General features: G+C 37.7%; 4 protein-coding genes and 1 long non-coding RNA gene across 5 annotated transcripts; 2 read left to right on the forward strand and 3 right to left on the reverse strand.

Moving 5' to 3' along the window:
* Positions 1-4,478: 4,478 nt before the first annotated feature.
* LOC128126773 (splicing factor U2af large subunit B-like) lies at positions 4,479-14,897 on the reverse strand. Its single transcript, XM_052764883.1, has 3 exons — positions 14,628-14,897; positions 5,954-5,964; positions 4,479-4,629 (listed from the first exon to the last, which is right to left on the reverse strand). Exons 1-3 carry the CDS (start codon positions 14,895-14,897, stop codon positions 4,479-4,481), a joined length of 432 nt encoding a protein of 143 aa, XP_052620843.1.
* Positions 14,898-23,379: 8,482 nt separating this feature from the next.
* Positions 23,380-25,127, forward strand: LOC111894085 (UDP-glycosyltransferase 73E1). The gene has a single exon (XM_023890158.3). It carries the CDS (start codon positions 23,498-23,500, stop codon positions 24,974-24,976), a length of 1,479 nt encoding a protein of 492 aa, XP_023745926.1. The 5' UTR covers positions 23,380-23,497; the 3' UTR covers positions 24,977-25,127.
* A 323-nt stretch (positions 25,128-25,450) lies between these two features.
* LOC111894110 (UDP-glycosyltransferase 73C11) lies at positions 25,451-27,254 on the reverse strand. The gene has a single exon (XM_023890186.2). It carries the CDS (start codon positions 27,105-27,107, stop codon positions 25,617-25,619), a length of 1,491 nt encoding a protein of 496 aa, XP_023745954.1. The 5' UTR covers positions 27,108-27,254; the 3' UTR covers positions 25,451-25,616.
* Positions 27,255-39,118: 11,864 nt separating this feature from the next.
* On the reverse strand, positions 39,119-40,909 carry LOC111894077 (UDP-glycosyltransferase 73C11). The gene has a single exon (XM_023890151.3). The coding sequence runs from the start codon at positions 40,778-40,780 to the stop codon at positions 39,311-39,313; it is 1,470 nt and encodes a 489-aa protein (XP_023745919.1). The 5' UTR covers positions 40,781-40,909; the 3' UTR covers positions 39,119-39,310.
* Positions 40,910-44,542: 3,633 nt separating this feature from the next.
* On the forward strand, positions 44,543-47,387 carry LOC111894132 (uncharacterized). The gene is made up of 3 exons (XR_002851096.3): positions 44,543-44,701; positions 46,542-46,601; positions 47,189-47,387. It is a non-coding gene; the product is annotated as an uncharacterized LOC111894132 (long non-coding RNA).
* The last annotated feature ends 13,961 nt before the right edge of the window (positions 47,388-61,348 follow it).

Genomic DNA, 61,348 nt, shown 5'->3' on the forward strand with positions numbered 1-61,348 from the left:
CACCAAATTTTTTTGTTAGGGATTTGTAGGTGAGGCTTGTGGTAGCCCAATTGTTTCTAAATAAAGAATCAGAGCTATGAATCGATAGTTAGAATTATCACTTGTACATATGCATGGTATTCTTGGTGTTAGGGCGGTTATGCTTGGGAAAATTTTGGGGTCTCCATGTAAGATTCTAAATCACTTTGAATTTGTTTTGTCCTTATCTAGAAGATCATCTTGCATTGTTTTATATATCCCAAGGGTGAGGGATGTTATGCATCTGGGTGATTCGGTTTGAGTTTTAGCTTATTTGCAACATTAGTTGGTGGTGCAAACCCTAAGTGGGGGAGAGCTGGATATGTTTCTTAGAGGATCAACGATCTGTTCAAGTTATGGTTTCAGAAGAATGGTTCATAGGTATTTGCGGTTCGGGTATGCGAAACTTTGGTTCAGGTTTTGGTCAAGACGAGGATGCAGAGAAAGTTGTCATCAGATGTATGTGCTCAAGAATGCAAGATTCGTCTTTGCGGCAAGAAGATGTTGGAAAAAGAGCTCCATGTAGCCAGGGGTTCCTTTTCGGAAACATCGAGCAATTGGTCAAGAGGTGTTTGGGTTGCTCAGATTTAGTATCGATTGTTGAGGGATTTGTCAACTTGTTGTATTGATTGATATTTATAATCTAGGTTGGGCGGTTGTTGTTCACTCAATCAGTTTTAAGGGTATGTTTAGTCCCTCACGAGCTTTGTCCAGTAGTGTATTGGATCAATGGATTAGTTATCAATGCACTCTCGATCGTTGGACTTTCGTTCTTCATCAATATCAGAGGTTCTTCGAAAGTTTAGAGATGTATTAGTTGGATTTCAATGGATGCGTCAACCTATTTTCTGGATCTGTACATGGTACATTTTGGTTTCTCGGTATGGGTACCCTCAATGGTTGGTTGTGAAATTATTATTCATAGTAGGCTCGATTTTGACAATATTTCTGGTGGATTTGGAAATTTTATCGAGCTATGGTGTATTGTTGGGATCTGTTCCATTTCAATCAAGGCGTGGGATCTTAGTCTTCAACAATTCATGAGGATGTTTCTGTTAGCGATTCAGATTCTTCATTTCGGTTAGATCTATTAGTACCACACCCGATGGGTAAAGGTTGTGAGGAAGAAGGAGTTCTGTAGATCTAGGGTTTGTTATGTGTTTTACCTTAGATATTTATGTAGGTTAAATAAGATTCCATGAGAACAATTGGCTCTAGTTATTAGCATGGTTCTTAATTGGTTTGTAGCCCTTAAATTGGAACAAGAGTGTAACTACCTATCTAATTATCTGTTTGTGTGCGACCATGTTTTCGCATAAATTTTGCATTAGTAGCCACCTGTATAGAAAATAATTGTGCGTGATAGAAGGGTATAACCTATATTTGTGTTCGGTTAACACTGAGAGGGATGTTGATTGGGTTCCTACAAGTCGGTGTACTGATGGTTGTGTTTCTTTAGTCCCTTGTGGTGCTGGTTGTGAATCTTCAGGCCATAGATGGGATGACGACATGATCGACATAGTACCGTGAGCTTAATGTTTAGTGGTTTGTAGGTTTCACAATGTATCGCGAACTATTGGTTGTATAATTCATATGGATGAGACCTGATAGTCTTTTGATTGAGAATCTTAGGTCTCAAACCATTATGTTTCTTGGCATATTTGGGTGTTATTGCATTGTGGGAGTCGGGAGACTTAGTGACCGAATGGTTTGGATCATGTGGGCTGTTAAAGGTTGTCCGGAGTAATAGTTGTGCATCAGAAGTCTCTTGCAGTGTGTTTGCATTATGAATCCTATTTTCTTGTGGGCTGTTTATCAAGAGCTTGGTTACTAATGTTAAGTATCGGTTATGGAATCTCGAGTCATAAAGTTCATTGTGAATGTCTTGAGTGATTTTTTAGGTGGAGGTACACCCGAGTTGATAAGGGATTTGGATGCAACGTGAGAATTCTTGGAATGACCAACCTTATGCTCGTGTGGTCAGCGGGGTGGTGATGACTTGTCAGGAAGTCAAGTGCGTATTTAAGGTTTTTGGGTATAATCTCCGGATTAGGATTGGGTGAAATTCATGATCTGTATATTTTGAGTATTCCTTCTGCATGGTTGAGTGGTGTTCCTGGTCAGGGACTAAGGGATGGTACGTCGAATGAATGATCAACAGTCGTAGGGAATAATTTTTGGGGTTTAAATTGATGGGTTTTAGTTTTTGAGAAGTTTCCTGTTTTGAGTGGTTGTCGCTGTGATTTGAAGTCTTCCAGTTAGGAAGAGTAAGGTAGTTGTTTTAGTTCTCAGGAAGAGCAATTAGGTATCTGTCATTGGCTGAAGGCAGAGTGTAAAGGTTCATTCTTTTGGAGGGATAAGTGACTTATGCGAGGATGGGGTTTGGATGGCAAGGTTGGGAGGAGGTCGCCGGTATGAGATGATTCTTTAGTCTTAAACGGAATTCAGAATGTTTAGCCAGGATTGTCTAGCATGGCAGAGGAAGTAGTAATGAATGATTTTGAGGACGAAATCTAATTTAAGTGGGGAAGAGTTGTAACATCATGTTTCGAGAAGTTTATTATTTTGGTATTGTGGGCAATAAATGGTTCAAGTAAATGCCTTGGGCTTCTAGGGAATAAGGTTTAGACCCTATTGGATTGCGATAATATGGGTTATCTGATCTGAGCCCTTCGTTTGTGTATTGGAGTCATAAGGTAAACCGGGAGAAGTGATGTTTTCGACTTATTTTTTGGAATAAGGATTTTATTTCGATATTTTAAGTTAAAAGTAATTATATATAATTGTGGGGCTTTTCAATACCTTTTTGTGCATATAAAGAACGCCAAAAACGGAGTTGTAACGAAGAATTTACGGTTGTTTGAATTTAAGTTGGAAAAAGAGGAGGGGGGGAGTCTGGCAGTACGTTGGGCGTACACAGGGTAGTACGCTGGCATACTAGGCTGAAGGGGACACATTTGTATGGTGTTACGTTGTGCGTAACTTGAGGTATGTTGGACGTATCTCTGCAGTGTTAAAACCCTAATTTCATAGTTTTGAGCCTTATTTTGCGTCTCTAACCCATTGGGGGTCCTTCCTATCATGAGCCTCTAACACGAATCCCTAGCCTCCTCTCCTTTTTTTGATACTTGGCATAATTTATGAGCTTATTTCTCCATTAGAATGTGGGATCTTGAAGAACAAGGTGGTGGCAAAGTGTATGGAAGAAGGATTCAAGCATAAATCTAGCAATATTACATCATTTCTGGACCTTCTTGAGTAAAAAGCTTCAAACTTGCTCACTAGTTTCATAGATCTTGCTAATTTTCATATTTTTCATTTTTTGGTCACTTTAGTGCATTAATTTTAGATCTTGAAAGTTTGTGACCATGTTATGGATAAAGTTGGAAACTTTATCCATCTAAACATCATATTGATTCAAATCTGAAAGTTAGAGATGTGGACTTAATGGATTAAGTTGAGAAATAGGCATTTTTGTCCCTTTGAGACAAAAACACTAGATATTGGTTGTTTAGACCATCCTAATGGATAAAGTTGGAAACTTTATCCATTATGTAGCTATTATTAACCATAAAAATGTGACTTGGTCCTTCTATCCCCTCCATGCAAGAGTTATGATGTTTTAATGGATTATTAAGTTAGGGTTTTAGCCGCTGCACCTTTTCTAACAATGGAAAGAAATAAAGGTGGAATTTTCAATCGGTCAAACCCTAAAAGTCAATCACTTCATATGATAAGTCAAGCTCACTTTTATTGGTTTTTAGAAAATTTAAAGTTCGTTTGATTATTTTATCAATTAATCTTTAAATGAACGGGTGAACGGATGGGCCGTCTCGGGTCTTGAAATTTCTAAACCGCGAATACCACGTAGCTTAGAAGTTCACGGCCAAACTTTTATGTTTGGGCTGTAAACACCCTCAAAAACCGTAAACTCGTGCCTTAAGCATGAGTTTACTCCCCAAAGTAGATCACTTTTCATTTTACCCAAAAGAGTAAACTCCAAAAACTCTCTCAAGTATCACCCAAGTTTTTGCTCAATATCTTCAATCTAGTAAGTGTTTCTAGCACTTTCAAGTTAGTATCACCCAAGTTTTTGCTCAATATCTTCAATCTAGTAAGTGTTTTCATCCATCCATGTATGTGTTTTGACTAGATTTCCAAAACACCAGGAACACCAAGAACACACACTAGTGTTCATGGACTTTAAGTTCATTTCAAGCTTCCACAAAGTAAGTACTTCTATCCTAGAGTCATTTAAAGTTTGAACTTCGGAGATATAAGGTTTGAACTTCCACTTATGGTAATCGAACTTGGTAATCAAACTCTTTCCCGGCAAGAAGATAAAAGATTTCCTTCGGGCAATTTCCACTATAGTTGGGAAAGGAACGGACCACAAGCTTCGCGCTCTGCCTTTCTTGTATTTGGACTCTTTCGCGCTATATGCTGCTCTCTCTGCGTGCTTAGCTTTCTTTGCTCTTTGCTATCGTGTTATTGCCGGCTTCCTTCTCTTTAAGACTAAGACCAAGGGCTCTTACAGAGTGAACACGTCTTATTTCATTTTTAGAAAGATGATCTTTTTCATTCCCCAAGGGGAAAAGGTCTCTTCTTCTGCTGTAAAAAAAAAAAAAAAGAACAACAGGATATACCTAAATGAATAGAAATAAGAAGAGCCAATTATATAGAAATATTGAATTGTAAATAGAGTTCAGGTTTGAATTCCATAGATAATATAGATGGGATTGTCTATAATGATAGACAAATGAAAGATTTTCTCAAGATTCTTATTCATCTACTTTTTATTTTGAAAATGGGTTAGTTGAACTTGAAAATTAACTCATTGAAATTGAATAAGTAAAAAATTAAATTGGATTCGGTTGGATGGTACTAAAAAAATCGTGTGCTAACTCTCCTTTCTTTTGAATTAACCGATCAACTTGACATCGAAGATTTATTTTGAATACGATCCTGTTCGCAAAAAAATTCAAGATTTTTTACTTTATTGTTATATTATCAATATGAGAATGAATCCTACTACTTCTGGTTCTGGGGTTACCACGCTTGACAAAAAGACACCGGGGCGTATTGCCCAAATCATTGGTCCGGTACTAGATGTAGCCTTTCCGCCAGGCAAAATGCCTAATATTTATAACGCTCGGTGTCTAGATGCTTCACAATGCCTTAGGGACTTGTCTAGATCCATCCTTAATGTGTATATCACATAAAAGAACAAGAAAAAAAATCATTTTTATGTGTTTACGGTTTGGGGATCTCCCAAAACCGTAAACACCCCAAAAGATGTTTAAATGTCCCATATTTACTCCTAATGCCTAGAATCTAACCTAGGCTTTTACCTTGAAGTGTTTAGGACTTGAAAACACCAAAATACATAAGTCCATGAGAGTTTACGGTAGTAAACACATGGAGAAATGGTCCTTAGACCGTAAACTCCATTTAGGAGTGTTTTGATGCCACACAACACTTCCTAAGGCTAAAATCATGAAGTAGGAATGCTTGGAATAGCTTAGAAGACATCAAAACATCAAATGGTCACAAGGTTAGGAGCTTACGGTCATAAACTCAAGAGTTTACGACCTTAAACTCAAGGGGTGTTGGTCTTTAGGGAGTAAACTCATTTTAGAAGTGTTCCTTGAATCCTAAACACACTAGCCTTTCCCTACAACACTTAGATGCAATCCTTGAGACTTATAACACTTATATAATGTGTTTAGCATGTCCTAGGGTGTCTTGACTTTCTTTATTAGTTGTTTAAAGACTAATTGGATACATATATGTGATATTATATGTTAACTAGGATCATAGAGTGTGTTCAAGACTTCACTTGACACCTAGCATCCTGTTTCAGTCCGTTCATCCCAACCACTTACTACAAGTGACTTCATACCCCTTAAGATTTGCTACTCATTAGTCGTTTTACCAAACAGTTTCCTTCAAATGATTTTCATAAACATTTTATATGTTTAAAAATCCTTATTAAACTGTTCATTTTACACTGTATGTTTCATATCAAACTCATTTACAATTGTGTTTCAAACAAATGTTTCTTTATACTTAAACTGTTTTATCAAACGCATGCTTTCAAACCGTTTTATAGGCTGACATCATGTCGACCTTTTCTTAGATAGTAATCATGTTTAAAAGGCTGTACAAAACTTATTCTATGCTTTTATATTGTCAATTGCATGCCTATATATGTATAGTTATATAAGAAATGTTTAAAGGACTTAGGAAGGCTATCCGCCCTATTTCCTTTTCGCGCTTAAGATGTGGTCTGGTGGGGTATCGGGTACCCGTCTGAAGGTCGTTTCACTATTCGTTATATATCATGTGTACATATATAGTCATAAAGGTTCTTCCATTCAGTTCAATACCCTTGGGTAGCAAGGGTATACTTCCATGTTCATACGTACCAGTTATATTACTTGTAAGCTACCATATGTGTAGTTTAGGAATATACTAATACTAATACTAGACAGGTACTGATGCAAGGTTTAGAGAAGATGGTGCTCGTTCAAGACTCATCTTTCATTTTGATTTATACTTTAGTTTTTATCATAATTTGACAGAACACACTTGTATTAAAATTATATTATTAATGCAATGGATGTTGTTGTTTCTTGTTTACTACTATTCATTGTTGTGATACTGTACATGACGTCCTCCTCCCCAGAACGTTTCCGCCGTTCATGGTTTTGGGGTGTGACAGATTGGTATCAGAGCATTGTTTATAGTGAATTAAGTATATCAACCCATAAAAGATATATAGACTATAAATACAATGGGATTAAAAATACTCTGACCAAGAGTTTATACTTTAAATGATAAAATATTTAATTAAGTATATGTGCATGCATTCATACTAAAATCAGTGTCACTAGGACAGTACAAAAGAATTACGATTGTTGGGCAACATAGGTGGACTTAGAGACATATAGTCAAAACTGGGAAGATATAGCCTGATCAACTATATTATCCGAGGGTTGACTAGCATGTGCCTAAGTATAGTTGTGTGATTGCAACAAGTCAAAAATCTTACCAACAATACCACAATGAGAACAGTAGAACATAACATTAAACTTAAAACACTATAGGAGTATTTGGTGTTACTATAGGTACTTTATACTTGAGAACTAAAACGGGATCTTCATTACTAAGTTGATAGTTGCTAAGTGAATACACTAAGGCTATATGTAATTAGGATGTTATAGACTTAAAATCTGTGAAAATTTTACTTTACCCCTATTCTGTGTGAATTTGGAGTTAAGGTCACTTATTCGAAGGCCTATCCTGTTTCGACTACATATAACTGGTATGCACTTCACAAATAGAGATGTAACTAATGAAGATTTTCTAAATAATTATCTAGATAGTTCGTCTAATAATTATTTTCTTACCCCAATTCTTGCGTAGATAACATGGTTGGACTCCATCCCCACGGCAACCAATATCTTCCGAACAAAGTCATTGTTGGTTGGTTTGGAGAAGAATTAGAGAATGATCATCCTATCCCTTTGAATGATCACCATGATGAAGACCTTTCGAATGGTGCTAACTCCGAACCCGAGGTTGAGAACCTACCCCAGGCAGCTCCTGTTCCAATTCTTAACCCTCGTCCGGCTTTTCATGGCCCGACGCCTGAGTGGGTAGAATGCTTGGAAACACGGAGCCAAGGACAAGATCAGCCCATGCCATTTAATGGTGACCAAAGCTTTTATGACCTGAGCAATGGGGGCTCAGCAGACAGAATCTCGCCAATCTTGGTCCGCAGAGTGGCCCGAAATGAGATTCAAGGCAGGACAACCCTACATCAGATCACAGAAGTTGTCGCCGATGCGAGAATGCATACCCTCCGCACCATTCATCTAGAAGATGCTCGTGAGAGATCTGAGAGAGACCATGAAGCCCTGCTTCAAGCATTGGCTGAATCAAGAGCCAAAGTCATAGAACTCTGAGTACACCAGAGGGTGTACGAAAGACACCTACTTGATGTGGAATGCCAATTGGCTAAACTGAGAGTTCACCAGAGGGATGACCGTCGCCAGTAGTAGATGCTTTACTTTATTTTTCCTTGTTAAAAAGGAATTATTTTCTGTTTATGCCCGATGTGGCATTTTCTATGAAACTATCTTGTACTGTAAGTACTTTAGTTAGGTCTTTATGCTGTCAAGGACTATCTACTCTAGATATGATGTGAGACCTGTTACAACGTCATTTTCCCGAACTTTTACGTCATGAATATCAAAGATATTGACAATCGGCTAACTTCTGTGTCATTTTCTTTATTCAAATACTCTCATCATACTTTCATTTGAGTATACCTGAAACATGCTTTAGTCAAGTCATTGGACTATAGCAATTTAGCTCCGGAGACATTTCCAAGTCTCTTTTAGTGGTTGGATCATGTTATTCACCAACCAACGATACCCGGCTTGAACGACAAACATCTTGAGACCATTCTACAAACTTACTTCCACTCAGTACTAGGACTGCATCATAGGGATGTAGGTCAAACCTTCGCGAACATACTTCCAATCCGTACAAGGACTGCATCATAGGAATGTAGATCAAACTTTCGAGAACATACTCTTACTCTTTACTTGAGCAATCGAAGTACATCTAGGGTCAACCAAAATCGATCTCAAAATCTTTATCTTTCGTGTTAACAGAATCATGTCGTCATCCAGAAACAATCAGCTGAACAACGAAACCCCGGTTTTTCCTATGGACACCGCTACTTTCCAAGCCATAGTTACAGCTGCCCTGATGGCTGCCGTGACAGCTGTCCTTGCAAACCATAACGCTATCAAAGCAAGCAATACCGACGGTGGGACTGAAAATCCCGATTGTAGTATAAATCCAGGAAGCCAACAGACGATAACAGTCATAGGCTCGCGAAGCCATAACTCAGAATTCAAGAAACGGAAGCGTCAAGCCCAAGAGGGACGCAAGCAATATAAGGGAACGCTTCCGAAGTGTAGCAAGTGTAGCTATCATCATAATGGAGCTTGTCGGGTATTGCAATGTATCAATTGCAACAGACAGGGACACATTGCCCGTTAGTGTGGAACCACCGCCACTAGAGCCAGCCAAGGTTGCTATTATTGTGGTGAGACTTGGCACTATAAAAGAAATTGCCCAAAAATGGAGAACAAGGAAAGAACCCGCGTCCCCATAAATCCTACTAAACACTTCACTTCCACCACCAGTGTTGGTGCTGTCTAGATATGTCACCAATGCGGTGAAATTGGACACCTCAATAAGGATTGCCTAAGAGCAAAGAAATCTGGCGCATACGGGAAGATTCTCAGGATCATAGCTGTAGGAGAACCTGCTCCGAAACCACATTAATGTAATTAAGGCGTTCTTTGTAACGGACTTATAGACCATCCAAAACTAGTTCAACTAGAGTCTTATCTTTTGCTGGATCCTATCAGTATAGGGATGCTCGTGCTGCGTATACTTGTCTTTTGTAGTATACCTTATTCGCGGCAATAGTCTTGAAGTAAGCCTAAAGCACTATAACTTTGTTGATGGTTGAACGGTTGTGTTTTGTCTGTAACGCCTTTTGTTTAAATCTAATGTCTTCAAGTTTCCTTATGATTTCGACATTATCATACAAGTAGATTCAATTTGATTCGCACCATACCAGCTTCATACGTGCATCTCTTTCTTAGAAAACGTATTTTTAGCAAAGCCATCATTTCAGAACATCGAAGTACTCAGGCATGTAGTACCTCATAGTTCTTTTTTCTTTCTGAAGAAATCCCCGAAGTACCACTCTTACAGTACGTCAAGTTCAATCCAAAGATCCATACGGTTGATCTGTCGCTGAAGAATTTATACATAGGGGTGATATATAATCAAGGTTCTACAGGTTTAGAATTGATGATTCCACTTTAACTTCTTTTTCCACGATGGGATGTGAGCTTAAAGAAGAATCAGTTATTCGACAACCTTTTCAATCTTAATTATATACGACTCATATATGCGAGACTGTAATTGATGAACCATGTATGGATTCTAAAAGGAACTTCAGGACGGAGACTGCCCAAGACTACAAGTAATCGCATCGTCATGTGAACAAACTTAGAACCCAGTATGACTCCTGTAAACAGATCGCCCTACAGTCTAAACACCTACGGAGATACAAGAACAGCCCGGACAACTTAGTGAACTACACATAAATAGAATTGGAAGACTAGGCTTCTCACCCTAGAGAACTCCGATCTTATTCTTCCAGAGGTCGACGGATTTCATCGTATGTACCTCGGCTATCGAGGACTCCGTCAAGATTTTCCATTAGAAATCGTTGCCTTTACCTTGCCTAGATGAACCAGTTGAGCAAACATAAGGAAAGAATTACTTTCAGAAATGGACCTGAGATCCGAATATCACCAATTTCAGGGTTAGGGAAGGATGTCCGGAAGACTACCCTCCGAACTCGATGTGGACGCTTCGAGTCCGTAGTGATACCTCTCGGATAGGACCAATACGCCCATAATATTCATGAGCTAAATGAGTAGGGTACGCCATTCTTACATAGATTAGTTCGTCATTCCCCTTGTAATGACTTACTTATCTACCCTCATAGTAAGAAGGAACCCATGGAAACATTACCCTCAGAGATACTTTTCGCGAAGTTCTCTAAACACAAGTTTTGGAATTAAAGAGTCAGATTCCTAAGACACACTATTAGTGATGTGGGGATTATTGAGTACTCTTTTAATTTATCAAAACCGTTGAGAATTTGTCGACACTAGAGACGCCGACAGAAATTCACCAAATTCTAGGTCTTGCAGACCTAGTATCGTAGTCCATTCAGAACTCCTCGCAAATTACAGAAACCCTTACGACTTTGACACCAGCAAGGGATGGCCCTTGACTGGGAAGTTAAGCAAGAGAAAGAACCTTTGGAATTCCAAGTGAGAGACCAAATTCTTTAAGAAGTCTCACTCTGGGAATGGCTTAATACGCTTCGTAAAGCGTGGAAAGCTAAATCCATGATAGTTAGGACCTCCGAGATTCTTACCAGAATCGGTCTTGTATCTCACAAACTAGACCTACTCCACGAACTCAGTAACGTACATTTTACCCTTTGCGTCTCGATCTTAAAATCGTACCTTTCCATTAGGACTCTCGTAAGTCCACTCGACGAGATCGAAATTCACGAGATCCACGCCTTCGTAATAGAACCGTAGTGACCCTTGACCGAGTGGTCAAGCGGACGAAGCAGCGCTGCCTCCCTATAGTGATGGTTCGTTGGGATACCAACCGAGGGCCCGAATTCACTTATGAGCGTGAGAAACAATCGATTAAGAAGTTTCCCACCTCTTGACTCGATCATTCATACCTACTTCCTTACCTAAATTCTAATTTCGGGACGAAATTCCCTTTAACAGGGGGATGATATGACAACCCGAAATTTTCATTCGGTCAAACCCTAAAAGTCAATCACTTCATATGATAAGTCAAGTTCACTTTTATTGGTTTTTAGAAAGTTTAAAGTTCGTTTGATTATTTTATTAATTAATCTTTAAATGAACGGGTTCACGGATGGGCCGTCTCAGGTCTTGAAATTTCTAAACCGCAAATACCACGTAGCTTAGAAGTTCACGGCCAAACTTTTATGTTTGGGCCGTAAACACCCTCAAAAACCATAAACTCATTCCTTAAGGATGAGTTTACTCCCCAAAGTAGATCACTTTTCATTTTACCCAAAAGAGTAAACTCCAAAAACTCTATCAAGTATCACCCAAGTTTTTGCTCAATATCTTTAATCCAGTAAGTGTTTCTAGCCCTTTCAAGTTAGTATAACACTTAATCTAGTGATTGTACATCTTTTCATCCATCCATTTATGTGTTTTGACTAGATTTCCACAACACCAAGAACACCAAGAACACACACTAGTGTTCTTGGACTTTAAGTTCATTTCAAGCTTCCACAAAGTAAGTACTTCTATCCTAGAGTCATTTAAAGCTTTCTATACATATAAATATCAAGGAAAAGTCCCAAGAACACCAAGAACAAGGTGTTCACAGTTTTGGGAGGCTCTCAAAACCGTAAACACCAATTATAGTGCCAAAGGGTGCTTTAGGGTGTCTAGATGCTTCAAAATGCCTTAGGGACTTGTGTAGATCCATCCTTAATGTGTATATCACATAAAAGAACAAGAAAACAATCATTTTTATGTGTTTATATTTTAGGGATCTCCCAAAACCGTAAACACCCTAAAAGGTGTTTAAATGTCCCATATTTACTCCTAATGCCTAGAATCTAACCTAGGCTTTTACCTTGAAGTGTTTAGGACTTGAAAACACCAAAATACATAAGTCCATGAGAGTTTACGGCAGTAAACTCATGGAGAAATGGTCCTTAGACCGTAAACTCCATTTAGGAGTGTTTTGATGCCACACAACACTTCCTAAGGCTTAAATCATGAAGTAGTAATGCTTGGAATAGCTTAAAAGACATCAAAACAGCAAATGGTCACAAGGAAAGGAGTTTACGGCCGTAAACTCAAGAGTTTATGACCATAAACTCAAGGGGTGTTGGTCTTTAGGGAGTAAACTCATTTTAGGAGTGTTCCTTGAACCCCAAACACACTAGCCTTTCCATACAACACTTAAATGCAATCCTTCAGACTTATAACACTTGTATAAAGTGTTTAGCATGTCCTAGGGTGTCTTGACTTTGTTTATTAGTTGTTTAAAGACTAATTGGATACATATATGTGATATTATATGTTAACTAGGATCATAGAGTGTGTTCAAGACTTCACTTGACACCTAGCATCCTGTTTCAGTCCGTTCATCCCAACCACTTACTACAGGTGAGTTCATACCCCTTAATCAATGTTTTAAATGTTTTTAAATGCTTTATGGGGGGGGGGATACAAGTAGAATCATGCTAGTTATTATATCAATCACATGTGATTAATAAGCAGCATTCAAATGATTTGCTACTCATCAACTGTTTTACCAAACAATTTCCTTCAAATAATTTTCATAAACATTTTATATGTTTAAAACTCCTTATTAAACTGTTCATTTTACACTGTATGTTTCATATCAAACTCATTTACAATTGTGTTTCAAACAAATGTTTCTTTATACTTAAACTGTTTTATCAAACGTATGCTTTCAAACCGTTTTATAGGCTGACATCATGTCGACCTTTTCTTAGATAGTAATCATGTTCAAAAGGTTTTACAAAACTTAGTCTATGCTTTTATATTGTCAATTGCATGCCTATATATGTATAGTTATATAAGAAATGTTTAAAGGACTTAGGAAGGCTATCCGCCCTATTTCCTTTTCGAGCTTGAGATGTGGTCTGGTGGGGTATCGGGTACCCGTCCGAAGGTCGTTTCACTATTCGTTATATATCATGTGTACATATATAGTCATAAAGGTTCTTCCATTCAGCTCAATACCCTTGGGTAGAAAGGGTATACTTCCATGTTCATACGTACCAGTTATATTACTAGTAAGCTACCATATGGGTAGTTTAGGAAGATACTAATACCAATCCTAGAACAATGAATCATACAAAGAGTCAGTTCATACATTAGTCATAATATATAATGAAGAGAAACAAACATAATACATAGTGATGAGAAACAAACATAATACATAGTGAAGAGAAAAAAACATAATACATAGTGATGAGAAACAAACATAATACATAGTGAAGAGAATCAAACATAATACATAGTGATGAGAAACAAACATAAAACATAGTGATGAGAAACAAACATACATGCTAGATAGAGAGAGAACACACGGTACAACTAGCACACGCAGAACATTACAGTACACTACTATACAATTACATGATTACGCTTACATGAGTACGTTTACATAGATACGTTTACATGAGTGCGTTTACATATACGATAATAGAACAGACATCACTAGCATGGAACGATTTCAGGATCTAACTATACCAATGAATCACAACGCATTGTGATAGTTATATTGGGTATAAGTGATCATAGTAATGTGGATGTTCACGGCTTGCAGATATGCAGGGGTCGTGTATGGGTCCCAAAATCCATTTGACAAGGAAGCGTCTAGCCTGGGATCTAGCCATCACATTATGCCTTATCCCTTAAATAAGGCAATATTAGTATAGAAGTAGTCACTTATTACAAATACTACAGTACTTACAAAATTACCATAGACTTGAGGTAATTAGTACGGTTGTAGTTCGATACTACACCATAGTACTATTTCATTTTCCCATTACATTCACTTCGTGAACATTCACATGATGCACGGTAATGTAGAAACTATATTTTTGGTTAATGATAGTCCGATTTGGGAAAATACACACTCTTACAAGAGACACACACACAGATACTAGATGCCTTAGTAGAAGGATACTTTTTAGTAGGAAACATATGGTTTTCTAGGATGTTCAAAACATTTTAATACTTACAGTTCATATACATACAAATACTTACATTTCATATACGTACAAATACTTGCATACAAATTAAGACACTAAAATACTTATGATCTCACCAGCTTTAAAGTTGATACTCTCTTTCAAAATAACTTGTATCCTCAGGTCAACAGTAGACATGTACTGATGCAAGGTTTAGAGAAAATGGTGCTCGTTCACGTCTATGTTCCCTTTTTACCCTCACTCTCTCCCTCTCCCTATCCCTGTCACCACCTCTGTCTCTTTCTCTTTCTCTTTCTCTATCTTTATCTCTACCCTTTCCATTTATGTCCTCCCTGCTCCTATCTTTATCCCTATCTATGTCTCTTGTTTCACGGGTACCCCTTTGTTTGTCTCTATCACTCCTAATCCCATCTTTTGGAGATGAACGATGGTGAGAAGAGCGTCTCAACATCCTCTTCTAATGGAGCCCTGCAATATTTATATTCATGTACATTCTCATGTTATGCATTCTCTCTCATATATGATATATCCAAATCCAAATGCGAATCAAATGGAAATGCTAACCTGTCTTACTCCCAAGGTTGCTTACAATGGTGTCATCTTCTCATAAGGAACCTACAACCTCATATTCAGATCATTCTTAACTCTATATGTATGATAATAAGTAAAATTGTGTATTTAATTATTACCTTGGCTGTCACAAGCTCCCATAAAACAATCACAAAACTGAAAACATCCGCCTTTTCATCATATTGTTGATGATTTCTAACCTGCAAACCACGACAATACATAAGTAGCTCCATTCATCATGGTAAATTTAGAGTTTAGAGGATGATTCACAAATTAGTTAGGGTTTATCAGTGAAAAAGGAAATATCTTCAAATATTGTATGTTCCAGTCTTTGCTGTCATAACTCCCCCTTGACTCAGAAACCTGGCAACCCCAAAATCTGCCACCTTCACAACCTAAAATTAAAATGTTAAATTAAATTTAAAAAAACAGAGATTTATATTGTTTAAGATTTGGCTCCACACTAGCCTTTATACGCTCATATGCTGCCTATAAGATAATCCAAAATCCAAAACACATGATAAGCATATTACAACAATTATTGTGATGGTTAATATAGGGGTTTAAAAAATAAAACTTAACTCATCAACATATTTGTAAAACCTAACATGAATATTTAAACCAAATTGCTTCTAAGTTTCAAACATAAATAAAAGAAATTAAAAAAAAAGACTTATAGCACACTAAATGTACCTTCACCTGTTGATTCTGCCAACACCGACACACCACATGAAGCCACCATGACTATCCTTGAACCTTAAAAGAATATCTGTGATCAAATGCAATCGAATGTTAATCATGAGAAACTGAAGTATAAATAAATTGTATCTCATTTTAATCATAGGAATTGAAACCGATATTAAAGTTGGTGTTAGCAGTGATTCATGATTAATTAATAACTTATATTTCACAAGTTCTACAGTATTCAACATGTTAAATGATTTTTTTTTCTGGATATATAGAAGGAAGGTTGAAAGGAAAGCTTGACCATGTCCAGGGGCATTTCTGGTAAAAAATCATCACCATAGTGAATTTTACCTTAAGACCCTCACTCTACATAATGTTCTTAGTCATGGCCATGTCCATTTTAATTCAGGAGGGTATTCCTGTAATTTTGTGCAACAACATTAAAAGTGGTCAGTAGCTTTAGATTTTGCCTCCCAGACCTTAGCTTCCCGACTAGTAAAATCAGTGGGAGCAACATTTGGGTCTCGGGTTCCCTCCTCTTCATCAGAGCCAGTATGGGACCTTTTGTTTTCCCCCCAGACCCACTTGTGATTAACTCAAATAAAGATACTATTTCTTATAAAATCAAGGTTCCTGTATAAAAAACAAGCTGTGAACTGTGTGAAATGCATGAAAGAACTTAGTTACCTTCAAAATAAAAGGTCATCATATCGTTTTAAATATGTTTTCAGAACTTTCGACTATACTGTTCTGCTTAGCTTCTACATCATTACTTCAAGAAAATATATTTTTTTAGAAAGTTAGCATTTAGAGATTGAAACAATTGACTGAAATTGCAAACAATCAAATCAAAAGAGCTAAGAAAAAGGAAGGTATCTTCAAACAAAGAACAATCACAGATTCTAAAGAAGGAATAAATAGATTGAAATGAAATGAAAGATAGTCTCATAAAGGTAATGGAATGAAAAAAATTAGAGAGTGAAGAGTGAAGTTGGATTTGTACCAGTTTTAGGGTTTCCTTCGGTTACTCCCTTCACATCTCCGACAAACTTCATCTATAGAGGAGAGAGATGAGAGAAAACCTGGTAGAGGGAGCGAGATGAGAAGGTGGATGCATCAATTAGGGAGAAAACAAACTTAGAGAGTGAAGAGTAAACTCGGATTTAGGAGAAGCACCATTTTTAGGGAGAAATCGAACCAGTTGGTCTTCATTGTTGATCTTATTTGCCGCCATTGTTGGCTCCTGAATAGAGAGAAAGGGTAGGGCTTAGGGTGATTTGAAGAGTTGTAGTCGCATGTGTGTAGAGGTGAGACTCAGCTCGCTGACGAGGTGAGGTGAGACCGAGGTTGCCGATGAGGCTGATCAGGTCGTTGATTGGAAAGCACTCGTGAGGAATGGAAAATCGTTTTGAATTATAGGGTTTGTAAACGTGGAGAGTCGTTGTAGATGGAGTAGGGTAGAGGTGAAGAGGAGTGAGCGGGGTACTTCAAAATTTTGGGGGATTTTCCCCCTTTAGCTATTAATGAAGGATCAGACTCGCGTTCTTACAACACAGAACGAAGCCAACATAAAACCATGTTTCTGGTGGTGGCGGCTGCTAGGTTTTACAGAGAGAAGGAGGGGAGAAAATGAAGGTCATCGGCAAGTGGAGACGAATGAATGAGCGGGTCCTCCAAAAATTTGGGGATTTTTGTCGATCGATCATTTCCCGCCTAAAAGGCGTGTTTCATTAAAAATTTATAAAGTGACATACTTACATGATGCACATTTTATAAAAAGGCGCCCTCCGCATTTCCTTTTTTTTCTTTTCTAACACTAATTTTAGGGCACGCACAAATGCGTGTCTTCTATCCTTCAAATTTTGCAAAACTGACACTATTTTTTAGGGCACCCACAAATGCACGCCCTCTATCGGCGAGTGTCATTGTTTGTGTGTCATTAAAGGGTTGTTTTCTAGTAGTGAATTGATGTGTTTAGTTATGTTCTATGTCAGACGAATCAGAAATCGGGAAACAAATTGCAGGACAATAAGTATGACTATGTTCCATGTGTTTGTCCGCATAGATATCTTGAGAACAGAGGAGTATATGATCACTTATGTGAAGGACACGTCACTGACTAGTTCAGAGTTGGACAACAACTTTTGAAAGCTTACGATTGCTAAGTCAGATCCTGAAGTGCATAAGCAGTAATAGTTATTAGACTTATCAAAGTGGAAGACTGTTGGATTTGGTGTCTAAGCCCATATATAACTATAATTGGTATCTACTTCACCCGATTGTAGCATGATCCTTTTGGGTTGCCTTCACCAGTGCAATTGATAGGATGAATTTTGAGAATAAGGTTATCTATGGTTTATTAATATATTACAAGTATAATATGTTAATACGGGATTATTTAATTAGTATTGATCAAGAATTAATTTATTAATTTTGTGATCAAAAGAGACTAATTAAATATATATGGGGATTGATTATGTAAATCAATCATTCTTGTAGTGTGGGCTAATGATCCATGATTGTGGGCTAAACTAATCCATGGATAGTCCATGGAGGTTAAATCCATGGAGCATAAGAATGTGGAAAGTCATGGATTATTAGGGTTTACCAAGTGTAACCCTAGTATGTCCAACACTATAAATAAAATCCTTCATAGACCAAAATCGGTTGTCTCTTCTCTTTGAGATAAATAGATTATTCTCTTAAATCATCCTCTTGCATATTTGTGTTTGTGAACCATTAGAAGCATCACACTTGAGGTGTTCAAGCTTTCAAGGGTCAAGAACCATAAGTCCTCAAAAAGGTATGTCATCTATCTAGATGTTTTATTCAATTGGCAATTCCTATACTAGTTAGGACAATGCTTTAGACGAATTGAAAATATGTATTTATAATAGAGAAAACATAGATCCAAAGCATTTAGGGTTGCATGTGCAGCATATGAGTGTTATAGTGCTCAAAACCCAACAGAAGGCACCAACGCCGACCTACTGGATTGTGTTACGTAGAATGCTAGCTATCTTTGTGACTCTTGCATGTATGATTGGGTTGAAATATACTAAAGGTTGGGCCTATTATTGTATATTGGGCTGAAATATACCCCAGGGCTAGGCCCATTATTGTATGTTGTTTTGAAATGTACCCCATGGTTGGGCCCATTATTGTATGTTGGTTTGAAATATACCCTAGCGCTAGGACCTAGTGTTGGGCCCATTATTGCATATTGAGTTGAGATATACCCCAAGGTTGGGCCCATTATTATATGTTGGGTTGAAATATACGCCATGGTTAGGCCTATTATTGTATGTTGGATTGGAATATACCTCGGGCTAGGCCCAATGATATGCATGGTATGTTGTATTTTGGAGAAGTCACTAAGCTTTGTAGTTACAATTTATGTTTAATATATTTTTAAGTGCTTTTGGTTTCAAAGGACGGTCCTGCCTTGGGTATACTTCATCCCATAGAGATTTATTCTACACTGAATATTTACGAGTTACTCTCATGTTTTGAGAACAATAATATTTTGATCGTCTTTGAGATAATGAATGAATTGTTTTTGACGTGAAAATTTTAATTAATATTTTTGGGTTGTTTTAGATACATCGTATGGGTTGATCTTACATTTGAAGATTCAACATTTTGTTACATTTGGTTCACTCCATTCCATTGGAATGAACGATTCCATTCTTCCCTGATTCCATCATAGAAACACTATCCAGAAAAAAATGTAGAAAATTAGTAAATCCATAAAAAGGTCAAAATATTATATATTTGAATTGACCATGGTTGGATGGAAGTGAGATGGGATCTTAAGCTAAACCCATTCATTTAAGACGAGTTTTTTTCATTGATATTTTATAATTTATTACTTTTCATTTGTGTTATAATTGTTTGGTTTATTCCTATTTTCCAATTTTCCAAATTAGGTGTGATTTAGTGGTTGTTGTAAGTTAGATAATCAGGTGTGACTTGAATTATGATATTAATGATTAAGAGAGTGAAATATTGGTGGTTCTAATGATGGTGATGCTGTTTTTCATATTTGTAAAGATCTTCTTATTACTCAATCTTGTGATCCTATAGGTTTATTAATTGAGTTTGTATATTCATCATTTCTTGAAAATGTCAACAATCCAAATTATTTTAAGAAAGAGCAATACTTGCACCAAAAAATGAAGTCGTTGAAGAAATAAATGATCATCTACTTTTGTTGTTGATTTGTTTCCTGGAGAACAAAAAGAATACATCAGTTCAGATATCATCAGCCAATAAGAGTTTATTCACAATTAATATGACGACAATTTATATTCACATGCTATACTAGATGGGCTTCAAATCTAAAATTCAGAGTCAATCATTGTCAAATGTTGGGTTGTTGTTATGAGAACTAGTTTTCTTACACCTTCACTTATATATTGCTTTATCTAGAGTAAAAAACATAAATTATTGAAGTTACTGATTTCAGATAAGGATGATAATTTGACCAATAAAACTTCCAATGGTGTGTATATTTCAAAATCTATGTTAATATGTTTATTTTACTTATCAAAATAAGACATGATCACATACGATCGAGAATACGTTGCATTTTTCTACAATTATTTTTTTTTGTATAAATTTTTTAATCATGCCAACCGTGGATTCTACGAGTTATAACCTAATGTGTTTGTATGTGTGTCTATATATATATATATATATATATATATATATATATATATATATATATATATATATATATATATATATATATATATATATATATATATATATATATATATATATAGGATATAGATCAGGTAAGAAATTTTTTTTAGTAGGAAGGTAAGAAGTTTTTTTTTTCTACATATTTTTTTGACGAACAAAAAAAAATGAATCACTAGATGATTCATTTGTAAGATGATTCACAAGAAAAATTTTTCAAAAAAACATCTAGATGATTTATTTTAAAGTAAATTATGAAAAAATTCACTTTTATGACAATTTTAATGGATAACAACAAAATCATTATATAAATGAATCATCGAGATGTTTTTTTGAGAATTTTTTCTTGTGAATCATCTTATAAATGAATTATCTAATGATTCATTTTGTTTGTTCGCGAAAAAAATATGTAGAAAAAAAACTTCTTACCTTCCTACCAAAAATTTCCTTCTTATTTGATCTTGACTCTATATATATATATATATATATATATATATATATATATATATATATATATATATATATATATATATATATATAAAGTTTTTTTTTTGTTTTTTTTAAATATAGTGGTTACCCATCTTTCTTTGTTCTTAACTTTCTCTCTCCATCTTTCTTTGTTCTTACCTTTCTCTGTGTATCCAAATTTAACTTTCTTTCTTTGCATTGCACATCAAGACTTTAATGGGTTGGTTTAACCTTCAATTCTTAGTTTTTTTTGTTAGGGTTAACAACCTAGACGGGTAATAAAATTTGGTTTTTATCCATATTGAGATAATCATATTTTTTTCGTATACATCTGACCATTTAAGCTTGTTTGACATGTTGAAAATAGGGTAATATGACTGATAATTACCGATGATATTACCCTATTATGAACAAGTTCAACAAGTATACCGATCAAATGTGTACGAAATAAACATAGTTAACTGAATAAAGACAAAAACCAAAGTTTATTAGCCGTTTTAGTAATATTGAGTTCTTTATATTAAATGCAAGCAGTCATATGACACACTTATGCGCCATGGAATTGGGCTATCATTGTTGATCTAAAGAAGGTGTCGTTAGTGAGTTCCCGACTTGATTCCTAGCTACATTAACCGCCAAGCCTAACCTAATTGTCCATTAACTCAGACCTATAAATAGAATACCCTCTCTATGAGGAGGATATATATTTCCTAAAGATGAGCCTACAGTATATACTATATACATACAATATCCCTATCAAGATGGTTCTCCATAAGAAGAAACCATCTCCTCTTACATATCGATGTAACTTGATTTTCAGAGCTTGTTCACATGGCACAATCCTTGAAACGATTCTAATATTTTTGTTTTTTCATGGCATCTAGGAATCAAATTTGGAACTCGTTAATGTTACCTACTCGAGGCATGATACCTCTGATTCAGTTGGTCTTATGAGTATTTGCATTTAGTATAAAAAATCTAATATCACCAAAATAGGTAAGAAACTTTTATTTTTATACACATTTAGATAACTATGTTTTTTTCTATATATTTGACCAATAAATTTATTTAATCTGTCTATAATAGGATATTATTATGGGTAACTACTTATTTTGAAAAATCCAACAAATTTACTGATCATATATAAACAATTGCCTAAATATATAAATACCAAAATTTATTATCTTATTAAATCATAAACCTTTTTCTGTTATATTTATTAATAAAATAGACGCATTTTTATCATTTTGCACTTTTTATTATTATTATATTAATTATATTGATGGACCCATTTTATCATTTGGCCAGGCTCAAGTGACGCATAGGTGGAGGCACCGCTCCTATTATTATATCTAGTGAAATTGAAAAAGAAGCCATAGAAACTAATTCAAAGTTCCCTAATATGTACATGGTTTTGGCGGTTTTCGTTCGACATATTGCTACTCTTTGGTTATTATATACTTTTTCCGTCTCAAAATTATAGTTTATATTTTTTTTTTCAAAATAATAGTTTATTTCTAAAAATAAATATCATTTTTATCAAAATATTTCTCATTATTACTTAACAAACTAAACATTTAATTAACATTAAATGCAAAGTAAGGACAAAACTGTCATTTTATTATATAAAATTAGTTGTAATTAAATAATTAATGATTTTTTTAATCTGTATGTTTTTTGGTCTGTAGACAATAATATTGGGATAAAGAGCCCATAGAAACTAATTAAAGTTCCCTAATTTTATGTACATGTATTTGGCGGTTTATTGATATCACTTTACTTATTATAACTGCTATATATATCACATCACAGTTATTAAAGTTATAATATATTGTGTTACTTATATAAAATTATAATTATTGATTTATTAATAAGTGAAATTATATTATTTTATAATATGTATTAATTTTGTTTTATTTTTTATTTTAATGTTATTAATTTAATATAGTTAGAATAAAAATTTTGAAATTTGAGATTTAAATTGAAAAATTAATAAATTGACAATTGTCATGATATTAATTAGAAGACCTAAAATTATAAATAAAATAAAAAAAAATAATTTTTCTTATTAGGATAAGGAGATTTCTATTAACAGTATAAATTTATAAGATAGAAACAACATGATCTTGTGTACGTGCCCAACTCTTATTACATAAGCTCTTACATCACTAAACCGACAACCGAAGCACACTTCGGAATCGTAAAGATATAGATGGGACTTCTTGTACGTAATCTTCCACTTACTCTCCAATAAAAAGAAAAAGAAAAACTGTTTCCAATATTTGCTCGAATGACCTACTTACAAATAATTAGCATTTTCGTTTTTTTACCAGCTCATTCTTAAGAGTTCAAAAACAAGTTTAATTCATAAAATGTCGCAATCCAAATCAACGACGATGGTCAAATCTGGCATGTTTTGTAGTATTTCTTAGGTTTCGAGAAGAGGCCAAATCCAAAGAAAAAGTTAATTAATCACATGAAAACACCCAACACCTGTCAGAATTCATTGCAGAAAAGGACACTTAAAAGTTTTTAAACGGGTATTGTAGATCACTCTTCTAACTTCTTATATAACATCATATAATATATAGCCACAAAGAATATCATACTCGATACACTAAAATGGCTTCCAATGTTCATTTTCTTATGATACCATTAATGTGCCCAGGTCACCTCATTCCAATGGTGGACATGGCCAAACTCATAGCACAACACTCTGCCACAGTCACCATCGTCATCACACCCCGTAATGCCACCAGGTTTGGGTCGGTGCTCCACCGTGCTGTGGCGTCCGGCCACCCTATCCGGATCCTGGAACTCCAATTCCCCGCTTCAGAATATGGATTACCAGAAGGATGCGAAAGTGTAGACGATCTCCCCACATTCAATCTCTCCAAAAACTTTTTCGATGCAAGTGCTAAACTTCAAGAACCATTAGAAGAAGTGTTTAACGAGCTTAAACCAAGACCAAGTTGTATCATTTCTGATAAACATTTAGCTTGGACATCAGATGTTGCAAAAAAGTTTCAGATTCCATGGGTTATTTTCGATGGAATGAGTTGTTTCACTCAGTTAGCTACTCATAATCTATGCGCTTCAAAGGTTCATGAACATGTCGGCGATTTTGACCCGATTTTGTTGCCGGGTTTACCTGATAAGATAACCATGACAAAATCCCAGCTTCCGGGCTTGTTCAATCCGGGGAAGAGTGCAAAGGCGAAGGAACTGAAGAGTGTTCGTGAGAAGATAAGAGCAGCTGAAATAGGAGCGTATGGGACAGTTATAAACACTTTTGAAGAACTGGAAACAAGATATATAGATGAATATCGAAAAGTGAAGCAAAGAGTTTGGTGTATAGGTCCGTTTTCACAATCTAACAAGAATGATTTGGACAAAGCGCAACGTGGAACCAATGGTTCAATCACGAACCACGAGTGCATCACATGGCTCGATGGTCAGAAACTAGGGAGTGTAGTTTACGTGTGTTTAGGGAGCCTAACACGACTCACACCACCACAGTTTATCGAACTGGCTCTAGGATTAGAAGAGTCAGAATCCCCGTTTATTTTAGTGGTGAAAGGAGGGAGTCAAACGGAAGAGATAGAGAAATGGTTGGAGGAAGATGGGTTTGAAGAGAGAGTGAAAGGAAGAGGTGTTTTGATCCATGGGTGGGCCCCTCAAGTTCTCATACTATCGCATCCTTCATTAGGAGCATTCTTGACTCACTGTGGTTGGAATTCGACTATAGAAGGGATTTGTGCGGGTGTACCGATGATTACGTGGCCTCAATTCGCTGAACAGTTCTTTAACGAGAGGGTGGCTGTGGATGTAGTGGGGACTGGTGTCGGTGTTGGGGCTGAATCAGTGATGCATTTAGGAGAGGAAGATTCAGATTTGGTACAAGTGAAAAGGGAGGATGTGTGTAAGGCTGTGAGGATAGTAATGGATGAAGGTATTGAAGGACAAGAGAGAAGAGAAAAGGCTAAGTATTTCAGGGGGGTGGCTGAAAAGGCGTTAGAAGATGGAGGATCATCTCAGCTAAATTTAAAATTGTTCATTGAAGATATTATTGTACACATGAGTAAGGGATTGGCAGGTTGAGTTGCAGGAATTGGTAGCTAGTGATTTACCAACATTTATTTGATGATTCTTATTCTTATTTTGAAAGGTTATGTTTTGGTTTCAAAATTTGTAGTTTGTTCAAGATACTACAATGAATAAATAATTAGTAACATACAATGTTTCACATGAATTATTGGGTTTTGTTACGTTTTTCAAATTAATTTTCTTTCAAGACAATTAGAAATCGTAATCCTGTCACATAAATCCAAATCTTCTTACCTAAGCTCTTACATCATTAGGAGTCATAATCAAAGGCCACATGCCACGTGACGAAGGATCAAGATATGTGGTGGTTTTCTTTTTAATTTAATTAAATTAATTGTAGGTAAAGTTAGAATCTTTATACCAAATGCCACAGTTTTCTGAGCTGGCTGAAATGCAACATATCTAAAGACCATTTACCAAGATATATTAAATTGTCACCTATTTATATATTGTGAATTAACATTCATATTTACCTTAAAAACTAAAAATATATTTGATACTAGTCAATCAATACACATATTCTAGCTACTACCAAATGAAAAGGCTAATCAATTCAAATTTAACGTGGCGAAAATTAAAGATCATTGTATAACAACAGAAAAAGCTTCAATAAATCGGATTGAACTTGATCTTCTTAGCTTGAATTCCTAGTACTCGATTGGTTCCTGATATCTTCAATTAGTCTTCTCATATTCTGGTGAGAAGATCCTCCCTCTTCTACTGCTTTATGTGCCATCTTACCAAGTTCTTTAGCTCTCTTTCTTCTCTCTTCTCCTTCTTTCCCTTCTTCCATCACCATCTCTATAGCCTTCCTCAATTCCTCACTCTTTATTTGCACTCCAGACTTTTCTTCTTCACCCCAATGCACCACACTTTGAGCACCAACACTAACTCCAATCCTCAACACTTGTACAACTAACTTCTCATTATAGAACTGCTCCTGAAACTGAGGCCATGTCACCATGGGGACACCAGCACACACCCCTTCTAGAGTTGAATTCCAGCCACAGTGAGTCAAGAACCCTCCAATTGCAGGGTGGGATAGAACCAACAGCTGTGGAGCCCACCCACGGATCAATAGACCTCGATCTCTGGTTCTCTCTTCAAACCCATCTTCTTCTATCCATTTTTCTATCTTCGGAGTCTTGTGGCCTGCTCGAACAACCCAAATAAATGGTCTGTTAGAGGATTCTAGAGCTAAAGCAAGCTCGACTAACTGGTCAGGCTCCATACGACTAATACTTCCTAGACATGCATAGATCACCGAAGCATTATCTTTAGAATCTAGCCACTTCAGGCATTCGTTCTTGTTAATGGAGGGTTTGTTACCTCTCAGGGCCTTCTCTGATACATCCTTATGGCATAGCGATAATGGACCTACACACCAAACTTTATCTTCTTTGATTTTCTGATATTCATCAGAGTATCCTTGTTCCAACTCCTGAAAACTGTTTATGATTACTCCATATGCTTCGGATTCAGATACCCGAACTTTTTCATGGAATTCTTTCACTTCTTTGGAGCCGGAGGAATTGAATGCAAAAGATAGTTGGGATCTTGTTAGTTCAATTCGATCAGGCAAACCGGGTAAAACAAACGACTCTGACTCACCCACACTTTCATATACCTTGGTGAGGTACAAAACGTGGTTAATCATCTGTGTGAAGCAATTCATTCCATCGAATATAATCCTTGGAATCTGAAACTTTTTTGCTGTTTCAGCTGGCCATTGGAGAAATGTCCCGGATAGTATGCAACTTGGCTTAGGCTCAGAGTTTTCAATGTATTGTTCCACTTGTTGTTGTAGTGAACTTTGGGCAAGGAAAAGTTCTTTGGCTAAGCCCAAATTTGGAAGATCATCCAAGCTTTCACAACCCTCTGGTAAGCCAAACTCTGTAGATGGAAGTGGGAATTCCAGAAAACAGATGGGAAGACCTGATTGGACTGCTTGATCAAGGATTGACCCAAATCTGAGGGCATTGACTGGGGTGGTAACTATGGTGACTTTAACACCATGTTGAGCTAGTAACTTGGCCATGTCAATGGTGGGAATATAGTGGCCTGGTGACATTAAGGGTATGATAAGAAACTGAAGTTGGTTGTCTTGTGGTTTCTCTAAAGCCATTTGAGAGTCTGGCTGGTATGATGGAGAAACTGAATCAAGGTTTGATAAGGGAATGGTGTATGAATTGTAAATATAAATGCATGATCTTTCTCTTTCCCCTCCCTTTTTTTAATGCTATTAATCTTATGCCCTTAATTTTATTTTATTAGATAAATATGTGATGATGCAAGCATGCACATAAGCATCTCTACTTCTGTGGAGAAGGTGTAGATAATTACAACTTTGTCAAGGCAGGAAAGCATATTTCTTGTATCTCGCGGCAATTACCAATAGAGTCTAGAAGAGTCGTTAATAATCCAATGAGAAATCAAATATCATTCTTTACTAATCTTACTACTCACTAGAACATGACAAGTGTCAAAATCAAGAAAAAAAAAATAAGAAAGATAATTAGTGGATTTCACTTGTCATTATTTTATAGGAGTATATTAAGTAGGAACAAAATATAGGAAGAACTAGTAGATAATCTTTAAGTATAGCTCAACCTATTGATACTCCCTAGGTTAGATAATTTACAAATAAACATTTTTCCAGGGGCATTTAGGAAAGTTTCCATTTATTTATGTTTTTGTATTGGAGAAGGATTTCAGTCCGTCTAGTATAAATAGGATATTGTTTCTTATGTTTTTCATTCAGTTTTTCAGATTTGGTTCAATAAGATACTTGGAGATTAAGTAATTTTCTCATAATTATTTTCATCTTCTGTTCGTTTTTAGAGAAAAGAAAATGGAAGAAAATTTCATTGTATTTTCATTCTTTGACTTTCTTACAAAGCAAACATTTATATTACAACTTATACTACACTCTTCTAGCTATCATACACCTAACAAATTAACACCAATGATTAAGTTAACTGTTTAACCAAACTACTAAATTAATTGTGATAAAGTATAATAACATAAATATAACAGTAATGTTCCCCCCTCAAGATAGACTTTGGAAGATGTTTTTTAAAACTATCTTGGTCATTATAGGTAGCATCTTATGTCAAGTAATGGTTTAGTAAATCTGTCGGCCAATTGGTGTGTTGTGGGTATATGCATGAGCTTGGTTGTATTTTCCAAAAATCTTTGTCTTGAATAAAGTGACAATCAAGCTCGATGTGTTTCATACATTTATGAAAGGTTGGTTAGATGCGAGCTTGACTGCCGATTCATTATCACAAAAAACGAGAATGGGTTGATGAATATGAATATTGAAATTCCTTAACAGATGTTGAAGCCAAATAATCACGGTTGTAGCAACAACAATGGCTCGGTACTCAACTACGGTGGAAGATATTGAAACAATGGAATGTTTCTCTAATTTCCAAGAAATCATTGATTCTCCTAGAAATACACAAAAACCAGAAACAAATCTTCTAGCATCAGGACATCTTGTCCGGTCTGAATCAGAAAAGGATGTGATCTTTAAAGAAGGTTCGGACGACAAAAACAATCCTTGACCAGGGTCCTACAAACTGACTTAGCTTATTTACTGCATATGTAATGTCTAGCCTTGTTATAATTAAGTACATTAATCGTCCAACTAATTGTATGTATTGAGAAGTATTTGTTAAAGGTGCCCCATTGAAATTCAATGTTTTACAAGTAGGATCAAATTGGATGATTGACTGGTTTTGCAGCTACCATGCCAATTTCTTCTAAAAGATTGAGAACATATTGTCGTTGAGAAATGTAAATGCCAATATGATGATCTAGTAATTTAAAGACCCAAGAAATGTTGTAACTTTCCTAAATCCTTAAGCTTGAATTTGTTGCTTAAAGTCTGCTGAATAGACTTAATTTCATGAATATAAGCACATGTTAACATAATATCATCCACGTAGACTAACAAAGCTACATAAGATGATCCTTTACCCTTATAAAATAATGAATAATTTGATTTCGGTTGTGTAAATCCTTGTGAAAGTAGATATGAAGAAAAAGTGGCATACCATTGATGAGATGCCTGCCTTAAGCCATGAAAGATTTCTCCAAGTTGCATAAAAGTGGTTTATCTTTTGAAGTGGGAGAATTACAAATATATTGTTACGGTAACTTCATGTAAACCTCTTCATCCAATGCCCCATTAAGTAAAGCATTATTCACATCCAATTGAATAAGAGGCCAAGAATGTTGATCACCTAAAGCAAGCAAAACCTTGATACCAATGAGTTTAGCTATAGAGGAATTGTTGGGTCTAAAAATTTGTTTATACTTTGCTTTTCTAAACATTTATTGTTTTTAGTCTTGGGAGAAAATATTATTGGGTTTATTTGTAGCTTGGACCGAAAACTCATGGGATTTCGGTTTGGGTATTGGGTTTGGGCCTTGGCCTTAGATCCATAGGTATATATTGGAGTAAAAGGCATGTTTTAGGAGACAAGAACCAAGGGTGGGACGTTTTCGGTCAAGCATTAGTGAGGAGGGAAGCCATATTGTAAGGATGGGAGTTCTAGAGAGAGAAACTAGAGAGAAAAAGTGTATGTGTGTGTGAATCTTATGTAACGGAACATCATTCATATCATTAATACATTGAAGATTCATCAAGTTCTTCTTCTTCTTCTTCTTCTTCTTCTTCTTCTTCTTCTTCTTCTTCTCTATTTCTATCTTGCATCATCCACTTAATTGGGATTCCGCACCATCAAGTGGATCGGATTGATACGTCAAGCAATTTTGGAGACTTACAGTTGGTATCAGAGCTTGGATCGTATCAATTAAATTAGCAAGATCCTGAGCGTTTTTTGATTTTTTTTTCTTGAAGGATTTGGCATTTCTGGATGGTTTCGGACAAAATATTAGGGGTTTGTTCTTCGTGTTCTTCATAAAAATGAGTTTTTGATCGAGTTTTGGAGCTAAAAAGGTGAAAAATCATGTTTTTTGGTCGTAACCAACAAGGGCGTGGCGGCGGTTTTCGGTCAGCAACTAGGGTTTGCTAGGGGTTTGCGGTCGGAAGCTTTCTGCGGTTTGCGGTCCAAAGTGTTTACAACCGAAAGAGAGTTTATGGTGGAGCGGGCCTCGGACGTTTTCGGCTTAGGACAGTTTTCGGTTGCGCACGTATTCGGTCAGCAGTCTCACAAGTTTTCGGTCAGCAACTTCGTTTTCGGCTGGTGCGAGTCTTCCCGGTTTAGTTCAAGTAGCCTTGCATTTTCGGCCTTAATTTTGGAATTTTGACATTTTTGGCCCAAAAATCAATTTTTCGAATTTTAAAGTTTCATTTTCGGCCAAAAGCTTTGACTTCTAATTTTTGACTTCCTAATTTGACTTTTGACCTTAAAAATTGACTTTGACTTCCAAGTTTGACCTTTGACTTTAAACTTTGACTTTTTCGTTTAACTTTCAAAAATTCACATTTGGCTTTTCGGTTTGACTTTTCAAGTTTGACTTTTTAAATTTGACTTTTAAGGTTGACTTTTAAGGTTTATAGTCAAAGGGTATTTTTGGTAAACAATGAGTTCCTCAATTAGGACTGTTCACTATTTGGATAAAACCGAATTGTCCAATTGGACAATTTGGATCGGACTATGTGGTTTGGATATTTGGATTTTTGGATTGGTTTTTAGCAAAACCGAATTATTATTTTGGATTTCGGATTGGTTTTGGTTTATAAAATAAAAACCGAATAGTCAAAAAAAACCGAATTACAATTTATTATTTTGTTCTTTTTAATATATATCTTTAATAAATTATAAACTTACTAAATTATTCTTTTAATATATTAAAATTTTTCATCTATTATAATACTTTAATATGTACTTCTTATCAAAAAAAATTTGTCTATAAAGTAGTAAACTATAATATATTTTTCTTGATAGTTATTTATAAGTTTTAGTTCACAACTAATTAAACAATATTTTTTAGTTTATATTATAGAGTAAGTTAATACTAAAGTTATATATTTGTTGAAATGTCTTGATTCTTGAAAACCAAATTGTAAAAAACCGATCCAACCGAATTATAATTTGGTTGGATCGGATCGGATTTGAATTTAGTTTGGACTATTTGGATCTACGTTTTGAAAAACGAAATTAATTTGGATTCACTTGATTGGATCGGATTAAACCGATCCATCCAAATGAACACTCCTATCCTCAAACACCAAGGGTAATGAAACTTCATGTTCTCAATCTTGTGAAGCTACAATTAAGTTTCTTCGTGATCAAATCGATATATTAAAGAGTGAAAATGAGGACCTTAAATATGAAGGATATACACTTAGGAAGGCCCCAAAACCCTTAAAATCTCAATTACACGCCAAAATCAAGGACTTCCGAAAACTTCAAGAGGAATATAGCAACAAATGTGTGAACTATAAATATGTTAAGGAACAGCTTACTAACTTGACTGCCGAACTTGATGCATTAAAAGCTAAATATAAAGATGCGGATTTTACCTTTAAGAAATTTGATGTGTCGAGTGAGGTAGTTGCATTGATGATTGAAAAACAATTAACATTTAAAGATAATCAATCTAAGGGTCTAGGGTATCCTAGTATTCCACCTCCCTTCAATGATAACTATACCCCACCCCTTGAAATCATTAAGGAAGAGACACCTACTCGGTGTGGCCAAATCCCTGAACCAGTTTTAGTTAAGACTGAACAATCAGGCCAAATTACTGAGGGTGTTGCTAATAATTCTACTTCATGTGCAGGTAAAGTAGTGGAAGAGGAGGACAAGGAGAACAAAATTAATTCCAATTCTGTTGATTCTATTGATTGTTAAACAAATATATCCTTAAACTCTGAATCTTGTGCTTTTAACTCAGTTACTTCTAATCAACCTGCTGTTGGTAAATACAGGCCACCAAAACAAGTGAAACAGGACGGCTTGTTGTATGTGTGTATACGAGATTAATAAGAAATGAGGAAAGGGCACGCCACCAGGGGCAGGAAGAAACAACTCCTACATGAAGAAAAAGACATGTTTTCACTGTGGAACACCTGAACACATTGCCAGAAATTGTTCAAATCGTGCATATGTTCCCTACTATGCTCAAGGATGGCAAAATGCACAAAGAGGGAGATTTTTCAAAAGAAACCCTTCAAGGCCACGTTCAAACAATGGCGACTAGAACACGAAAATGCCCAAGAATCAAACTCCCAAAGTCAAGAAGGGAATGTTTGACAAAAGGCTAAATTCAAGAGATACTCCAGTGAAACCAAGACCGGTTAGTTCAAAGTGCTCTCAACGATTGGCTTCGAGTTCGAAGGCATGCGATATGACACCCAATCGATCGAACAATAATTGGGTTAAGCCTGACTACAAATGGGTATCGAAGGTTCATTCTCTCAAATCTTTAAATGATTCTAATATTTCTTCATCCTCAGTTTGTGATAAGCATGATATGTCATGGGAGAGAGTACCTTGCGTTGATGACAAAGGTCAACCCAGTTTCAAAATGGACTGGATTTGTAAGACCTACTAATCTCGCACTATGTGCTGGAGCAGCTATGTACACATATCATCAGATTTCGTTTTGTTGATAGTAGTTGTTCCAAGCACATGATAAGGGACATCTCTCAACGGTACAACATTCATAACTATGTTTGACAGTATGTGTCTTTTGTGAGAAGGGAAAAAAGGAAAGGATCACAAATGGGGTTTGTGCTTAACGATGTGAAGAATTTTTGGATCTATTCTGAGATTGAAATATGTGTGCTGCTCTCAGATCATCTGGTTGCAATTTCCATTGGTGAATTACGGTTTGAGTTTTCTTCTCGATACTCCTGAGTTTTTCTTAAAATGATTCGTTTTGAAGACAATCTTTTATTTTCTTATAGTTTTTCTTTTGTAGGTATTGTTTGAGAAGTGATATGAAGTCTAGTGCTAAAGTGCAATATGAAATTTGTGTTATGCACTGAAGCCAAATTGTCTAGACTCTGTGTTCAATGTGCTGGTAGGCACAAAGGATTCAAAAGGACTAGACATTGATTGACAATGAAAGGACTAGACAATATGAACTTAGATAGTCTCATTTGGACTGACCATACAGCGCTCGGGTAGATTGAGCAGTGAGATAAACATGGGAACCTGCATGATACACTAAAGGTCATATGTATTTAGAATTGTGGTTCAACATTTCCTCGGTGTACGGACTTATATCCTTAATTCCAGTTCTGATAGGACGACTGGGGGGTTCTAATAAAGTAGGTCCGTAGGAAATTATTTTCTTGCTTTCTATCTGTCAATCATATGTTTCCTCCTATGTGTGATTTGAACATATCCGACCTAGAATGCAACATATGCAACTCTATTTCTATACATCTTCTTATCTATGCAATTCTTTCTATCTGTTAGCCATATGTTATTACCTCTGCGTGATCGGAAGATCCGAAATGGGACACAACATATGCACCCTACTATTTCTCTAACCCTCTATCTATGTTAGTCATATGTTGTTCCCTCTGCGTGATTGGAAGACATCCGACCTGGGATACAACATATGCACTTCTATATCTAACTTCTTTCTAATGATTGTCTTCTCACTCTAAGTAAAGAGTTCTTTAGAAGTTCTTGATTACCGGGGTATGTCATGAAGTGGGGAACAAGTCACACCCCAAAACCGAGAACGGCGGAAACGTTCTGGGGCGGGGGACGTCATGTAATGTATCACAACAATGCAAAGTAGTAAACAAAGCAACAACATCATCCATTGCATAAATAGTATAATTTTAATTACATTTGAGTTCTTTCATAGTATAATTCTACAAAATGAATATTCAAAAATAAAAGACGAGTCTTGATTTCTCCGTCTTCACAGAACCTGGTGGTCGTACCTGTCTATCCGTATCCTGGGAATACAAGTTATTTTGAAAGCGAGTATCAGCAATAATGCTGGTGAGTTCATAAGTACTTATGTGACTTTGATTTGTAAAGCTGTAAAGAAAACCTGTAAATGTATGAAGGAAAGTTTGTACCAACGAACATGTTTGCAAGTAATTGTAAACGTTTGAAAACCTTAGAAAATCCCATGTTTTCTACTAGTATAAATTGTAGTCTTCTACCAAGACTTAACTGTTTTGAATGATTGCTTCAGAAATCCAATATTTGTTTATAAGTGGGTGGTAGTTTAAAAGACCCAAAGATGTACTACCATGATGTTTTTCATGTCTAAAACAGTAGATTTGTGTACAGTTATAAGTGTTAAGGTATATGATAAATCCGTAAATCAACGTGTTTTTAATACTCCATGTGAGTTTTATAACCATACTATTGACACTGATGGCCTGTAACAACGTTCTTCAGGTGTTGGAATGTTATGACATTTGTCACCCCAGACCTGCCGGTCTAACTGTAGCTAACAGTTTAGGTGCGGGATTGTTAATCCTGTATAGATCTATACACAAGTATCACGCTCCCCCTCCAAGGGATTATGGTATATAATACAGGACTTAAAATGCATACTCGAACGTACGTGAAGCTGAAATGTCTCACAATTCTTAGTATTAAATAGATTTACGTATGAAAGTCCATTTTGTTTTGTATATGAATATACCTTCTTGATATGGTACTTGTAGTATATAAAATGTTATGAATATCTAGTATACTATCTCATGTAATTGTATTCCTTGAAATGGTATGTCTTGAAGTTGTATACTTCTGTAATTGTATGTCTTAAGATTGTATGCCTTTTTAATCGTATATAATTGTATCTCTTCGCATAGTATGTAATGTATTTGTATTGACTCATGAATAGACTGAATCTTGTATAACTCCTGGTACTTGGAATGGTAAATAGTATGTCTTAACTATACCTATTATAGTTATTGATAATGTGTGTGTATAATTCAAAATATGCCTTTGCTACTCAAAGGTACTGAACGAACTGACGGAAACTTTTATGTCTATATATGTACATATATATATATATATATATATATATATATATATATATATATATATATATAAAACTAATATTTAGACGACATTCGGACGAATAACCGATGCCCTAAGGCCACATCCCAACGAGGAAAAGGAAATAAAGTGAGCTAGCTGTCCTAAGTCCTTCAAACATCACTTATATAAGTATACATATATAGGCAAGCAAAAAAATATAAAAGAAGTTTTGTAAAACCTTTGAAAAGTTTAATAAATAAGAAATGATGACTTGATGTCAGTTTATAAAATGATTTGAAAGCAGTTTGTTTGATAAGAACAGTTTTAAATATAAGAAGACTTTTGTTAGAAACATGATTCTAACAGCGTTTGAAAAGAATCATAAGGTATGTAAGACAGTTTGATAAAGAGTTTTTAACATGTATAAATGTTTGTCGTAAACTATTATAGTTTTTCCAAAAGTTCGTTTCGTTTGTATAGTAACCCTAGTGTAATGCTCACTTGTTATGAAATGTGTAACTTTTTGTGGTGACATAATGAACACTTGAACTCGAGGTATAAATAAACTGTTTGATTCGTATAAGTATAACAACATATTTAATTTCGATATATATCAGACGATATCGTGTTATGTTTTTCGTATGAAAGATTCCACATAATGGTTGTGAATCACATATGATTTACTTGATAAAAATGAGTATTTAGTGAATCTTTGAGTTATAAATGATAAAAATCGTGTGTTTACTTGTATTCCCCCCCTCAAAAGTGTATATTAAAACAATATTGATAAAAATGTAGATTTTAGGGGTATGAACTCACTGATGAAGGCGTGTGATTTGAAGAAAACGAGATTTTCCCGGGCGGCACCTCGACCGGAAAATGACGAGATTTTTGGGAATCTCGGGGCTTCGGACTTTCGTCGGGGCTTGGATATGAAACCGGGAAGTCGGGATGTTGTCGGCACGAAAAACGAGGCGAAAATGAGAGAGAATTGAAGCATTTGTGTGAAAATAGTCGGCACCTTCGCAATCTATTTATAGAGGCTGGAGGTCCTCGGTACGCGGGGCGTACTCCGAGGGTACGCGGGGCGTTCATTTGCGTCACTGCTTACCGCATCCTCGGGCAAAGTTCTAGTCGACGTGGCTGATCCGGAGCCTTGTATCCGAGTACGCAGGGCGTACGAGGGTACGCAGGGCGTACTCCTTCGGATAAGACTTTGAAGTGCGTGCCAAGAACTTCTAAAATGCGTAACTTTCGCATACGAGCTCCGTTTTTGACGTTCTTTATATCCACGCGAAGGTGAGAAAATACTCTACAACTTTCATTTAGACTCCGTCGGCTAATTTTGACTTTATTTTTAATTATATTTTAAATAATAGGTCGGGACACGATAACTTCGTTAAAAATCCGTAACTTCTTTATCCGACGTCCATTTTCGTCAGACTTTTTATTGTTATACTCCTATTGTCGGGCTCTCCAACTTTCGTTTAGGTTGTGTCGGCTAAATATCGCTCGATCTCTGTTTCGAGTTTTTAGCTGTCTACTGTTAGGTTAGAAACTTCAGAAAATCATAACTTCCTCATACGAAGTCAGATTTGGGCGTTCTTTTTATGCATGATCACGGTTTAACATAATCTACGACTTTCGTTTAGATACCTCAGGCTAAAACTTATTGTATCGAAACTTTGCGTTTTACGTCTACCAGCGTTACCGGTTCTCGCCGTGAATTTTTGATTGGTCATAACTTCTTCGTTATAACTCGGATTTTAGTGTTCTTTATATGTACGAAAACCTTGATACGAGTCCTACCACTTCATTTAACCCAAATATGATTTTAGGAAAGTTAATTTTTGGCTTAAATTTGACTGGCGTTACATTTTATCATCTCAAAATATCGGGTTGTTACAAAACATGTTCTAATACATCTAAAAGTGAGTCATTTAATAGGTTGTCTATAGATCTTGCTGTTGAATTTAAGTGGACAACAATATCCTTGGTCGTCATCAGCCAAATGGTCCATTTAGGAATATAGATCAAAATGTCTTGTCACTTATAATCTGTCAATTTTTCAATATCCTTTGTATTTAAGTGGATCACAATACCGGTGATTGAGCATATCTAAACATGCAGGTGTGTGCTCATAAATGATATTGAATTGCCTTACAACCTTGATCCCAAATCAGTCTTAAACTTAGCTATTATTTTTGTTTTTGTTAAATTTGTTCATAGTTTTCCTCTATGCACAAATTTAAGGGGGAAAATTAAAAATTTTAAAAATCAAACAAAAATCAGAAAATTAAAAATCCAAAAATAGTGTTATTTCTTTTTTAGAAAAATCAAAAATCCAAAAATATTTTTGTTTCTGTTTTACTTTTCCAGGAAATATGAAAAATCCAAAAATATTGTGTGCTAAGTTTTTTTAGTTTTGTTTTTATTTCAAAGTTCCGGTTGTCTTGAAAAGCGAATCAGGGAACTCAAAGGAAGAAGAGACTCAAGGAGACTGTATTAAAACTTTATGAGCCAAGGTTACATCCTTGAAGCAACTGTGGTGAGATGGACTTTTCATAACTCTTTGATCCACATGGACTTTTTAGTCTTTTGTTACTTTTCAAGGCGCAACAATGATCATTGAAGAATTCTCATTCGAAGGAACAAGAAATGAAGATTATTTTTCAACATTCAATCTTTAAACCTCAGAAGCAAGGTGAAGCTTCACTTCAAGATTATGTGACATATTGCATTGAAGCCTTCTCAATCAATTTGCTGCTATCTATGTACCTGCTGAAGTGATCCAGAAGATTTGTTCTCTGTTATTCTCTCTGAAGATTCTCAAGCTGAAAGTGCTGATTTTAAAGAATCCTTACATGAAGCCTCCACACCCAACGTGCATTCAAAGCCAAAATTTTGAAGAAATTCCCAACTTTTCAAGATGAAGTTATTTATATAGATGATTCATATGTTCATCCTGAAGTCGTGAAGAAATTGAAGATTAATGTTGAACCCAAGCTCAAAGTGAAGATTGACAAGAAAAACAAGCTACAATTTTAGGGGGAGTTTGTTGGGTCATAAGAAAAGAAAACTATAAACCAAGGGGGAGATTTTTGGGTCTAAAAACTGGTTTATACTTTGCTTTTCTAAGCATTTATTGTTTTTAGTCTTGGGCAAAAATATTATTCGCTTTATTTGTAGCTTGGACCGAAAACTCATGGGATTTCGGTCTGGTTATAGGGTTTGGGCGTTGGCCTTATGTCCATAGGTATATATAGGAGTAAAAGACATGTTTTAGGAGACAAGAACCAAGGGTGGGACGTTTTCGGTCAAGCATTAGTGAGGAGAGAAGCCATATTGTAAGGAGAGGGGTTCTAGAGAGAGAAATTAGAGAGAAGAAGTGTGTATGTGTGAATCTTATGTAACGGAACATCATTCATATCATTAATACATTGAAGATTCATCCAATTCTTCTTCTTTTTCTCCTTTTCTATCTTGCATCATCCACTTTATTGGGATTCCGCACCATTAAGTGGATCGGATTGATACGTCAAACAATTTTTGGGACTTACAATTTTTTGGACTTACAGGAATAAGTGTCTAAAAAATCGATGACCTCTTGTTGATTGAAACCTTTGGCAATAAGGCATGCCTTGTAACACTAAATAGTACCATTAGAATGACTCTTGTTGATTGAAACCTTTGGTCATATCTATTGTTGTTTTTCTTTGTGGTTCAACCATGTTGCTCTTTTTATAACACAAAGAACGTAAAGATAATGTTTCAGATGCATTATTGTAACTTGTATTTCATATTAATTTTCCGTTAAAGACAATTAGACTACTTTGTGATTTAAACAAAACAAAGTACAAACAAAACAATAACACATGATCCATTCACATAGGTCCAACGCTTCTTACCTAAGCTCTTACATCATTAGGAGTCATAATCCAAGGCCACTTGTCACATGACCAAAGATCGAGATATGTGGTGGGTTTTCCTATTGTATACTATATTCTACTTTAAAATTGTATGGGCGAGTCTTGGAGCAACAGTTAAAGTTAGATTCTTTTTTTTTTTCTTTCCAAACGGTCACACTTTTTAAGTAAGAAATGCAACATATACAAAGACCATTTACTGTGATATAACATAGAATATGATAATCAGTTTATGAGAGTTGAATGTGTGCCCTATTTATACAATATATTTCAAATTGAGCTATAGCATAAAAGCTATAATCTATATTTGATACCACCGAATCAATACACATACTCTACTACCAAATGAAAAAGGTAGATTATTCTTCATGTTATCAGCACGATTTAAATGCAGATAATAACATAGATCACAGACAGAACAAAATACAAAAATCGAATATCTAGGATTGAACACATTCTTAGCTTAATTTCCTAACATCTTCAATAAGTCGTCTCATATTGCAGTGAGAAGATCCTCCCTCTTCTATTGCTTTATGTGCGATCTTACTAAGTTCTTTAGCTCTCTTTCTTCTCTCTTCTCCTTCTTTATTCCCTTTTTCCATCACAATCTCTATAGCCTTCCTCAATTCCTCACTCTTTACTTGCACTCCAGACTTCTCTTCTTCACCCCAATGCACTACGTTTTGAGCACCAACACTAACTCCAACCCTCAACACTTGTACAACTAACTTCTCATTATAGAACTGCTCCTGAAACTGAGGCCATGTCACCATGGGAACACCAGCACACACACCTTCTAGAGTTGAATTCCATCCACAGTGAGTCAAGAACCCTCCTATGGCAGGGTGGGATAGGATCACCAGCTGTGGAGCCCACCCACGGATCAATAGACCTCGATCTTTGGTTCTCTCTTCAAACCCCTCTTCATCTATCCATTTTTCTATCTTTGGTGTCTTGGGGCCCGCCCGAACGACCCAAATAAACGGTCTGTTAGATGATTCTAGAGCTAAAGCAAGCTCGACTAGCTGGTCAGGCTCCATACGACTAATACTTCCTAGACAGGCATAGATCACCGAGCCATTATCTTGAGAATCTAGCCAATTCAAGCATTCGGTTTCATTAATGGAGGGCTTGTTACCTCTCAGGGCCTTCTCTGATACATCCTTATGGCATAGCGATAATGGACCTACACACCAAACTTTATCTTCTTTGATTTTCTGATATTCATCAGCATATCCTTGTTCCAACTCCTGAGCACTGTTTATAACTACTCCATATGCTTCGGACTCAGATATCCGAAGTTTTTCAACTAAATCTGCCACGTCTTTTGAGCCAGAGTTGAATATAAAAGATAGTTGGGATCTTTTTAGTTCAATTCGATCAGGCAAACCGGGTAAAACAAATGACTCTGACTCATCCACACTTTCATATACCTTGGTGAGGTACAAAACATGGTTACACATCTGTGTGAAGCAATTCATTCCATCGAATAGAATCCTTGGAATCTGAAACTTTTTTGCTGTTTCAGCTGTCCATAGGAGAAACGAGCCGGATACTATGCAACTTGGCCTAGGATTCAGTTTTTCAATATATTGTTCGACTTCTTTTTGCAGCGAACTGTGGGCAAGGAAAAGTTTACGGGCCAAGTCACTAGGAACCTCATCCAAGCTTTCACAACCTTCTGGTAACCCAAACTCTGCAGTTGGAAGTGGGAATTCCAGATAACGGATGGGAAGACCTGATTGGATTGCTTGATCAAGGATTGACCCGAATCTGATGGAATTGACTGGGGTTGTGACTATGGTGACTCTAACACCATGTTGAGCTAGTAGCTTGGCCATGTCAATGGTGGGAATATAGTGGCCTGGTGACGTGATGGGTATAATAAGAAAGTGAAGTTGGGTGTCATGTGGTTCTTCTAAAGCCATTTTACAGTATGGCTTGTATGATAGAATCTGAAATCTAGGTTTGATAACGGAATTGTTTTTGCATTCTAAATGTAAGTTTCATCCTCTTTCCCCTTCCCCCTTTCCAATATGATATTACGTGCCCTTTTATTTATTACTTTATTAGATTATTAGATTATTAGATTAGTCAGTACTGGTGATGCAAGCGTATACATAAGCATGTCAACATCTCCTGGAAAAGACACGCAGATAACTACAACTTTGTTAGTGGCTACTGTCAAAAGCATTTTTCTTTTATCTCACATCAATAATAGTGCTCGTGAAAGCTCTCCCAGCCTCACAGGCAAGTTGTGAGTCAACTGGGAGGACTGAACTTAGATGCCGTGATAGGACTTTTGCAAAGATCATTTAATCGTATGGGGTATACACAGATATAACACAATCACATTAATTAATTCTCCCAAATCCTTTATCAAGATATATTAAAAATGCACTGTAATGAGGATTTTGAAGGCACTGTAAAAGGGTAAAAATGAGGCCCTAAAACTTCAAATTAACGGCGAATAACAAGAGATTAGCTACCCATTAAAATTTTGAGCCCTTTCAAAACACAGCTCTGTGTGATAGCACACCCGGCACCTCTTCTCGATCTAGTTGTAACACTCAAAATCTGGTAATTTCTCTTTATACCCTTGAAATAATAAATAAAGCATAATGGTCCCTTAAGTACGTTCAACGTACTTTGTCAGAAGTACGCTTAGTGTACTAAGCATGGATGAGCACGAATGCTGGGCATACCAAAGGGTACACGGAGCGTACATGACAATATTCAAATCCTAATTTCCGGACTTAAAACCTATATAAACATCATTATCTCATTTGAGCTTCGCCCTAACCAGCCTCCTTCACCCTCAAACGTCCCTAAAACCCTAGAATCATTAGAGTGTGTTTTCTTGAGCTTGTGAGTGCTTTAATACCATCTTCTTAGTGTGTTAGCTAAAAGGAAGAGGAGGAAGCAAGCTTGAACGAGGAAGGGCTTCTGGATCTTGCATTTAGAGCAACTTAGGAAAGCTTGAGGAGGTAAAAAGCTTTCTCCTTGATCATCATTGTAATTTCTAGAGCTAGGGTTTTCTATATAGTCTCTTTTTGTGTTAATGGATCATCTCTTGGGAGTTTGAGCGACTCCAGAGCTTAGGAAGAGTAGATCTGAGGTCCCTTGGTTCATTCATACCATAAAAATGTAGTCTTGATGAGTGTTTCTACCTCATGCATGAGTTAAGACCCTTGGAAAGGTCTTAATGGATTGTTGGAGGCATAAATTAAGTTGCCAACTTTATGCCTTAGGACATCCTAATGGACTCAGATCTAAAGTTGGACGTCGAAATCCCAAGTATTAAGCACTTAATGGTTAAATGTGCACATCATGCTTGTACGTCGCGCGTAGATTGGAGTACGCAATGCGTACTGCTTGAGGGGGTCGTACGCTGAGAGTACTGGAGTGGTACGCATGACATACACACTCCAGTTAGGCTTTGGGCCTTATATAGGCCTGAAGGTTTGTGGGCCTTAATCAGATGTGGGTCTGGTCCCCTTTTGAGTTTTGGACTGATGTCATGTTTTGGGACCATAGTTGTGTTGGTTGGGCCTTACTGGTTCATGTGCCCCATTAGATCTTTCATATTGGACCTTAGGCCCAATAGTGAAAAGGAAGACCCTTGGGTTATTGTGGAAGGACGTGGGCTTAGGCGATTGGGTTCTACAATTAGATTGTGTTTAGTCCTAATTTAGGATTAATGATATTATTATTCAGCGCGGGTAGTTTCGGATTGTTAGACAAGCAGCTTTCGGGTTCAGCAAACTAAGGTGAGTCTCCTCACCATACCAATGGGTCGAAGGCACCAAGGTCGGCCCATTATTTGATATGTGATATACTAGTTGATTATGTGGTATGTGGTATGCTAGTTGTATTTGTGATACTTACATGAAAGACCTCAGGGGTTCCCGAGGCACTTGAGTGTAAGACCTTGGAGGGTTTCCATGGCATCCTAGGTAAAGACCTCAAGGGGTTCCCAAGGCACTTGGGTGTAAAACCTTGGAGGGTTTCATTGGCATCCTTATATGTTTATGTGGGTTAAGACCATGTGTGGGTTCCCATGACACCCGGTGTAAGACCTTGGAGGTTTCCTTGGCATCCATATATGTTATGTGCGCTAAGACCATGTGGGGGTTCCTATGGCACCCGATGTAAGAGCTTGGAGGGTTTCCTTGGCATCATTATATGTTTATATGCATGGATTATGTGATTGTTATGCTTATGTAATTATGTAGATTATGTAGGGTATACTCTGGGGAACTAACTAACATTAGCTTACAATTTGTTGGTTGTTTTAGGTACTTCAGGATCTAAGGACAAGGGTCCAGCTTGATGGCGTAGCATGCACTCTCTAGCGTTTTCATCAGGGAAAATTTGATATTATGAATAATTTGACTGATGTTGTGGATTTTGAAAACAATTGTTTCTTGAATTTTAAACTTACTGGAAATGTTTTGGTTATTTAAAAATGAAAATAAAAATTATTGGAAAATCGGGATGTTACACTAATTATAATTCTACAAGTATGAAATGTAACCGATATGTAACGACGTAAATTTTCAAACCAAAATTTTCAATTTAAAAACACATTTATCATGGTAACAAAATCCCAAAATGTCACAATGTCAAATCATCAAATCTCATATCCAAAAACTCTATGTGTGTGTGTGTATATATATATATATATATATATATATATATATATATATATATATATATATAACACTCCAGGATCCTCTAAATCATAACTCAAACTCTGATGTGTGTGTACAATCATGTTGGCACCTTCCAATGATCCTGAGAAGTATCTGAAACACATAACACATAACACATAACACGGTAAGCACGAAGCTTAGTGAGTTCCCCAAAATACCACATGCACATATAATAAGCCACTCGAGGCTATAACTCGGCATGTACCCTCCAGTCTCACGACTCCATATGGACCCTCCGGTCCTGTGTCTCAATGGGACCCTCCAGTCCCATAGTTTGGGTGAACCCTCTGGTCCTAACTCGGGTTTTGATAACTGTCAAATTCAGGTCATTCTCGGACTCATGCATCTTTTTATAAAAACCATATACGCACAACATGCCATGGCCAAGTAGTATAAATTATGTCAAAATCTTGCATAAACTAGGATCCAACTAAAATCTAGGACTAATATACTTGACTCTTACGATTGTAGTAAGTTGTCTAGCTACTGTAGGAAATGCCAATACCCGAATTAGAATAAACTTCAAACTTTGTTACAATTGAAAAAGGGTATAAAACCCTAAAAATAAATTAAAATATTCTAATTTCATTTCAATATGATGGTGAATATCTAACAAAGTTCCAAAAGCGCTAAAGAGCCCAAAAATCAAAATTTATAAACTTTAAAACCTAAAAACTCTATAAGATTTGTTTTGAACCTCCTAATATCAAATTTAAATAATCAAATTATGGGATATAATCAAAGACATAAAAATTTAATTATCAAACATTAATCATAATTTATTAGTTAAAAACAAAGATTTTTAAATAAATCAAGAATTACACAAAGAAACATTTTTATAAAAATTAGGGTTTTATAAAAATTGAAGAGGGAATTTATTTAATTTAAATTTTAAGAGAGATGGAGCCTCTCTCACTCATAAAGTCGGCCACCTCCTCCAAGGCACCCCTTTTCCCAAAAAATCTCAATCATTTTATTCTTCTCTTACACTTCAACTTCCCATTTATTCTCTCTCTCACACTCCACTCTTTACAACACTCAAAATCTCTCTTCCTCTCTCCAAACCCACGAAATTCTCCAGCCAAGAACAGCTCTCAACCTTCAAAACTTCATCTTCTAAGCTTGTTCTTCAAGGTAATCACAAAAATCCTTCATTTTCCTTCATTTTTCTTTCTTGTTTTAAAGGTTTTTCTTGTACTTCTCGTTCTTCTACACCATTCTTTATGAACATTCATGAACATATCCATGAATGTCGAGTTTGATGATGATGATGGTAAAGTTTCACCCAAGAACAACATGCATGTTGTTTAATGGTGAAATCCAAGGACCAAAACCTATGGCAAACCCTAAAATACGGATTTTTACAAGTTGTAAAGGTTCATATACCTTATGCATTCAAGTATTTCCTTTGAAAACATCACTATGACCAACATATGTCCATACATGGTCTTCAAACCATGATGCATGTGATGAACACCAAGCTAAAGAGCTTGGTGATCAAAATACATTGTTAATAGTGCATGTAAATGATTTTATTTATAAAAAAATCTAAAATTCTTTTTCAGTTCGAAATAAAATTTCCCCAGATTCCCAGTAAGATGATATGAATATCTGGAAAATCCCAATAGTTTTTATCATTTCCTTGATTTATTAAAATTGTTACAAGAAAACAAGGGCTTAAATCAGGATAAAATACTTTCTGAGGTCTATAAATCCTAGATCAATTCGTAGATGACCCCTATGATGAATATTGACCTCTCATTAAGTTTCATCTATTTTTGTGGCTGTTTAGTATGACTTTTGAGTTTCTTTTTTTTAGTCCCAATAAATCATAAAACCACTTTATAAAATATAAAAATGATGTATAACAATTTTCGAAGCTCCTACCACAGGTTCAAAACTCAGGAAAATATTTTCAGAGTTTTTGATAAGGCATTCCTATTTTTCCCCAATTTTTGTATTTATAATGAACTAAAAACAAAACAAATAGTTCTGCTCATCCAAAATACATGCAAATTTACCAGAACATCTTATAATATATTAGGATTCTAAAAACAAATTTGTATGAGTTTTCTATACTGTATGCTATTTTTTTATATTTTCCTAAGATTAAATACACTTAAACCCATTTCTTATAATAATAAATGCACAAAAATCATAAAATTGGGTTAAACAGTTTGGAAATCCATTTTTATATTTTTCCCAGATTAATAATGTTTAATAACAGTAATAGAAAAAGTTTGGGTAATTTTAGAAACTTTTTGCTATTTATTTCATTTTTTATTATAATAAATTTACAAAAATTATACAATTGGGTTAAACGGCTTGTAAATCAATTTTTATATTTTTCCCAGATTAATAATGTTTAATAACAGTAATAAAAAAAGTTTGGGTAATTTTGGTAACTGTTTGCTATTTATTTCATTTTTTATTATAATAAATGAACAAAAATCATAAAATTGGTTTAAACAGTTTAGAAACTCATTTATATGTTTTTCACAAATTAATTATGTCTAATGGAAGTATTATAAAAAGTTTGGGGATTTTTATCCTTTGGATGCTATTTTTCATGAATTTATGTTGTTATGAAGGCTTAAAATTTTGGAAAAATAGTTAATCACATCAAAAATTCAAGGGAAATTTTTTGGAAGACCTATACTGTATTTAGAATGAAAATACAAGGCTTGACAATTTTTGGAAACTTTTTGATAATATTTTAAACTTTTAGGAGTTTAAAACACCTTTAAATATGTTGAAATACCCTCAACTAATATTACAAAAATCTGGAAAATTAATATCCAAAATTGTCTTAATCACATGAGTTATAAAATTTTACCATTTTAGAAAAATTGTAACCAATTAATATAAAACCAATATTAGAACAAAAAAAAAGGCATTTCTCTATATGTAGAATTTAGTATATTAGCATTAGATTTCGACATAAAAACTCACTAGCCTGTGTTTGATGTCGTAGGATCCCGGTAGTAAGGCATTGGTGTATTCCGAGGCACCACTTGTACCTACTTGAAACATGGTGAGTATTCATGACTCCCCTATTTTCGGTTTTTATGTTTTGGGGTGGAAAAGCATGTCCGAAAAACTATTTATTGTTCGTTGTATTTAAATTGATTTGTATCAAACTTGATTGCTATATTTTGCTATATCTCTCTATGTATGTCTATGCAACACGGAACATGAGAACTTATCGTCTTAAGTCCCTTCCCTTACACTTTTCTCCAACCATTAACTCTTTGAGCCAATGGTCATTATGGATAGCGCTATTAGGAATTGACAACTCCTCACTCGCCCGATTGCTGGAGTGCATGATACCATATAATCTATGGAACGATAAGCATAGATCTTGATAGGGCATCAGTCATAGGCTTGGTTAGGAACTCATTGTTTGCTCATACACATACAAACTTGTTATTTATTATGGCAATAAACTCGTTTATCAATTATAGCAATCAACTTTGTTTCTCATTATAGCAATGAACTTGGTTTCTCATTAAAGCAATGTACTTGTATTTATGGAAAGTCTTATACCAAATGTTGATTTTATAAACTTGTGAACTCACCAACTATTTTCATAGTTGACACTCGTTTTACATGTTTTTTCAGGAAATAATTAGTAAGTGTATATAAAGATCCATCATCATAGAGCATGCTGCAACGTGTGGAAGTTATTTTATGAAGTTATATTTTGAACAATGTGATTTTCGAAAACTTGTACTTTGTTTTGTTTAAATTATGGGTTGTGAACTTTTAAATATTGCTATGGTGATGTATCTTTTGCAATGAAACCTTTATCATTGTCATATCTTGCGTTTCCGCTTTAGCGGGGTGTGACACGGGTAGACCCTCTGGTCCTACTCAGTAACTTAGAATAATACATAGTACAAATCACATAGAAATAGTACAAGATATCACGGTACTCAAATAACACATAAGACCCTCCGGTCACACACAACTCATAATACCACTCTAGGTACGTATAGTGAGAAGCCTCACCTCGTAAGCTAGCAAGTAAAATTCTCATACTCAGAAATCTCGATCTAGCATCCGCCTAACACATGGGATAATTATCTCTAATTAATACTCTACTCTTACTCAAATACACCAAAGTTTGTTCTCTCTTTCACTCTAACCCTAGGAATGGGTGAAAGACCATTTTACCCCTCACTGGTCTCTATTACTCATTTTGACCAAACCCTGAAGTCAACAGATGTCAAACTCGAGTCAACAGTCCAGGTTGACCTGACTCGCTGAGTGCACTCATGCGACTCGTCGACTCCACTCGTTTCTGAGCAGTCACGTGAAGGTCTAGCTCATCGAGTTAACCCCTAACTCATCAAGCTATCGCATGGTCCAACTCATCGGGACAAACCCTAACCGACTCGATGATTAGTAACAAATCTATCAACCTCTTCTTGTTCCTTGCTTGAAATCCTCCTCTTCTCTTCCAAAAATGCACCAAAATTCTCAATATTAGCTCAACATTTTCTCTAAAGCTCAAGGGGCGATTAGGGTTTTGCTCAGTGAAGGTAAGCAGTTGGGAAGCCGCAAATTAGGCTATAAGTGTCCTTATATAAGCCCCAAACCCGGTGATTTAGGGTTTCATCTCACAGCGCCTACTCGGCGAGTCGACTCTCGGACTCGTCGAGTAGGTCATTAATCCCACGTGGCCGCACCCAACTCTAGTTGACTAGTTGTAGCACCAACTCGCCAAGTTGCTCAATAATCCTCAAAAATAAATATGTAAATAATATACCTAGGAGTCCGGATGTTACACGATAAAAGAGGGAGTATTTATTGTATATCTTTTCAATCTTGTTCTTTGTTTTTTTACTAAAGTTTGATTGTTTTGTTGCACCCTTATAATAACTAATAATAAAAGGGTTGGTGATGTAAGCATTAGATAGTCTAGGGTTAAATATGAATACTTTTGTAAGATATAAGGGCTAGTGTGTAATATCTCTATGTATAAATATAAGTTCGTTAGACAATGTTCTTTTTTGACCTACTTAATAAAATCTCTTATCCTTAAGCTTTTCTCTTGGATCTTTCTTTCTCATATAAGATAATCGTTCATACTTATTCATCACTTGTAATTTTAATAGTGTTTGGTGATTTATAGTTAATTAAGACGGTATCAAAGTGGTACTAGATAGGGGTAGTAATTATCGACCCGACACGTAAATAAACGGGTTAGGCTTACCTTAAATAGGTTTGCATCATTTTTAAGTTCACCCACGTAGCCCGTAAAATAAACAGGTTGTGTTCGAGTTAGTTGGCAAGTTTATGGGTTGGTAGACACAGTGGATGAGTGCTTGAATATGTCAGAAGGAACTTCACAGGAAAGTGTGACATCCCTATTTTCATGGCCAGAAAAGACCGATTTTTGTTTATGATTTATAAAAACCAGAGTATCTCTTTTAAGAAAAACGTTGCGGAATTTGTTCCCAGAAAAACATGATAATTACATTATCAAGGCGTTTCCGAAGAAATGTATTTTTATTCATTTTTAAAACATTTGGGATGTCATTGTCAATACATAAACATAAGCATAAACGGAACTTATACTCATTATCACTAGTGATTTATATCGCCTTAATCTCTCAGTGTAATGTGACTTCATATCAACACCTGTGATATAAATAAACTGAGTGGGTCAGGTTGGGAAACTTGGTGAGTACATAGGGATTTCAATCCCACAATGTTATATCATATATATAATTTATAACTCACAAAATATACAATTTCACTTTATATGTATAAGCAACTCTTATCCCACCCCGTCGACCCTCACAACGAGACTATCCATACTCTCAAACCTAAGATTAACCGTTTTACCTAATCCATACTCCCGGATCAGAAATGAACGGCTTTACCTAATCCATACTCTCACATTAACGACGAATGGTTATGCCTAATCCATACTCTCGGACTAGGAACGAATGACTAATCCATACTCTCAGATTAATTACGAATGATTATGCCTAATCCATACTCTCGGACTAGGGACGAATGACTATGTCTTAATCCATACTCCCGGACTAAGGACAACTGACTATGTCTTAATCCATACCCCTAAATTAATGACAGTGGACTATGTCCAATCCATACTCTCGGACTAGGGACAATGACTGTGTCTAATCCATGCTCCCGGATAAATGACATAAGCTAAAGTTCTATTCAATGAGATTAACATTCATCAAACCTAGGATATTTTAGACCACATGGGGTACGAGGGAACTTTTCCCCTACCATCAAGAAATTGCTTCCTCCTTGTTGGAAATATCTGGCTCACGTGTTTGTGAGCTGTATTTCTGGCAGGAGATCTGGTGCAAATGAAATCTCCTTGGCTAACACTGGTGCAATCACAGCCTTGGCTACAGGAATCGAGTTCAACTTCTCGAAGTTTATAATGCATGAACTGGTTCTAAATCTGGAGGGAAATAAGAGAGATAAATTCTTGATGTACCCAAGATTTCTACAAATCATCTTCAATGTTATGCATCCCGAACTACGAAGAGGAAACGAAACTTTGGATCTTAAATTCGTTGGTCCAAGTGCTTTCGGACTTATGAAACAGAAGAGAGGCGGAAAATTCGTGTTTGAAGGAAAGTTCCCTTTGATAAAATTCGGAATCTTTGAAGAGAGTGATCGATCAGAATCAGAAGAGCAATCCATCTCTATGGAATCTGAAGACATTGTACATTCAACCTCTGAGCCAGAAATTGAGGAGGTTCATGATTCTCCTACAACCGCTGTGGCTGAGGAACATGATTATCAGAAAGAAGATGAAACACTATCTGCTCAAGAGGAAGATGATGATGATCCCTATGGTGACGTAGAGTTTTTGAAGGAAATTAACTTTACAGGGATTAGTGATGACATTCTGAAAAATAGAGAATTTGATCTTGATGATGAAGAATTTAGTCCTTTTCCTGGAATTCCCAGCAGCTTCCTTAATAAAGTCGATGAAGTTGCTTCTTTAGCAACCAAGACTAGGGAAGAAGGAAACATTCTCAAAATTTTGCTCTCCATATCAAAGCCCATGGAGGTCGCATCAAGTCAAGGAGATGTGATATCAGAGATTCCTCCCTCTGTATCATCTATCTCAACATCTGCTCCTTTTGTTCCTAAATCAATTCAGCCCCAGACCTCCCAGTCCTCTATGGAAACGAGTCAATCAATTGCGAGTTTGGAGGTACCTATTGTGAGTAGTGCACCTCCAGTTTTCTCCACGGTCACTGCTACTACTGCTTACACTCCACCAACACAACCTGATGAAGGCCCGAGAACCATGTTTGAAACAGGCGGCTCATCATCCATCCCAGAATATTCTCCCACTAGACCTTCAATGGATGAAGATTCAATTAGATTGGTGAAACACCTAGATCAACACAGTCCAACCTCTTCTCGTGGCAAAGGAATATCATTTAGAGAGGAGCGCACAGGTGATGACAAATCTTCCTCGTCTGATCTTCGTGAAGAAATTGGGATTCTCCATCAAGAACTCATTGAAAAGATGATTCAGATGGATCAAATCACTTTTTACATTGAAGAGCTCAGAGCAAAGGATGAGGAAAAGACAAAGCAGATTAAAGACCTACAAATGAGTCTTGGTGCAGTGACAGCTAGCTACTTCAATCTCAAGAACGTTTTGTATGACGCATTTGGAGACAGAGTCAAGGCCCTTTTCCAACAGCCACATGGAATCGATGATCCTCCCACAGCCCACTCATAGTCTTTTTCTGACGACCTTCCTGTCGATCCACCTGCTCCTAGAACAACCACTATTGTCAATAGATTTGAAAAGGAGCCAGAAGGAAGCAGAGCCCGAATAACGATCAAACAGGGAAAAAGAACTGTAACAGCCAACAAGAGCGATGGTTTACTGCTCATGAAAAATTCAAAAGAGAATCGCAAGGCAAAAGTCCCTGTTCTGACTGTGACGGATCTAAAGAAAAGAAAATTTGGTGACGAGTTCGGAGATAGATCACGAATCTGAATGTGGGCCTTTGATCACGAGACAAATTTATGGGTTGTGAAAAGGAACTCAGGAACTTCTGAGTTTTACAAGAACACTCATGACTTTAACTCGTGGACCAAAGTTTATCTTGCTGAATTATCCAGAGCCCCATTCCATAACCCTTTTGAGAATCCTAGTGCTTCAACCTTCAAAAGATTCCTTGATAGACAGGTCAAGGAAAACTTTCCAATGATGAAGACTGCAAGAGCCTTGTACCGAAAAGACAAAGAAGTTCTAGATCCAGAATCAGGCGATCCTATGAAAATCATACTTTGGCCTGCGACTAAACAGCAGAAGGAAATCCCTATCCCTCAACACTTCCATGAGGGATACCTTGATAAGATGGAATTATGGGCCTATCACAATGAAACTGCCACTGCTGCTATTAAATTCAAGGATCAAGAACAAGTATTGAGGTTGATAAGTGCCAAATATCTTCTTCGGTTCAGAGAGAGGGGTATCCGCACTCTGGCCCGTCACCAGATTATTTGCAGAAAAGATGTTATGGAGGTTGCTGCCAAAGAGTTTACTGCAATGGTGGCTACAATCATTAATGGAAGGATGTGGGTGGGCTCGATGGGAAAATCAGATCTAAAGTTGTATGAGAAGCCAATTGAGAAGCCAAATGAATGAAGATCAAGACTATGCTAGCCTCAAACCAAGGGGGAGATTGAAAGTTCATAATATTGTGGTTTGAGCTAGGCACTAATTTTGTATAGATCTTATTAAGGTGGCAGTGTATGTAAGGCAGTGTAGTGATTTAGACTTGATGTATGTGTGCAGCCTCACATGTCGTGTATGGCTGCACACTCGTATGCTGGTTAGGGTACTATTTATAGGAACTGATTTGTGTCAGATTGTACTTGTTGCTGAACAGTGCAATGTGTGTACTTCTCAAGGTGTACTTGACATTTATGATATAGATGTGTGCATGCTTGATGTTATCTCTTTTCTACTCCTTCTACACTTCATTTTTATTGCTATTTGCTTCATTGATTACTGAATTGGATCCATATTTGGGGACTAACAGTATCCTTGATGCGATGTCGGTTATCTTTGGGTCGATCAAGGAGGGCATCATTGAGCTGATGGAGGATCGCCTCAGGGCGTTCCGGAGTGACATGGCGACTAGTTAGTCAAGACCACGCACACTGTCTTTTAAGGATTTCAGACTAGTCGCCAGGACCACACACACTGTCCTTTAAGGACTTCAGAGGGAGTGGTGCGCCAGATTTCCACAGGGCAAAGGACCCCATTGCTGCCAGACGATGGATTGCGGACATTGAGTCTGCACAGCTGACCAGCTTCTGCCCCAAGGGGTCGAAGGTATGGTTTGCAGCAGGGTGTTTGAGGGACCGGGCTAGGGATCGGTGGGAGTCAGTTGGTGACTCTCTGGGAGCCTCGGCTATTGAGGCTATGACATGGTCGGATTTTGTGACCTGGTTCAGAGCAAAGTTTGCGCCAGATATAGAGCTTCAGCAGCTAACCAAGGAATTTTTGGATATGAGACAGACTACGGAGACTGTGGCGGAGATCACCGCCAAGTTCTGGGAGAGGGCTTTGTTGGTGCCCCAGTATGCGGGTAATGAGTACATGAAGAGGACCCGCTACCACGACATGCTACGAGTTGATATCCGGGAGCATGTCAGTTTTTCAGCTTGCCCTACTTTGGATTCAATGATTGCTAGGGGCTAGGGAGAGGGAGATAGATCTGGAACACATCCGAAAGAGGAAAGCAGATGAGGGGCAGACGGTGGGGGCTTCGAGGAAGAAGCCCAAGGGATCCGATGGTAGGCCGAAAGGTCAGTCAGGGCGGGACCGCTGTGGTAAATGCGGTCGGTCACACGAGGGAGCTTGTCACACTGGGCCAGGTTCAGACTGCTATAAGTGCGGCAAGGTTGGGCACTTTGGCAGGGATTGTACTGCCCCTACTCCGACGATACAGATGTCAGACCTGATTTGCTTTCATTGCAATCAAAAGGGCCATAAAATGCCAATTACCCTAGATTGGCAGCAGCAGCGGCGTCGGCAGTTGTGCCGACTCCAGCGATAGGTCGGGTTGTGGATGGCCGGAAGGTCAAGATGGAGGCTCCAGTGGTTCGGAGCCGAGCATTTCAGCTGAAAGCCGAGGAGGCACGCGTTGCACCCGATGTGGTGACGGGTATGATTTCTATTCCTTATGCTTTTATAGTATATCGCTGTGATTTTGATATATCATGTGCCTTGGTTAGGATCGTTCCATGTGAACGGAATCCCAGTCCAGGTGTTGTTTGATTCGGGTGCCACCCGATCATTTGTCTCTCTTGCGCTTAGCAAGAAGTTTCCGGAGTCTTCGTGCATGTTGGATTGCCCTCTAGAGGTCGAGATTGCGGACGACCGGTCGGTACAAGCATCGGAGGTCTATCGGGACTGTGTTTTGAGGATGTTCGAGGAGCATTACCTGGTAGACCTGGTTCCTATTCCGTTGAGGGGGAACCATTTGATTATAGGCATTGATTGGTTGAGCCCCAATGGGGCAGTGATAGATTGTGCGCATCAGCTGGTTCGGATCAGAACCCCAAGTGGGGGAGAGTTGGTAGTTCAGGGCGAGAGGCCACAGCAAGGACCAGCGGTATGTTCAGCAGCGAGAGCTAGGCGTTACCTTCAGCAGGGTTGCGTAGGATATGTCGCCTATATTATGGACACCCGAGAGGCGGGTAAGGCGATGGTGGGCGATGTGCCTGTGGTGCGTGAGTTTACGGAAGTATTCCCCGAGGAGTTGCCTGGGATACCTCCGGAGAGGCAGGTGGAATTCAGGATCGACCTAGTCCCCGGTGCGGCTCTGATAGCCAAGGCACCGTATCGGCTGACTCCTCCTGAGATGCAGAAGTTATCTATACAGCTGCAGAAGCTGTTAGACAATGGATTCATTAGACCAAGTAGTTCTCCCTGGGGAGCCCCAATTTTGTTTGTAAAGAAGAAGGACGGGTCGCATCGGATGTGTATCGATTATCGGGAGCTGAACAAGGTAACGGTGAAGAACCGTTACCCACTCCCGACGATTGACGACCTCTTTGACCAACTTCAGGGAGCATCTTGGTTTTCCAAGATTGACCTGCGTTCAGGATACCAGTAGATGAGGGTCAGAGAGGAGGATGTGCAGAAGACTGTGTTTCGGACGCGCTATGGCCACTACGAGTTTGTGGTAATCCCCTTTGGGTTCATCAATGCTCCTGCCGCGTTCATGGACCTCATGAACCGCGTGTGTAGACCGATGTTAGACCGGTATGTGATAGTGTTTATCGATGATATCTTGGTTTACTCCAAGACGCAGCAGGAGCACGAGGAGCATCTGCGGGAGGTTCTGGAGACTTTGAGGAGGGAGAACTTGTATGCTAAGTTCTCCAAGTGTGAGTTCTTGTTGTGCGAGGTGTAGTTCCTTGGGCATCTCATCAACCAGAACGGGATCTGAGTGGACCCGGCCAAAGTGGAGGCCGTGATGAGATGGGAAGTTCCGAAGTCTCCATCTGAGATTCGGAATTTCCTAGGATTAGCCGGCTACTATCGGAGATTCATCCAGGATTTCTCCAAGATAGTCGTACCCCTGACCAGGCTAACAAGGAAAGTTGTGGTCTTTCGTTGGGGGCCTGAGCAGCAGGCCGCATTCGAGACTCTGAGACAGAGATTGTGCAAGGTGCCAATCTTAGCCCTGCCAGAGGGCATAGAGGATTTTGTGGTATATTGTGATGCGTCCATCCCAGGTTTGGGCGCAGTTCTGACGTAGAGAGGGCATGTCATCGCCTACGCGTCGAGGCAGCTGAAGCCTCATGAGGCAAACTACCCGACGCATGATTTGGAGTCGGGTGCTGTTGTTTTTGCCATCAAGATTTGGCGTCAATACCTTTATGGGGTTCGTTGTACTATCCACACGGACCATGAGAGTTTGAGGTACCTCATGGATCAGCCGAATCTAAACATGAGGCAGCGTCGGTGGATGGACGTGGTAAAGGATTACGACTGCGAGATCCTTTATCACCCGGGTAAGGCCAATGTGGTGGCCGACGTGCTTAGCCGCAAAACAGCGCCGATCAGGGATATCTGCCTGAAGATGACGGTGATGACTCCGCTGTTGGAGCGGATTCGGGAGGCCCAGCGGGAGGTCGTGAAGGAGGAACATCGGAAGAGCGAGCGCATTGTGGGTCAGGTTTCCTCCTTTGACTATGACAGTCGGGGGTTGTTGAATCTGCACCGTAGGGTGTGGGTCCCGTATCATGGGGATGTGCGCCGGGTATTGATGGAGGAGGCACACAAATCGCGATTCTCCATTCACCCCGGGGCGACGAAGATGTATAGGGATCTCCGTCTGGACTATTGGTGGCCCTGCATGAAGCGGGATGTGGCATGGTACGTAGAGCGGTGCTTGGCCTGCAGGAAGGTCAAGGCTGAGCATCAGAGACCTCACGACAAGATGCAGTCGTTGGATAATCTGATGTGGAAATGGGAAGACATCACGATGGATTTTATCACAAAGCTTCCCAGGACCGCGCTGGGAGTGGATTCGATCTGGGTCATCGTCGATCGATTGACCAAGAGCACCCATTTTATCCCGATTCAGGAGAGTATTTCGGCCAAAAAGTTGGCCGACATTTATATCAGGGAGGTGCTGGCGTGGCACGGGGTGCTAGTGTCGGTGATTTCAGACAGAGACGTTCGGTTTACTTCCACGTTCTGGAAGAAGTTCCATGATGAACTAGGAACTCGTCTACATTTTAGCACCGCTTTTCACCCGCAAACAGATGGACAGAGTGAGCGGACCATCCAGACTTTGGAGGATATGTTGCGGGCTTGTGTCTTAGACTTCGGAGGTACTTACCTTCCTTTGGCTGAGTTCTCGTACAACAACAGCTATCACGCGAGTATTGACCGTCCTCCCTTCGAGATGTTGTACGGGAGGAAGTGCAGGACCCCGATATGTTGGGGTGAGGTTGGTCAGAGGGTTATGGGGAGTACCGAAGTGGTACTCAAGACTACGAAGAGGATTCAGTAGGTCCGGATCAAGCTTCAGACTGCTCAGATTCGACAGAAAAGTTATGCCGACAACCGCCGATCCGACTTGGAATTCCAGGTCGGGGATATGGTCCTCCTGAAGGTGTCACCTTGGAAGGGTGTCATTCGATTCAGGAAGCGGGGCAAGTTGGGCCCTAGGTATATTGGACCTTTCAGGGTTGTAGCTCGGGTGGGCAAGGTGGCATATAGGCTGGATCTTCCAGCCAAACTCAGTCAGATTCATAGCATCTTTCACGTTTCCCAGTTGCGGAAATGTTTGGTGGATGATTCGACAGTAGTGCCTTTAGAGGACATTCAGGTTGATGACAACCTGAACTACATCGAGCGGCTAGTGGCGATCCTTGACAGGAAGTCAAAGGATCTAAGGAACAAGAGAGTGGAGCTGGTAAAGGTGTAGTGGCAACATCGAAAGGGCTCGAAATGGACTTGGGAGCCGATGGATGAGATGATGGAGCTTTACCCAGAGCTTTTCCAGGAACAAGTAGCAGACTTCGAGGACGAAGTCTAAAATAAGTGGGGAGGATTTGTAGCACCTGGTTCCTGGTACATATTTTTTTAAATTAAGTATTTTTGATTTTGTCCTGGGAATCGGCGAGTTGGTGGCCCAACTCGTCAAGTAGAAGCGGATTGGACGCGGGAGTTAAGTGGCTGACTCGGCGAGGTAGAGAGCGGACTCGACGAGACTGTGCTGTCTGGACAAAAACCCTAATTTGAGGGTTTGCACCCTATATAAACACCTTAACTCAGCCTCCCTTGTCCCTAACACTCTCCTAGAGCTGCATATCGAAACCCTAGCCGATTGTGTGTGTGTGTGTGTTAAGGCCATTTTGGTGCTTTTGTTGACTTGTGAAGCTTGGAAGGAAGAAGAGGAGCTTGAGTATTCGACTTGGGGCTTGTGGATCCAGAAATCTCATTCCATCTTCAGCTTAATCAAGGTAAAATGCTCCTGCTTTGGTCTTCCATTTGGTTGATTGTAGATCTTGGGTGCATCTAGGGCTTTCAAGCCATTTTCGGATTTAAGGAGTGTTATGTGGACTCTAGCCTTTAGATCTGGGACTTAAGAGGGGTCTCATGGCATAAAGGTGCTAACTTTAGGGCCATGAGAGCCCCATGCACATTGTAGGACACTTTATATGGATTTTTTAGCTAAAAACCCCATGCAAGTGCATCAAGTTTGGAACTTTATGTATAAAATGGGCATTAGGAGGCCAGATCTACGGTTTTGGTGTGTTGGACCTCATTTAAATCGATTGTATGGAATGAGTCAAGGATGGACTCGGCGAGTTGTTCTTGGCACTCGACGAGTCGGTGACCATTGTGCACCCAAACCCTTTCGGTGAATGGCTAAGTGATAGGAAGAAAGTCCCTTGTGGGTTTAGACGTGAAAAGAGACCTGGGAGTCATGGGACACGGCGAGTGGTATGAGCAGACTCGACGAGTCCATAGCAATCTCCCAATATTTGAAGATGGACTCGAGGAGTTTTTCATACAAATTGGCGAGTCATAGACTGGTCAAGTTCTTAAGTTGGAGATGAACCCGACGAGTTCAAGAAGGAACTCGGCGAGTCGGATGAAGATGGTCCCGATGTTATGATTGAAGGAGAACCTATCGAGTTTTGCTAGACTCGACGAGTGGAGTCGGGGTTTTGTGTGGGATTAAAGAAGCATGGACTCGACGAGTTGGTAGGCCAACTCGGCGAGTCAGGTCAACTGAATGTTGACTTTGACCAATGTTGACTTTGACTGAACTTGGGCTAACCTTGTATAAGGTTGTATGTGATATGTGTTGACTTGAAGGTTGTCGTGTAGGGATCAAGGAGTCGTTGGGAGTCGACTTGTGCGCCAAGGATAGTTCAGGCGCTGCACGAAATTGAGTTGAGTCACCTTCCAGTAGGGGTGGGTCTAAGGTCACAATGTCGACCCACCAAAAAGGGGTATTTAGAAGATAATGGTCTTTGTGATAATTATCTTGGTCTGGTTGTGTGAGTAGTATGTTATGTGTATGGTAGGGATTAGTTTCCCTGACAGTGGTCCTTAGGACCCAAGGGTCGGTCAGTACCCGGATATGCCTGACTGTATGCTTATATCTGTTGATTGTATGCTAGTAGTAGGGGGTGAATAGTCCCCAGTTACCGGTTGAAAGATACCGATGATGGTTACCGGTTGAAAGATACCGATGTTGATTACCGGTTGAAAGATACCGATGATGGCTATCGGTTGAAAGATACCGATGAAGGTTACCGGTTGAAAGATACCGATGAAGATTACCGGTTGAAAGATACCGACGATATGGTATGGTATGTGGTATGATGGGGGAACTCACTAAGCTTCGTGCTTACAATTTTGGTTTTGGTTTCAGGTACCTCATCGTTGAAGGGGAAAGAGTCGGCGGTGTAGCAGCGCATCACACACACACACACATGTTTCCGCAAGAAGTTTTTGGGACTGTACTCTGATTTTCAATACTTATGATGTTATGGTTGAAATACAACATTATGATTTGTAATGAATGTTTTATTGACAATGTTTTGGTAAAATGTTTGCTAAATGCGTTAATTCAAAAATAAAATTTTTGGCCTTGAAATTTGGGCCGTTACACTATGTCTTAATCCATAACCCCGAATTAATGACAATTGACTATGTCCAATTGATACTCTCGGACTAGGGACAATGATTGTGTCTAATCCATGCTCCCGGATAATTGACATATACTAAAGTTCTATTCACTGAGTATAACTCCCTTGTACTCGTAAGAAAATACTACCCAATATTCCTCATAATTAATTTAGGTCTACTCTTTATCCTAAATTATCATATATAATCAGGTATAATCTTTAACACGTATTACAGGCAACATCAATTAACTCACACATAAACATATAATTAATACTTCAATCAATACTTGTATTAAAATCATGTTCATGAAAGGGACTATGCACTCGCCTGAAAGATGGTGACTCAGCACTTGGACAGCGCTTCGATACTCTCAAAACAATTTTCCTTCGATAAAACCTAGTATCAATACCACTAGGGTTTAGTCTAACGATAACCGCGACAAATTAATAGTCTGACTATTATTACTATTATATAAGCGTTAAACGATACTTATATAACTCATAATAATAGCCCAAATAATTATTTTAAGGACCTAATAACATTACTATAATTATTTGAAAGCTATATTAAAAATTGCGTAAGCGTAGCTTACTTATAGCAGATTTTAAAGAAAACCGGGTTTTGCTCGGAGCAGCGTTTCGAAACCGAAAGACCCTTTTTTTCTCGGGACTCCGGGAGCCTCAGGGCTTCCCTTGGGTGTTAGGGGTTTCCTAGGGTTTTGGGGGGTTAAAATGGGTTAGAGAGAGAAAGTAGTGAGAGAAAGAATGAGTTTTGGTGTGATTTCCTCGGTAGCCTTCGCAACCCTTTTATAGGCGCAACTCCTCGGACGAACGTTGGGCGTTTAGCATAGCTACGTTGGGCGTAGCTTCGGATAGGGTCTAGTTGCGTCCAGTTGTCTCACACTTCGGAAGAGGATAAGGACCGAGGGTACGCTGGGCGTACCAACCTTGGACGCAGGGCGTAGGGCGAAGCGAGGCGACGTGGCGTGATCCGAAGGGCGCTCTGCGATCAGCGATGGACGGCTGCGATGAGGCCACGTCATCCATCTCGCATCAGATTTCGCAATTTCCACACTCGACTTTAAAAATTCGTAACTTTCGCGTACGAGCTTCATTTTCGACGTTCTCTATATCCACGCAAAGGCGGAAACGTACTCTACAACTTTCGTTTAGACTTCGTCAGCTAATTTTGAATTTATTTTAAAAGTTATATTGTTTAACAGGCCGGGACACGATTGGTCCGTTAAAAATTCATAACTTCTTCATCTGACGTCCGTTTTCATCTGTGTTTTTATCGTTACGCTACTATTAACGAGATATTCGATTCTCGTTTAGGTTGTGTCGGTTAAAACCGCTCGATCTAATATTCGAATTTTGGGTTGTACACTGCTAAGCCGAAACTTCGAAAAATCATAATTTCCTCATACGAAGTCAGATTCGAGCGTTCGTTTTATGGATGCTCTTGGTTTAACGTATCCTATGACTTTCATTTAGATCGCTAAGGTTAAATATCACTCTATTGTAAATTCACTGTTTACGATTCCCGGTGTCGTGCCGGTTCCGTCACGAAACTTCGACAGGTCATAACTTCTTCGTTATAACTCGGATTTCGGCGTTCTTTATATGTACGGAAACCTTGTGACATATTCTACAACTTGTTTAAGATTATTTATTCTAAATAATCTTTTGTCGAAAAGTCGTTTTCGACCCATATTGCCTCTAAATTGACTAGCCCGGATCTGCGGGCGTTACAATCATCTCCCCCTTAGGATGATTATGACCCGGAATCATCAACGAAACAGGGCTCGTATAGTGACTCCATACGTCATCTCTTCATCCTAGGTAATAATTATAACTTCTATATTCCTTCAAGTCTATCTCTTAGACTTATTGACTGTAAGCAGTACTCGATCGTGCACCTGCTCTCTATATCAGGTTAGACTCCAAATTATGACCTACCATCATGTAATGCACGTTTAGACTCAGGTCTGTTAGAGTTAAATTCCAAAACAGACTATGCCTTCCTTCATGTTCTAATGTGATATAATCAAATTTTAAAAGGTAGCATTCCTAGCTACAAGA

Source organism: Lactuca sativa, chromosome 6, assembly GCF_002870075.4.
Source record: "Lactuca sativa cultivar Salinas chromosome 6, Lsat_Salinas_v11, whole genome shotgun sequence".
Classification (NCBI taxonomy): domain Eukaryota; kingdom Viridiplantae; phylum Streptophyta; class Magnoliopsida; order Asterales; family Asteraceae; genus Lactuca; species Lactuca sativa.

Coding starts and splice junctions, on each gene's coding strand:
- LOC111894085 (XM_023890158.3), top strand. CDS start 23,498: ATGGCTTCCAATGTTCATTTTCTTATGATACCATTAATGTGCCCAGGT.
- LOC111894110 (XM_023890186.2), bottom strand. CDS start 27,107: ATGGCTTTAGAGAAACCACAAGACAACCAACTTCAGTTTCTTATCATA.
- LOC111894077 (XM_023890151.3), bottom strand. CDS start 40,780: ATGGCTTTAGAAGAACCACATGACACCCAACTTCACTTTCTTATTATA.
- LOC128126773 (XM_052764883.1), bottom strand. CDS start 14,897: ATGTTGAGACGCTCTTCTCACCATCGTTCATCTCCAAAAGATGGGATT.